The 72089-nt window shown below is 39.2% G+C and overlaps 1 protein-coding gene and 1 pseudogene across 2 annotated transcripts; both read left to right on the forward strand.

Annotated features, from left to right (window-relative positions):
- Window positions 1-270: 270 nt before the first annotated feature.
- Window positions 271-16734, forward strand: LOC143630128 (transcription elongation factor SPT6 homolog; annotated as a pseudogene). Its single transcript, XR_013153106.1, has 12 exons — window positions 271-310; window positions 376-457; window positions 547-588; window positions 671-856; window positions 10499-10606; window positions 10677-11045; window positions 11120-11230; window positions 11308-11335; window positions 13069-13078; window positions 14095-14842; window positions 14927-15066; window positions 15151-16734. The product of XR_013153106.1 is annotated as a transcription elongation factor SPT6 homolog (transcript).
- A 6241-nt stretch (window positions 16735-22975) lies between these two features.
- LOC143630124 (uncharacterized) lies at window positions 22976-29057 on the forward strand. The gene is made up of 5 exons (XM_077099210.1): window positions 22976-23398; window positions 24998-25110; window positions 25208-25579; window positions 27113-27932; window positions 28591-29057. The coding sequence occupies exons 1-5, from the start codon at window positions 23167-23169 to the stop codon at window positions 28680-28682; spliced, it is 1629 nt and encodes a 542-aa protein (XP_076955325.1). The 5' UTR covers window positions 22976-23166; the 3' UTR covers window positions 28683-29057.
- The last annotated feature ends 43032 nt before the right edge of the window (window positions 29058-72089 follow it).

Consider the following 72089-nt stretch of genomic DNA (forward strand, 5'->3'; position numbering starts at 1 on the left):
ACATTTTTATAACCGAGTCGACCTTGGTTTGGCTCGATCTTAGGCTCGTTTAACTTCAAGCTCGAACTCAAGCCGAGCCGAGCTGCCTGGTTTAGTTTCGAGCTCGAGCTAACCCACCCTGGCTCGACTCGTGAACAGCGCCTGCTTATGAGTGTGGTGTCATGATTCATCAGGTTTATTTGACATTAGAAGAACTACTGATGTTGTTCTGTTACTTTTGAGTCATGGCTTCTGCCTTCTAATGTGCTTTTGCTTATGGTTTTTAAGATGAATACATGGAGAGCCAAAGGAAGAAGAAAAGGAAGACAAGGTAATTTCATGTTCGTGTTAGGTTTTAGTTTTAAAATTTGTTTTAACCTGTGCATTATATTTAAGAGAATCGGAAAAGAATTATGTTTTTGGTGACGATGACTATGAGCTTCTTCAAGATGATGTCGGTTTTCAACGCCGAAAATCTGTGAGTCTACACTTTCTCTTGTTTTCACTTCAAATATCATAATTAAGATTTGAACTAATTGTTCCTTCTGAAAAATGCATGACTGAAAGGATGGGCGTATTCGGGAGATAGATATTCCAGAAAGAATGCAGGTGGTTATGTGAACTCACTATATTTCTTTTATTTACTCTTTTTATCTGTTTTGCATATTGTTTTACATAATTGTCTTTGTAGATCTCTGAGGAAAGCACGGGCCCACCCCCAACAGATGAAAGAAGTATAGATGATGAGAGTAAGTGGATTCTTAATCAACTTGGAACGGGTATGGTACCTTTGTTCAGCAAAGAAAGGCATGGGCTGGCATTAGACAAGGGTGATGTCGTTAGATTTCTGGAATTTACGCATGTTCAGAAATTAGATGTAAGTATTATCTTATTATTTACCACATATTCTGGCATTCTTTTTTGTCAGGTTTTATGTAGCTTCTTGAAGAAACACCAACCGGACCCCGGGCAGATTACTGGTAACCTGGGGGTTGGAGAGATGTTTCCCACGAGGGGTTAGACCCTTGGAAGATGGTTCTTCTGATAACCTGCAAAACAGACACCGTGAGCTCGTCACTGAGAAGGGGGGGGGGGGTTCCTCCTTGTGACCACCCTCCGGCGTGAGAATCAGACTAGATTGCTCTTTAAATATAAAAGTATATTAAGAGATTGCTAGAGCAGATATCAGGTATAATATGATGATAATGTAGTAAGATATGATGTGTCCAGATGATCATACCATTTGGGGTATTTATAGCCGAAGGTAGGTTTCCAAGGAGGTATGGCCGGCTGCAACAGTGTTCCTGTTCACCAACAGTAGTCTACGCACGTGCCCTGCTGGTAGTTGGTGGGTAGGCAGCGGCTGATAGCGACCAGGCCTGCTGTATACTATTCCCTTTCCACCAACTGCCCGGCTACGCACGTGGTATGACAGTAGTTGGTGAGTAGGCAGCGGCTTAATAGTGATACAGTACAGGAGCATGCTGCTCGCCATACTGTATCAGTGAGCTGTCGTATCCCTGATCAGATCTTTCGCCCATACCTCGTCAGGTACAGTAAAAGGTCCTTCAGTATAGACTGGCTTATTTGGGCGGGAGTATTCCCCCTCCCGCCTCTGTGCGGGATTGCTCCCGGCTTTGCTCATTCCTTCAGGTGACACTGAATGATCGAGAGCTAAGTACCTAGTGCGTGTAGCCATGCTGCGCGGGTGGCCTTCCCTCATGGCTTGTATCCGAGGCTGCGGGAACAGGCGGAGTCCTTCACCATGGGAGGCATTTCCTGCGGGACCAGCTTGCATACTGCGCGTAAGGACGTCACGTCTCTGAGCATGGTTGGTCCTGCGGATCCAGTTGGTCTCTGCGCAGACGTCCCTGTTTAAGGTGAGTCTTGCGGGTCCAACTGGGCTCTGCTGGGACCTACCTCTTCAAGTCCCCCCAGTCCAATGTTCTTCTCATGCGTGTTTAATAAAGTGAGGTGAACTTTTGGACTTAAGCAAAGGGTTTTGAAAAGGGTTTTGTAAGGTTTTCCATGGGAAGTCCTTGTCACTTGCAGAAATGCCCGAGTTTCCTGCTTGGTCTTTGGGTATGATGCGGGTAGGTCTGTAACCTCCCCGCAAGTCAGGAGCATTGAGTCCCAGTTGTGTGGATTCTCCATGAGGTTTTGGTAGTTTTGAACATAGTGATCAATTATGTTAAAACCACCAATTCCATCCTGGAACTTCAAACAACGTAGTTCTCAACGTTCCCGCTATGCGGGGATGTTATTTCCGTTTCCGCAAGCATTGCCCAGAAGATCCTTCCTGGTTTCAATTCCCAGCGGAGCGCTAGGTATGTGAAGGGTTTTGCCTTAACACTGTACCAGCGCTCGTCTTACGGTTACTTTACTTCCAAGGTATTCCTAGCGTCAATTCCCTGCAGGTGCTAGGTATGTGAAGGGTTTTGCCTTTATACTGTACCCGCATCTGTCTTATAGTTACTTGGTTGCCGAGGAATATTTGGCTTCAATTCCCTGCGGGTGCTAGGTATGTGAAGAGTTTTGCCTTTACACTGTACCCGCATCCGTCTAACGGTTACTTGTTCGCCAAGGTTTACTTGGCTTCAATTCCCTGCGGGTGCTAGGTATGTGAAGGATTTTGCCTTTACACTGTACCCGCATCCGTCTAACGGTTACTTGTTCGCCAAGGTTTACTTGGCTTCAATTCCCTGCGGGTGCTAGGTATGTGAAGGATTTTGCCTTTACACTGTACCCGCATCCGTCTAACGGTTACTTGTTCGCCAAGGTTTACTTGGCTTCAATTCCCTGCGGGTGCTAGGTATGTGAAGGATTTTGCCTTTACACTGTACCCGCATCCGTCTAACGGTTACTTGTTCGCCAAGGTTTACTTGGCTTCAATTCCCTGCGGGTGCTAGGTATGTGAAGGGTTTTGCCTTTACACTGTACCCGCATCCGTCTAACGGTTACTTGTTTGCCAAGGGGTAAGGGGTATTTTCCCGCTTACTTTTTAATATTTTCGAATTTTGAATTTTGAAATTCGAAGAGTTGGTGGAAAGATAAGAACAGTCCAAACCTCTGAAACGTCGTGCGACGGTTTCTTCTGACTGTGTCAGGACGTGCAGGAAGTTATGGTGACGTGACAGAACATGGTCATTCCAGACGCTTTTCCTGGCGCGTGGGCACGATTTTTCGGGCGCGTGGCCGCGAAATTACTGGCACGCGTCCTGTCAACAGCTGTTGCCAGCCTGCTTTTTGCCACGTGTCATAGTTTCATTGCACCTTCGATTTCTCTCTCCTCCGCATTAAATTCACCGCATTAATTGCGATTAGTATATAAAGGGGGAGAGGCCCCTTTGTAATCCACACTTTCACCTCTCTTCTTCTTCTTAGTGATTTCCGGCAAATACTCCCCTTTTTCAGGCAAGCATTTTCCCGAAATCACTCTTCTTTCTGCAAAAATGTCTTCTCATGATGCTGAAGCTGTAGCCGACGATAGGAGTACTGCTGGCGAGTGCCAGTGTGCTCTACCTCTCGATCAGTACCAGTACATAGTCAGGAAGTTCATGCTCGAGTCTCTCGAGCCTGAGTTTCCTGAATCCCACCAAACTGTGTACGATGCCCCCAGTGGCAAGATCGGGGTATATGCTGCATTCTTTGTTTATGGGAACCTTAGGTTTCCATTGACAAAGTTTATGTATCGTGTCCTGGAGAGGCACGGTGTGCACCTGACCGAGGTGCATCCGATGGCGATTGCCAAGGTCCGGCACTTCGAGTGGGTGTGCCGGATTCTGGGTATTGAGCCCTACGTGGACCGCCTGATGACCTTCTATACTTGGAGGTGCGTCCAAGGGTGGTACACCCTGACAACCCGTATAAAGGGTTTGAAGATCTGCGTGACCGAGCGCAGTCTCCGATCGTGGAAGCGGGAGTTCTTCTACATCTCTGCCCGCGCCATCCCCATTGCTATGAAGTTCAAGAAGGGTCAAGCGCTTCCGAGCCTTCACGCTTCCAGCTACCAGGAGGCGGAATGGTTCGCGAAGATATCACGGGTCCAATCTCCGGTTTACCGGTTTGCGGAGTCCGGGATGGTGCTGCTGGGGATGAGCCGGGTATGGAAGGATGCGTCCCGGTTTCCCATCCTTCTTGAATATGGTTTGAACTCTATTCCTTATGGTATGTCTTGTCTTTCTTGCTGATATTAGTTAATTTTCTAACTGTTTCTTTTTCTTTCAGAGGGGAATAATTTGGAGTCGCTCCTGTTCCCGCGGGAAGCTGACAGTCCTGTGCGGGTGGGCACTCGTGCTCTGGATGACAATGAGTTGCCCATCCTGGAGCAAACGGCGGATAGGTTTGTGGAGGTCTATCCGCCGGGCCAAGAGATCCTGAGCCACCGGCGGCCAGGTAAGGAGATATTCTATCCTGAACCCCTCAATGCTGTACCCGTTGCTGAAAATCCTTACATCCTGTCTTCTGAGGAATCCGCAGATGGTCCTCCCCTTGTGCGGAAGAAGAAGACTGCTGCCGGCGTGAAGGGGAAGGAGAAGGCCACAGCTGATCCAGTGGTTCTCTCTGACACGGAGTCAGATAGTGAAGAGGTGGCGGGGAAGCCCGGTGGTGAGAAGACCACTGCTCCGGAGGCTACGACCGTTACCTCCGGAGAACCAACGAAGACGACGGTGACCGGTACCAAGAGGCCGGCTCCATCGGGTTCCTCCCCGCCCGTCCGTACGTTCAGGGTCAAGAAAACCCGTAAGTATAATCATAATTCCTTTGTAGATTTGTCACTTCATAATTTTCTTAACACTTTCTTCTTTGTGCAGGCGTGGATGTTGACGCAATCCTGGGTGAAACGCAGGGGAGTACCTCCTCGCCAATGACGGTAGGCTCGGTCAGCCTTCCTGAGGCGTCGACCCAGTCGCCTGCGCCTGCATCCGCTGGTCCAGTTGCTCGTTCCGTCGAGCCAACTGTTCCGGCCGAGATGACGTCACCCGCCGGCCGTGAGTGCGATTTTTACAGCATCCTTCACGGAACCGGCGGTTACTGCTGCTTTTAAGGAGGCGGCGACCGCGGCGGAGACAACGACGGCGACCACGGCGGCTGCCACCATGCCCGCGCCACAGGCACCAATGGCCGGACCATCAGGTACGCGCAGGGCTTCACGCCGATCTTTGCCACCTTCCCGTCTGCCTGACCTGTTGGATGGATTTCCTTTAGGTTCAGGTGATGGGTTTGGCGGCTATCGGCCTGTCATTGACCCTACAGGTGCGTAGGGTTCCTTTCTTTTTCCCTTAATGTTTTTCATCATCTTTTCCTTGCTGCTTTTGTTTCTTTTGCAGTGTCGGATTCCAATGAAGTGTATGTTCCTCGATGGAACATACGCCGAGGAACAACCCTTCGCACACCCGTGGAGTGCGTGGACTGGGCTCGCCACGCTGCTCCTCCGGGCGCGTTGGGGGAAGCCATGGTTAGCTACCAGGAGGGTAGGCTAACTAATGAGCTTCGGGTTCTCCAGGCCCGGATGCAGCCGCGCGTCGAGCTGCTTTGTCGTGAAAACGACAAGTTGAAAGCAGCTCACGCCAAGGACATATCTGAGGCGCGTGCTCTTCGGGAGGAGAACCAACAGCTGGCGGCAGCTGCCGCCGACAAGGAGAAGGCCTTCAAGGCCCTCGAGGTTGAAGTTCAGGCGCGACTCGAGGCCCGCTCCAAGGCTGCCCAAGCTGTGAATGAACAGCTTCGGTTGGCCAGGGAGACTGCGCGAAACGCAACCGAGAGGGCTGCCAAGGCTGAAGCCGTTGCTGAGCCTTTGCGTGTGGAGAATGAGGAGCTCAAGGCCAAATTAGAGGCTCTCCAACGCGCTCATGATGCCTTGGCAATGGAAGATGCCAAGAAACTCCAGGAAATCCTGGACCAAAGGGGGGTGCTTGACCAGACCCAGCGGAAGCTTAAGGGCGTCGAAGAGGCTGCCGCTAAGGAAGTTTTACTTGCCAACCTTAACAAGAGCGAAGCCGAACGCGCCCATACCGAAGCTCAAGCTGCCCTCCGATGGCTTCTTCGAGAAGCGTTGCCTCAGGTATGTTTAGATTTATCTTCACGCATTTCTTTTGTAAGAAAAGGTTCTAATACTTGTGTTTTCTTTGTAGGTTGTGCGTCGGGTCTTTTCAGAGACCTCTTACGATGATGCTATGACCGCAGCCCTCAACGCTTCTCATGATGATGGGGAAAAGGCCGGCTTCATGCTTGGTCTAGGGTTTGTTGAGAAAGGCGTCCCGCCTTCCAACTTCCCTTTGTTCAATGTGGATACTGAAGCCATTTATGACCAAGCATTGAACCAATACGCCGCCTTCCCGCATCCAGTGGTGGAGAAGGTGGACGAAGTAGCTGCTGCTGATGATGGGTTAGCTGTCCTCAAAGCGTTCCTCGAACCACCCCGCTCTGACGGAGCGGGTCCAAGTGGTAGCGGCCCTGAGGCTTGATCCTGAAGATCCCTTCCCATTGCTAAGACTTGTATAGTTTTTTATTTTCTTTTAGGCGGGTAGTTACCCGGCCATTCTTGTAATATATTCTTGAAATATTAATCTTTTTGCGTATAAGATTGTTATTTCCTTCTTTGGGTTCCTTGCTTTATAAACTTATGACTTGCATACTTAGTTTAAATTAGCAATTTTCCAAGTGTTTAGAATAAGAACCTTTGAACGTGGTTGATAGTGGGTTAAAGTTTCGCTTCCTCCTTCGTGATTGTGCGGGTAGAACCGTCACTTGCACTTGGTAGGATGGCTAAACTTTAACTTTTATCTAACCTGCGTGCTGGTTTTTCTTGCCTTTTGAGGATAAGTTAACCTTTGAACGTGGTTGATAATAGGTGTGAAGTTTTGCTTCCTCTTTCGTGATTGTGCGGGTAGAACCGTCACTTGCACTTAGTAGGATGGCAAAACTTTACCCATACCTGACCTGCGTGTAGGTTTTTCTTGCCTTTTGAGGATAAGTTAACCTTTGAACGTGGTTGATAATAGGTGTGAAGTTCTGCTTCCTCTTTCGTGATTGTGCGGGTAGAACCGTCACTTGCACTTGGTAGGATGGCAAAACTTTACCCATACCTGACCTGCGTGTAGGTTTTTCTTACCTTTTGAGGATAAGTTAACCTTTGAACGTGGTTGATAATAGGTGTGAAGTTTTGCTTCCTCTTTCGTGATTGTGCGGGTAGAACCGTCACTTGCACTTAGTAGGATGGCAAAACTTTACCCATACCTGACCTGCGTGTAGGTTTTTCTTACCTTTCTAAGAATTTTGTTTTGAACCGTTCGACGCGCGGTTGTCGATAGGTTAGTGTTCATTTTCCTTTCATGATTCATGCGGATAGACCGGCACTTTCATTTAATGGAATAATTGAACTCTTCTCCTTCAACTGACCTGCGTGAAGGTTTGCCACGTTATTGGGTTCGTGCGGGTAAGACCGCCTTCCCACGCAACGACTTCACGTAATGTGAATGCCGTCACCAGTGTTGGATAGTTTTAACCGTTCGACGCGCGGTTGTTGATAGGTTATTATTCAGTTTCGTTAATGATTCATGCGGATAGATCGGCACTTTCATTTTTGGGTGCTGAACTTTTTCCCCTTCAACTAACCTGCGTGAAGGTTTGTCACGTTATTGGGTTCGTGCGGGTAGGACCGCCTTCCCATGCAATGACTTCACGTAATTATGCGGTGAAAACCGGCATATTAGTGTCCAGAAAAGTATTAAATGTAAAATCATCAGCTTCGATATTCTTAAAAGAGAATCATTTCCATTAGAAGTGGCTCTTGGCCTTTTCTTTACAAATTGGAATTGATTTACATGCAAACTGTGTAAATGAGCTCCCTTCCTTGTTGGGATGGGAGTGCCATCGAGCCGATACGCACCTGGTTCGGGATCTCGTTCTTTACGCAGCATGTAGTCTCGATTTTGAAGCTGGAATTGATTTTTGTTTTCCCCAGCTGGGGTTCTATACGCACCCGCCTGCTCAGCCTTTATTACGCCACGAGGTGCGCGAGCGTCCCATCTCTGACAAATGCTTCGACCATATCTTTTACATCTATGCATTCTTCAGTGTTGTGGCCCTTTGTCTTGTGAAAGTCACAGTATTTGCTCCGATCTGCATCGTGACGATGTCGGATTATTGGCGGTTTTGGCCATGGGAGCCCTTCAGTGGCGAATATCTCAGTGACGCTTTTGGTGAGTGGCGTCCATCTGGAGTTCCGGTGCGACTGTACATTATCCCTTCCGCCCAACCGATTTTGCAAGCCGGATGAGGTGTCAAAGTTTACCCTTGACTGCCAGATGCCTAGCTTTCGTTTTTTATTTAATCGGGCGGTGAGGACGTTGTCTTCTCTCGTCCTCTGGGTGTAGAGGTTTGTGCTCTGTGGGAGATCTCTACCCAGTTGTTTTTCTGTTTCCGCATAGCGTTTTGCTGCTGTCATGATGCCATCCCATGTGGATGGCATGCCATCTTTACCCGTTAGGGTGCGGATGAGCTCTGGGTCATGTGCGCCCTGGATGAAGGCAGCGCGAACAAGATCTTCACTGATATTGCCCAAACTTAGCTTCTTTGAGTTGAAGCGAGTGATGAAGTTTGGCAGAGATTCGTCTTCCTCTCGTATGCATTTGAGGATTGTCCATTGCTCCTCGGTATACTTCCGTTGCTGGCTGAAGTGTTGGCTAAACTTTTGTTGGAAGTCTGCCCAGTCGTAGATGTGGTTGACCGGTAGACGATCGAACCATGCTCTAGCAGCCCCAACCAGCGTCATTTGGAACATGTAACACCACGTGGGTTCCGTCCAATTGCTGACGGTTGCCCCTGCTATGAACCTGTTCAAATGATCGTCTGGATCAGATAAACCGTCATATGTGCCTATGTTGGGCATTTGTTTGGCACTCTTTGGGGCGATTGCCTCAGCAATGTCCCTTGCAAATTTGGACGTTCCTGCATTTGCAACGTTTGGTCTGAACGTTTTAGAGAAGTCTCGTGGACTTCCACCTGTGCTTTTTGGTTTGAAGGCTTGTCCAAAATGCCTTTTCGGTTGGGATTCCGTTTCCTTATGCTTCCCTTTTGCCCTATGGCGAGGGTTCGCGTCGGAGTCGGATTCCTCCGAGTCATCCTCCCAGTATTCGAATTCGTCGGCCTGTTGCACGGAACGCAAGCGTTCGTCCAACTCAGCCTGGAATTCCTTTTGTCGTGCCTCCGCCCATGCCTTAACTTCATCGAGAGTTTGGCGGGGGAGTCTTCGTTTCTCAACCTGGGTATCAGTGGATCCCAGTAGGCGATCATTTACTGCACTTGCCCCAGCTTTGGTAAGTGGGGTAGTGTTCGTAAAATTTACTTCGCTTGCCCCGGCTTCGGTAGCCGGGGTAGTGTTCGTAAAAACTGTGTTGCCGGTATTCCCCCTAGTAGCAGGGGTTATGGTTACCGGAATTTCTCTAACCATCTTTGTAGAAGTTTGAAAAAACTGGAGAAAAATAAAGTTCTAGCTTTATGCACGGATGGCGCCAATGAAGAAACACCAACCGGACCCCGGGCAGATTACTGGTAACCTGGGGGTTGGAGAGATGTTTCCCACGAGGGGTTAGACCCTTGGAAGATGGTTCTTCTGATAACCTGCAAAACAGACACCGTGAGCTCGTCACTGAGAAGGGGGGGGTTCCTCCTTGTGACCACCCTCCGGCGTGAGAATCAGACTAGATTGCTCTTTAAATATAAAAGTATATTAAGAGATTGCTAGAGCAGATATCAGGTATAATATGATGATAATGTAGTAAGATATGATGTGTCCAGATGATCATACCATTTGGGGTATTTATAGCCGAAGGTAGGTTTCCAAGGAGGTATGGCCGGCTGCAACAGTGTTCCTGTTCATCAACAGTAGTCTACGCACGTGCCCTGCTGGTAGTTGGTGGGTAGGCAGCGGCTGATAGCGACCAGGCCTGCTGTATACTATTCCCTTTCCACCAACTGCCGGCTACGCACGTGGTATGACAGTAGTTGGTGAGTAGGCAGCGGCTTAATAGTGATACAGTACAGGAGCATGCTGCTCGCCATACTGTATCAGTGAGCTGTCGTATCCCTGATCAGATCTTTCGCCCATACCTCGTCAGGTACAGTAAAAGGTCCTTCAGTATAGACTGGCTTATTTGGGCGGGAGTATTCCCCCTCCCGCCTCTGTGCGGGATTGCTCCCGGCTTTGCTCATTCCTTCAGGTGACACTGAATGATCGAGAGCTAAGTACCTAGTGCGTGTAGCCATGCTGCGCGGGTGGCCTTCCCTCATGGCTTGTATCCGAGGCTGCGGGAACAGGCGGAGTCCTTCACCATGGGAGGCATTTCCTGCGGGACCAGCTTGCATACTGCGCGTAAGGACGTCACGTCTCTGAGCATGGTTGGTCCTGCGGATCCAGTTGGTCTCTGCGCAGACGTCCCTGTTTAAGGTGAGTCTTGCGGGTCCAACTGGGCTCTGCTGGGACCTACCTCTTCACTTCTAATGTTTTTGTTATCAGGTGCCATTTATTGCTATGTATAGATAGGATGAATGCCGAAGTCTTTTTAAAGATCCAGAGCTACAAGATAATAATCCTGAAGGAGATCCCATGCTGAGGTGGCACAAGGTAGTTGAATATTGCTTATTTTGGTTTAATTTTGTTTTGTGGAGTTAATTACTTAAGGGCATATTTATAGGTACTCTGGGCTATCTTGGAGTTGGACAGAAAGCGGTTACTGCTTCAAAAACGAAAACGTGCTTTACAATCATACTACAACACGCGCTTTGAACAAGAAAGAAGCATATATGATGAAACACGTCTTCATTTGAATCAAAAACTGTTTGATTCAATCACAAAGTCCCTCAAAGTTGGTGAGTCAGAACAAGAAGTTGATGATGTGGACTCAAAGTTTAACCTCCACTTCCCCCTTGCTGATGTTGCTGTGGGACTTAAGAAGAACTCACAGTATAGCATTTGTAGTAAATCTGGATTATGGGAAGTTGCTACCAAATTTGGCTATAGCTCTGAAGAATTTGGATTGCTGATATCATCTCGTGAAGAAATGGTTGGTAAATTGACCTTTTTAACCTCACAATTGTACGAAATGGTGTAGCATGATACTGATGTTTTTTCATTCAGAGAACCGTTGAATTGGAACACGTTAAGAGAACACCAGAAGAGGTTGCTTCAAAATTCACATGTGCAATGTTTAAAAATCCTCAAGCTGTTCTCAGGGGTGCTAGACATATGGTATATATATACTAAAAATGCCCTTTTTGGTTTATTATCTTTACATTATTGTAATATAATTCTGCTTATTATTACAGGCGGCAGTTGAGATTAGTTGTGAGCCATGTGACATTCGTCAAAATTCGAATCTCGATTTATGTTTGTTTTTGTAAACTTTTAATACGTGAACTCAACTCAACAATTTAGAACCTTATTTAATTATCATATAATATTATATCCCTCGATCATAAATAAATCGGTGTTCGTCATATTATAGTGTGGTTAAGAAAAAAACATAAATGGTTCGAAATGATTTTCATTAAGTTGTTATAGACTTTGAGAACTTTTAAACTTGTTTTAAACAAAATACCAAACTTGGAGGACCTGTTCTGAAAATATGTAATACATATATATATATTAACTATAAACCAACACAAACCCTAAACCTACCATTTACACCAGCCGCCCCCTTCCATTCTTGCCGTTTTCCGGCGACATCGGACCTCAGGCGAGCACCAACCCCACCTCCGGCCATCACCTCCAACACACAGAAACACAACACAGCCGCATTCGCCGTCTCCGGCGAGCACCACCCCTGCCGGCCACCCCTCCGACGCACCAACCCCAGCCGCAACCCTTGTTTCCATCTCCGTAGCCACCTTTGCCGGCCAACACCATCACCCCTCGCGTTCCGGCAGCCCTATTTCCCCTCCGGTTCGTTTTTACGGCGACCCCCTAGCTCCGCCGTGGACGCGGTGCTTGTCTTTCTCTCTCTCGTCGTGTCTCTCTCTCTCGGCACTCTCTTTCTCTTTCTCTCTCCCGCCGTGTCTCTCTCCCTCTCCCACGGCAGCTCTCTCTCTCTCTCTCCCTGCTCTCTCTCCCTCTCCGGCTGTCGTCTTCAAATCTCTGGCAGTCTCGACTCGGTTCCTTCCCGAAACAGAACCACGACTCGTGAACATATAATAGGTAAAGTTAATTCGAGTTTTAGTATTGTTGTGTTCGTATAGAGATTGTCGGTTTTAAACCGTTAAAAATCGGTTATATTGTTGGTCATATAATTTGAAAAGGGTTAATTTGGGTATTGAGTTGTTTTGAATCGGGTAAAAGGTGAACGATCGGATAATATATATATTAAGTTTCTTATGGGTTTAATTGACAATTGTTATCTTGGTTTCGTTTTGGGTTATACGTTAGTCATTAAACTAGAGACTCGGGTTCACGTCTCATCCTAGACCGATTTTGGTATTAATCTTATACTTAACAAATAAGGGTTATTATTAGTACTAATATTACTACATAAAAACTATTATTAGTATTAATATGTTGAGTTTACTATTATAGGTATTTATTATTAATATTATTATTATAAATATTGAAGTTAAAACTATTAGCAAGATTATTATTATTATTATAAATATTAAAATTGTTATTAATATTATTAAATGTCATATTATTATTATCTATTAGAAATCATATTTTATCATTAATTACTAGCAATAATATCATTATAGTATATTATGAATTCGTTTAGAAATCAAACCGACATCGAGTATAATATCATTATTTACTATCAATAATTATTATTATAATTATTATTTTTACCAACAACATCTTAATTAATATTAAGATCTTTATTCTCTAACTATTATTATTAGTATTATTAATAATAAGTACGGCTATTATGTTACGTCATATCGTACATATCTATATATCTATATATGAAACACTTCTTTTTAAAATTATTATTATCATTACTGTCATCATCATAAATAATATTATTATAAGCTTCATTATAAATTCATTTTCATAAAACCGAACTAGTGATTTAAACCCGTCCTTTTCTTTTAATATTGGTTTAGCTATTTCAAAGCCCAATAAAATAATATTTTATTATTAATTATGTACGAGTCCCTAATCATTAACAAATTAACCGATAATCCGATTTACAACCGAACCTTCTCGTCCAATGTTTCCAATATAATTTCATTATGGTTTCAAGTTCATTAATATATATTACGTTATTTATTTTAGCTAAGGTGTTTATCGTTTCAAGTCGGATCTTTCATTTACCGTTCGAGCTTCATTTATTTATCTATTTATTTCTCGGTTCATCAGTCGATGTGAGTACTTTCATACCCCTTTTTCCATCTTTCTTTTTGGGGTGACATTTCATACTTATCAAACTAAATGCTTTAATTACTTGCATCATAAACCCACAAACGTGATTGTATACCTTACTTGAATAATTGCTCGATTTGGTGTTGTATGCTTATTTGACTATGTGTTTACAACTTTTGGATGGTGAAACTATAAATCCTATACCATTTGGCAATGGCAAGGTGTCGTTAACGTATGCTATTAACGATAACTATAAATCCTAGACTACTCGGCATCCCCTTGTAGCTAGGTGGTGCTAATGTAAGCTTGTTAGCAACTGTCATAAAATCCTAGACTAATTGCCAATAGCTAGGTGTCGCTAACTTGTTTAGCGATAACTATTTACTCCAGTTTATAGCTCTTATTTATTGTTTTGTATATAAGTTTTGTGGATTTTCATACTATACACTTATATGCTCACACTTATGAATTGCTCACCAACCTTTGTGTTGACAAACTTTATTTTATGAAATGTTACAGGTTTGACTTTTGTTGACTCGAGAGCTTGATGGAAAACGTTACCAAGACTATTAGAGTATTAGTAAAACGAACAATATAAATGCTATTTGTTTATATGAACGAGATGTGTTGTTATTGATTTGTTGAAATAAATTGAGTTGAATAAATATTGTCACTTTAAATAGTGTCTTGTGTATTTGTCCAATCACGTTGCACCCCGGCATGTTCCGCCGCCTTTGGTTGGGGTGTGACAAGCCATGTGTCAGGAGGCATGTTAGAGGCGTCTTCATGGTTAATGCTGTGGTGTCAACCAATCCCACTACTGATGGAAACGTGTTAATCGACTCACGCCATCAGTTTGCAGGGATCAAGTGGTTAAAAAATAAGCCGTTGACTAAATTTGAAGATGCACAATGGCTTCTTATCCAAAAGGCTGAAGAAGAAAAGCTTATACAAGTGTCCTTGAAGCTTCCAGAATCTATCCATGGCCAGTTAATTGATGATGCTCATAATTATTATCTTAGAGATGGCGTGGGCAAATCTGTTAAATCATGGACTGAACAAATAAAGCAGATAATAAGTGACGCATATGACGGTTTGCTTTTACCTTCAATGGCAAAAGAGGCACAAGCTTTGTTAACAAGTCGAGCTAAAAAGTGGTTATTAATGGAATATGGAGGGCGCTTATGGGATAAAGTCTCGGTGGCACCTTATCAGTTAAAGGACCATTATGTTAACTCATCTGATTATTATGAAGTTGCACCTAGAGTTATGGCGTGCTGTTGGGGCCCAGGGAATCCCACAACAACGTTTGTGATGTTGGATTCATATGGGGAAGTTCTTGATGTGTTGTATGCTGGGTCCATAAGCTTACATGGTCAAAATGCTAATGATCAACAACGCAAGAAGAACGACCAACAACGTGTTATTAAATTTATGACAGATCACCAACCTCATGTTGTTGTTCTTGGAGCTGTTAATTTGTCTTGTATTCGGCTCAGGGATTGTATTTTTGAGGTAAAACCAAAATTAAAATTAACTCATTTATTATTATTATTTTAAATGGATAGAATCTTATTAATCGTGTTATCTTTTCATCAGATCATTTTTAAGATGATAGAAGATAACCCAAGAGATGTTGGGCATGAAATGGATGGTATAAACATTGTATATGGTGATGAGACACTCCCACATTTGTATGAAAACTCAAGGATATCATCAGAACAGCTTCAACCACAAACGGTTAATTAAATAATTAACTTATTTATTCACTTTTGTTAAACAATATGTTCAAAGTATCAAATCTGACTTTTATCATTCTTTTTAGGCATTGTTAAGCGAGCTGTGGCTCTCGGACGTTACCTTCAAAATCATTTAGCAATGATTGCTACTTTATGTGGGCCCGCAAAAGAGATATTATCTTGGAAACTTATTCCACTAGAGAATTTTCTAACACCTGATGAAAAATACAGCATGGTTGAACAAATCATGGTAGATGCAACTAACCAAGTGGGTCTAGATATAAACTTAACCATTTGCCACGAATGGTTATTTGCTCCTTTACAATTCATATCCGGGATCGGGCCTAGAAAAGCAGCTTCACTACAACGGTCCTTAGTACGTGCTGGCTCAATATACACCCGCAAAGACTTGCTGGACCACGGGCTTGGTAGAAAAGTGTATGTAAACGCAGTCGGGTTCTTACGGAGTGGAAACGCTGCTAGCAGTAGTCAGTTCATTGACTTACTAGACGATACACGAATCCACCAGGAATCGTACAGTCTCGCAGAGAAATTAGCTGAAGATATTTTCACAGCAGCGGTTGGTCAAAATGATGTAAACAATGAGGATATGCTTGAAACGGCAATCGAGCACATGATAGAAAGGCCTTATTTGTTAAAATGTCTCGAGGGACAGAAACTTTGAAAATAAAAAGGAGAGGTTGAATCATATAAGATTGGAGTTAATTCAAGGTTTTCAAGATTGGCGAAAACCATATAGGGAACCTAATATAGATGAAGAGCTTTATATGATTACTGGGGAGACAGAGGAGACATTTTCCGAGGGTAAAATTGTCCAAGTAACTGTTCGCAGAGTTCAACCCAAAGAGCAGTATGTGTTCTTGACTCAGGGTTGACCAGTATACTCAGTAAAGAAGACTATAGTGATGACAGCAGGTACTATGATCTGACAAAGAAGTTGGTTGAAGGCGATATCTTCTCTTGCAAAATAAAATCCATTCGGAAACGACCTGGAGACCGACCCCTGGTGTTCTTGAGCTGTAAAGAAAGTGATTAAAGAAGTGGCCGGTCCCAAAACAGTAAAGCCATGGATCCTTATTATCATGAAGACCACCATAATTTAGCCATGGGTCCCCAGGTAGTTGACCCTGTTCAACGTTATACACGTGGTGACAGACTTGCGTCGTTGGGAGTAGAGGTGCAGAGACAGGGTGAGGAGCTGCGAGAGGCGATGAGGATGCTACAAGCTATGCATGGTCACCATGGCATCCGGGCGGCACCTGATCTACGGGCTATGCGTGATCATCATGGCATCAGGGCGCGTCCTAGGTCAGGTCGCTTCTGAGCATCCCTGAAGCCCCCTATGTATGAACATTATATTTTGTTATATATATCTATCTACTCTAGTCAAATTCTCATTGTTATCTGTTTTGAGTTATATAATGTAGTTTTAGATTTGAGTTGCATGATGCAAGTGACAAATAGTTATTACATTCATACCGTTTAAACTAAAAGAATAATAACCAATTAAAATTAATTAATGTCTTTAAAAAATAGCTAATTAATTGTGTTAGAAGTTAGAACTACAACAATACAAGTTTTAGAGTAAATTACTTGAATGGTCCTTAGTATGCTTAGATTTCACTATTGGTCAGGTCCCTAAGTATGGGATAGTACTATAGTAGTACTGGTACACCACAAGTTCAAATTTATAGACGTACTACAAATGGTGGTCCCTAACATGTCAGATTTCCGGTTAGATCTATTTTTGTGGTCAATTTCGAACATACTTAAACTCGAATTGCATGATTATGTTCATTTTTGGCCGGCGGTGGAGGTGGGAGACGGTGACTGAATTAACTCCTGTTATTGTTCTTGTTGGTTGGTTGTAAATTAGGGGGAGGGAGTGGTTCATTGTGATGGTATTTCCATCAATTTGACCGCCCAATGGTATGGTGACACCTTACCCCAACCAAATCCATCACTAGTGATGGAATTTAGTGTGGGGTGGTGGTGTGATGTGATGATTTAATTATTATTATTACTAGTTTGAGGCCCGTGTATTACACGGGTAATTGTTGAAAATTTTAAACTTTAACCATTAAAGGAAATACATTCAACAACATGATCATATATTATTAATACAATTACAATATACATTAATATTATAGATATTACATAACTAAGATTACACAAATATATTACAAATAAGTAAAACTTTCCTTGTACGCTACATTTGCGATTGTATTTGTCAGTATACATTGTTTATCAAAAATCAAAATATTTAGTACATGTCTGCTCATAACTCTTGATAAGGTAACATATGGTCTGCTTATAACTCTTCAGTGTGACAAGTAAGATTCTTCAAGTACATATAAACCCTAGATAAATGATAATGTATCCATGAAATTAAGACGTACTAACCTTAAAGCATGTTCAAATAACAGTGATTATACATAGTTAGTAGAATATTAGAAAATTTAAAGTTGCATAAAGTGAATGTAGTGATTCTTATTTATAATAGTTAAAAGTATTGAATTAGGAATGTTTATATTATGAATACTAATCCTGTGTTATTGGTTAATATATGGAAAGTTGTTGCAATATTTAACTAATTGATATATATTTTAACACCTTATAGAAAAAAGAGACGCAAAAATTTTGGATTTTATGGAAGCATGATAAATGACTTTTAATCATATTAACTATTTAAAAAAATTAATGTGAAAATAGAATATTTATTTCTAGTAAGTTACATTATAAGTAAGATGTGAATTTTAATGAATTTTTATAAATTTTAATAATAAATGTTATAATTGTATTTTTTTAAAAAGAATTATGTATAACTTTAATATTTTGAATATAAATCATAATAAACACTTTAATTTTGTATTAACCAACAGGTAAAAGTAAGATTACCCCAGTTCGTTGTATTTGTATAAAAATAAAGTCTATAAGTTAATATAATATTGAAATTATGTAATAACTGATGAAAACGATATCCTAGGTTTCAATATCCCAAATGATTTTTGAAAAACGAAAATAGTAGAATGAGAATGAAGCAAATTTTTTGGTTTAACGTTTTGAATGCTTTTAGTAAGTAATTTGTCTTAAAAGGTATATTAAATTAAATATATTTAAATGTATAAAAAAGTATAAATCAAGCCATAAAATATATATTTCTGAACCATTTTGGTTTGAGTTATGAAAGAAAATATTGAAAATTTAATATTGATCTTTTTATTGCTAAAACTCTTTATACTACACAAAATGACATATAAAAACATATAAAAATGACAAATAATTCATATAGTAAATCGTTATACATATGGATTATAATTATAATGTTCAAGATATATATAATAGGTATTCTCCATGTTTGCAATATTTATACAAAATGTTTTGAGAAAATTAAGAAAAATGCACATTTTCCTGAGTTTAAATGCGTATGAGAAAATTTTAAATCCAAATTTAAAACCAACCTTATGTAAAAAATTATGCACTGTTGCTCGAATCCAAGTTTAAAAATAATTTGTAGTTTACCATACAAATCCAAATTCTTCGGCAATGATGCACTTTACTTTCTTTAATTTGCAATTAGGCGTGACTTTAAAATTTTATTTTAACAGGCCTTCAACTTCAATTTTGATATTTTCTTATTTCACAATTAATGTTAATGAAGGCATAGATTAGGATTTACATTTAATAAAAGTATTGAATTCATATATTAAAATGGCTTAAAAGATAATGACCATATATTGAAATGACTTAAATAATAATGGCCATATATTGAAATGAGTTTAAAAAAAGATGAGGATGGCTAGGAGATTGACAAGTGGCAACAATGTGTAGTCTTTTATTATAATAGATAAACTTTTTTGTTTTTGATTTTACAACTTAAAAAAAAACATTATTTTAATAGAACATATTACATCTTAAAAATTATAATTAAAAAATAAAAGTTACAATAAATAATCTACTACTCATTCGAATCCGGAAATTCCAAACCTAAAGAACCTACAACTTCAACTAGATCATATCTCAACCAATGGTGAATATCCCCATCCCGCAAGTCTAATTGCACATTCTCAGGAACGGGAACTTGAGTAGGAGGATCCGACACCCAATCTGAAGAAATTGCATATCCATCTTCTTTTATTAACATATTGTGTAATATGATGCATGCGTATACTAAGCTAGAGATCGTGGGTTTTTCATTGCACGAACCGGCCGACTAAGTATGCACCATCTAATCTTTAAGACACTGAAAGCTTCTTGCAACTTCTTGAACGTCTTTTCACTGGTCTCGACAGGAAAAGAAAAGACTTTCACAAAAACAGACCATTGCGGGTAGATACCATCGACAAGATAGTAGCCACGTCTGTAATATCCCCCGCTGACAAAATACGGACAGAAAGTTGTGGTACAATCTTTTACGCTTTGAAACAACGGTTATGTGTATAGAACAGTGATGTCGTTGTTTGAGCCAGGAACACCAAAATAAGAATGACAAATCCATAAATCATTTGACGTGACCGCTTCAAGTGAGATGGTCGGTCGTTTGATATCACTCCTAACATACGCCCCTCGAAACTCACTGGACAATTCATCTATTCGATATGTGTACAATCGATGCTACCGAGCATCCCTGGAAAATGCCATCTAGCCTCATGCGCGGCGTAAAGACGTGTAATGTCGTGTCTTGTTGGTTTTCGTAAAAATTCTTTGCCATACAATTTAATAATCGCGTTACTAAAGAATTGGAGACATTCATGTGAAGTTCTCTCAAGACATTTGTAAGTATTCATTGAATTCGTTGAGTGGGTTACCTGTCGCTAATTGACGAATAGCGGATGTGCATTTTTGAAGCGGCGTAAAACTTCGTTTGCCCCTCGCGTCGTAAGATTCTTGAAACCATTCTTCACTTGCTTCGACGTCGGCTACAATATTTAAAAATAAAGATTTCGGCAAACGAAACTGTTCCCTAAATGTCTCGTCATTGTATTTCGGCTCCTCCACAAAATAGTCGTTCATTAGCACTTCGTGGGCGTGTATACGATCACGATCCACCATTTTTTTCTTTGGACAGCTCGGGCCTTCAAGTTCGTTATATAACAACAGGAACCATTCAACAATATCATCGTCCGAAGACGAAGAACTATCGGTGTCTAGCGACGAGTTGCTCGGAAATTCCATATTTTTTTTGTGTTTTAAATTGAAGTAGTGAAGAAATAGGTTTTTGTAGTAGAAGATTGAGAGTGTTTTGAGCTGGATTGAAATAGTTGTTTAATTTTTTTATTTATTAAATTCCCAACTCCAACGGTCAACACCCCCCCCCCCCCCAAATGGTCACATTTCTTGATCTTCACAACGTGATGGCCATCACAGCCGACCTCCATCACGCGTTAAGGGGGACTGGCGGCGGTGTTCGTGACTCCATAACTCGTGATGGGTTGGCCATCACGGAGCACCCCGTCCCCCTTAGGGATTCATTTTTAAAAAGTTTATTCAACCATAATCTGGTGGCAAATTGAGTTTGAAAAATGCTTATTGGCTTTTTCAAAAAGCCATTTTGAAAAGCCAGGATTTGAGGCTTTTGAAAAACTGTTTTTTAACCATATCAAGAAGCTAAATTAAGAAAGATTTATTTGATTGCCAAACACATTTTAACTTATTTGCTTTTTGAAAACATTAATAAGCTAATAAGCATTTCAAACTCAATCCCAAACATGCTCTTAATGCAAGAGTAATGAAAGCAAATTTGTTTTTCGTTATGTAAATTGCAAACTTACATCTTAGCCCCTATATTTACTCAAGTTTCAGTAATTTAAAATATACTTGCAACTCCCCCATTTTTAATCGCATATTTTATTTAAATTCATTCTTAAAACCATCTTTCTCCCATGATTTATAAACTATCATAAGTAAATATTTTTTCTCAAAAAATATTCCATCATAAAAACAAACATATTGTTCTATTTAATTGAGTATAGTATTGCTATATTTTTTTTTTAATTCAAAAAATTTAGCACATTATGTGATTATTGGGGTCTGTGCTCCCCATCATATCACTCGGGCACCTCTTTAATGTTTTAAAAAATTTATTAACAAAATACTTATATTAAGTTCTCAATTTTGTGGTATGATTTTATTTTAAAAATAGTAAATCTTGGATAAAAAAAGCACGCTAGGCATGAGGAGCATGGGCGCTTTTGGCTACTTAAGGCGAGCATCATTCATGAAGCACATGCGAGGCATGCTTTTTAGGCCAAAAAATGTGGTTTGAGACACATGTAAGACACGCTCTTCATAGATTTGACAAACTTTGTGCATCAGCATGCTGTATACAGCGACAAATATATAGCTTAGCTAGGGTGGGTCGGTGTCCACCGTCCGCCTGCCCGAGTGTTGTGTTTTACTGATATGCGTTAGTGTATATTAGTCTACAATGAGTAAGTGCCCACCGTAGGTTAACGCCTACGTTTATTTAACTTTTTTTTATATTGTCTTGCTTTCATAAAGAAATTGATTATAGTTTAAAATTTGAAAGAATTTTGTAAATTTTGTTTAACAATTTTATTTATATATTATGTTACTTGATTTAAAATTTAATCATGTATTTTATTATTATTATTGCTATAATAAGTGTTGTATGGACTTGTGTTTGCAATGAGTTAATTGGTTAAAAAAATTATTTCTTTTATGTGTTACATAATATAGAATTTATACATTCACCTCGTAATTATAAAATCATGGTTTTGTCACTGAATATTAATAGTACTTTTTTTTGGTCGGGAGTCAATGAGATGACTCTGAATTTTGAAGAGAAGATATAGAAAGAAGATAATGAATATGACTTTCTTTGAATTAAGTACGTCTCGCACAATACTCAAAGTCCAATATTACCTAAATTTATAAGTTTATTATTATATTTTCATAAGCTGAACAAATTTATCTCAAATTTTTAAAGGGTGATGTATACAAAGATCAATTTACCCTCTCGTGTGCCATGAAAGTTCTTTCCGCTCTGAGCCTCCATAATGGTTGGTCGACAATGTTCTCCTTGACACGACCAATTTTTTTACCTATCCATTTTGTGCCCATCGTAGCTAAAATTCATGGATCCACCTATAAGTTTACAATAGGCATTTTAAGTTGTATGTATAGTAAATTTAGACATTAAATATAACAAAAAAATTAAAATATATATATATATATATAATAAATTGCACCTCGCATACGGCGAAAAGCTTACTGCATTTGCTCCTTAATTTTACACCATATCGCTTTTGTGTGCTTCACTCTTGTATGAAACCAAGTAATAAAGATATAAACCAAGTAATAAATTAAAGTATATATGGTCGATTTCGTTTATGATGGTTTCTCTTTTTAGATGCATGTTTTGACTTGGCTAGCCAGTAGCCACTAGTTATTAGTGAAATAAAATTTGTTGGTCATTTGAAAAAATCAAATCAAAACTGTAATATAATAAAAGAATCCTAAAACATGGCCAATTCTCTTATTTGCCATGCCCAACCGCCACAAACCTCTCAAAAATCAACACAAAGTCAAGCCTAACTATTAGATTACATTATTAACTAATATCTTATACTATCCACTTTTTAGGTAAAAATCACTTCTTGTATAAATTTCTACATTTGTAACCCACTAAACACTTGACAAGTAAATGAATTGACATGTAATAACCCACAATCCATCCACCTATATCCAAGTGCCAACCGCACTTGTTTCTAATTATTTATCATTCAAATATATATAATTAATAAAAGATTTATGTCAACTTCAACCCATATATCACGGCCTCATTTTCCTCATCCTTTGATATTATTATTTAGAAAAACCGTTAGTAAATAATAAAATGAGAAACATCACATTCACAGTCAGCAAAGCAAACCACATCACTTTCCTTAACACAAACTCTAAACAGTAAACACTTAAAACTTAATAAAATTATAAAACAAACTCCACTCATACTCATCCAAACCCTATTGTATTGTGCTTCAACCACCAGCAGCCATGGATGCTTCAACCACCAGCAATGCCGACGAAGAAGACTGAATCATCGGCCCACATTCTCCGATGGGAAAGTGGGAAGAGGAGCCTGTTCCTGCTGACGTCACTCACCCCCAGCCGCCTGCTCGTCCCGTAGACACCTGTTCCTGTTGCGCTAGGGTTTCTAGATTCTTTCGCTTTCGATGTGTCATTGTTCTCGTACTTGGAGTCTCCGTCTTGCTGTCGGCGGTCTTCTGGTTGCCGCCGTTCTTTCGGAGTCGAGATCGCTGGGATCTCGATCTCGATTCGCATTATAAAGGTTAGGGTTTCGGATCCTTAATTGGTTTTAATTTGAATTGTGTAGGTTAGGGTTGAATTGGTGGATTTGATGTTTAAATTGGATTAGATTTTATTTAGATTTGGTTGTTATTAGGTAAGCAATGAGTGCGATACCGTGTTATGTTATGTTTTTGTCGGTTTATTTGACCAGTGAATAATTAGATTGGATTTGCTCTAGTTATGGCTGCTGATTGTAATCTGCATTCACTGTCTTGTTGAATACGTTTGTGTAGCTGGATAATCTTGTAGTTTACGGAGCAATATGTTAGGCACATAAAGTTTCTTTTCGCGGTCTCTTTCGTCTTTAACGGCTAACGTCAACTGTCTTTGCCTAGGTGTCGAGCAAATACAGGAATAAAGTAGATTTTATCATATAGGCTTATTTATGATAGTTTATTTTCGTGTAGATTACTTGGCTTAGTCTAGTAGATTATCTGGTCACATGCCTAATGGATATCCTGCTGATGTGGCATTGTTAGGAGTGTGACTTGGATTTAATTTTCTTTTCGCCACATGTGACTTAATATTGGATTATTTTTGAGGTACTCATACGGATTGAGACATTGGCTTGAAATAGGATTATTGGATGATTTTAATCATTTTGTTGATAATATTGTCACAAGTTTTTTTGGAAGAAATGGATGTTATTAAGTGGTCTGTTCCACTAAACTTAATTGAACTCTCCTTGATACATCATCTTCTTTTTACAGTCCTGTTTTGACTGGTCAACTCTTATTGAAGTTTCCTTTTTCTTGCTTTCGGTCTTCTTTCTATCTTCTTTTATAGAATTAAAGTTCTGTTTCGATAAGGCAAACAGTTCACTTTTGCCAACTAGCTAATTCTCTTCTTGATTCTCAGCCCCTTAGGTGTTTCATTTCTAAAGTGAATTTCAATCGCACTTTATCTCAATATGCGATTTTGTGTGTATATTTGTGCACTTTACTCCTTACTACGTATCTCCCTTGTAATTTAGTGTGTACAAATAATACGTTTGGCAGAATACATAATTAGCATTTCCGACGTTCATACCTTATTTTTCCAAAAATAGACATCAAATGTCTGTAATGTCTAGGCCTTTCCCTCATCTTCCACTGCAATTTGTGTAGAAATGATTCGATAAAATTCCCCTAAAAGACTCCACATTTAAGATGCTTCTTTTGGCAAAGTCTCGTACCTTCTATTTCAATGCAGAATGCTTAAATAGTAACTTGCTTAGTAATTTCTATATGAAAAACGGTGGGGTTTAATTTCATGCTATGTGGTACCTCGGATTTAAACAAAAATATCTAGGTGTATATAATCACATAAATATAACATTATTAAATAATCATTTTCTTTGTGACCTATGAAATGCTGAACATTCCATAGGTATTAATATAGGCACATGCGAGAAAATAGAATTTATTTATTTATTGTTCGTTATTGTTATTTTTGATAATCTCCTTGTTCTTATAGTGCTTTATTTCATTTCATCCTTTCATTGTCTTCATATGTAGTTGAGATATAACTGATACTCTATCTTGCGGTACAAAAGTCAACCAAAATTCGATTATACGATTCTGACTTTTCCACTTTTCAGGCCATGATATAGTAGCAACTTTTATGGTACAGAAGCCATTGTCTTTACTGCAAGATGATCTTCCACAGCTTGGAGGGGATATATTTGATGAATTAAGAGTTCCCACTACAAAGGCATGCTCTATGTCTCTCTAGTAGTGTCTCTCTAGTAGTCTAGTACACACTGCCTTTCACTGTCATCTCATTTATTATATTATACATGTTTCTTCAGGTTGTAATCATAAAAGCAGAATCAATTGACATATCAAACGCAACCAAGATTATTTTTGGTGTAGATCCCGATGAATACAATTCTAAGATTTCATCATATGCTAAAAGTTTAGTGAGAGATTCTTTTGTATCTCTTGTTCTACACCAATCCCCTCTACGTTTGACCGAATCTTTGTTTGGGGAACCATCTTCTTTTGAGGTGCTGAAGTTTGTTGGAGGAATAACTGTTACTCCTGACCAGAGTGCATATCCGCTGCAAGAGGTTCTAATACGGTTCAACTTTACATTGAACTTTTCTATTCAACAGATACTCGACCACTTTGGTGAGTTGACTAGTCAACTCAAGTCAGGTCTGCGTCTTGATCCATATGAGGTAATAAACAATTCATTCCTCATTTTATTTATGAAGATAACACACATACACGCACATGAATATGTATATATATTAATCTACTTGTGTACGTACATAACAAATACACATACATATTGTATGCCATTGACCAAGAGATTAATGGCTGAGACGGATGTAGGCTGCCACCCTTTTCTTTTAAAGACTGGGTATTTTTGGATTATCCTACATTGTTGACTTGATAAGTTTCCTCATTTTTGTTAAATGGTAATAACTTTTTCATACGTTAATATATATAAAAAAAATACATCATAAAATCGAGCATTTTTATCTTTAATTCGAGTGCAGTATTGCTGTATAGTTTTTTTCTTTTTTAAAATTACAAAGGCGAGTCAAAACTTTCACAACAGTGAGTCGAGATTTTTACAACAGTGAGTCGAGATCTACAAGGGTGAGTAGGGCTGTAAACGAACCAAACGTTCAGCGAACAGTTCGTGAAGTATTCGGCTGGAAGTTAGTTTGTTTGTTTAGTGGATGAACGAACACGAACAAGAAATTTTGTTTGTTTAGTTAAATGAAAGAACATGAACAGAGGTTGTGTCCATTCATTTGGGTTCATGAGTGTTTGGTAATGTGTTATTTTATGTTCGTTTACATTCATTTGTTTATGTTCATTAGTTAAAAGATCTGTTTTATATTTTTAAAATATTTTATTTATAATAACCAACCTAAAATTTGATTTTTATAATTTTATTGTTTATGTTCAGTTCTTTCATCAATGGTTTGTTTTATAAAGTCTTGCTTTAACTAACAACAAATCTAATTTGTGCTTCGTTGGCATTATCAGAATAAAACCAACGATTGGGTGATGATTATGTTTATGATTATTCTTATTCTTATTCTTATTATTCTTATTCTTATTCTTATTATTATTATTATCTCAAAGTGCTTAACATAATATTTAATTAAGGTGATTATGTCTAATGTTTTGGTATAAGAATGTTTTTCCCCTTAAATAGTACCTGTTTGTTTGCGTTTGTGAACCGTTCATGAACAAGTTCAATTCTTTAACAAACGAACATAAACAAGATTTCCCGTTCGGTTAGTGTTCATGAACCGTTCGTGAACAAGTTTAATGCTAAACAAACGAACATGAACAAGGCTTTGTTCGGTTCTGTTCGTTTACAACCCTAACGGTGAGTCAAGATCTATGATGGTGATTCGAGATCTATCCAATTTTTAAATTTAAATAAAAGGGACTTTTTTACCCCTCATCCTTCGTACACATGGCAACTTCTGGTTGCTTCTTACACTTTTTAGGAATTTCCCTCCTTTTAGAATAATCTCTCTCTATTAGGTATGTAGGTTTGCACTTTCGTATTTTTGCTAACATAGGTTTATGGTATGCGGATAGGAAACCTAGAGTTGGCTTTTTAATAGGTAATTTTAACTTTGTAATATCTAAAAAATGGGAAAGATAGTTATATTGAGAGGTCTAGACATGTAACCTACAAATAAAAATAATTTAATTCTTAAAAGTTGTCATCTACTTTGCAGAACCTACATATTAGCTTGACAAATGCAAAAGGTTCAACAGTGGCAACACAAACAACCGTGCAGTCATCAGTTGTTTTGGCCTTTGGGACTCCATCAACCGCAAGGTCCAAACAGTTGGAACAAACCATCAAGGGTTCACCAACCAAAAACCTTGGTTTAAACAACACTCAGTTCGGTCGGGTCAAACAAATTAGTCTTTCCTCTTATTTTAACAGTTCTAGTGGCAGCAGAGGCGGCACTCTGGCACCTTCTCCAGCTCCACAACCTCATTCCTCTCCTCAACAACCTCACCATAATCACCACCATCACCACCATCATGGTAAGCAACTTCCACCTGTAAAACCACCTTCACCATCAAAACATCCCCCTGCACCGCCACCTTCCAACACCCCTGCACTGCCACCTGCTGCCACCCCTGCACCTCATAATATTCACAATGCAAAACCACCAGACTGTCACTCAGGTTACCACAGGAAGAAGAGGAAAATTAATAATCATCCTCCTTTATATCCTCCTGTTTCTCAGCCGGCTCTTCCACCACATATCTGGCTCCCACCACTACGGAGAAATCATCCGCCACCACGAGTACCTACACCACCACCATTGTCACCACCACCGCCACCACCATTAAGGCCACCACCGCCACCACCATTAAGGCCACTACCTCCACCTATACCACCACCGCCGCCTGTATCTGAGATGACCCCTGCATCAAGCCCATTGCCAAATGTAGTTTTTGCACGCACGCCTCCACCATCAAAAAGTGATTCTGATGCAGACCCACCTGACATAACGCCGTCAGGTTCAATTTTGCAACCTTGTAAGTTAATTAGGGTAAACTGTAAATGCAAGCTATTAACCTTTTACCAATATATGCAACGGGGGAGGTTTATTATTGCGAGAACAAAAAACAAACCTAAATTGTTTTAGGTTTTCCATCAATTTTCATATTTTTTAAAACTTTTACTTCTTACATAAAAAAACATTAAACTAATTGATTCATATGTTTTTTTCCCCTTTAAACGTGTACATATACATATACATATACATATACATATACATATACATATACATATACATATACATATACATATACATATACATATGTAGGTTATGTGTAGGAAATATAGCTTAACATGATTTTCACATTCGTACGCATGATTTACACCTGTTTAGGTTTTATTAGTAAGCGAATTTTGTTTATATACTTTTTAGAATGCTAGATGCGTAAACATTGCATTTCAACCATTTTCATGTATTTTGAGTTTTTTTAGTATTGAAAAATAAATGATTTATTTGGTACTCTGTATTTGCAAAAAATGTCTTCTACAATTTAACTTTAACAACAAACACACCGATATTGCACATATTGGTAAAAAGTGAATAATGCATGCATTGATAAATGTTAATGGTGTCGTGTCTTGTTATTTACATGTCTTTCAATAAATAAACACCTGGATGTGTTTTATGTTTGGCAGCATCAGCAGCAGCATGTGCAGGTGTGAGTTTGAGGGCAATTCCAGCGTTTCTAGTTGTGATGATATTAGAAAACATAATTCCTTTCAACTGAGACAATGATGTTGGAGGTTGTGCAAGTCGTGCAACAGACGAGGGTGCCCTCGAAAGTCCTAAGTGGATATATAATTAATTGTTGTTTTGTGATTGTAAATATTCGAATTACACGTTGATGTTTTCAGATCAAAGTCACGGAGGTGACAGGCCCTTGATAACATTGGCCCACCCCACCCTTATGATTCTCTTCAACAAGTTAGAAGGGAAAACAAATGTACTACGTTTATTTGGCTAATCTATTCAAATGCCACTGAGTATGCTTTATTTCTTGAATCAAAAAACACATGGCTTTATTGGTGCATACTTGAAAACTGTTGTGTATTTGCCTTGTTCTTTCAAGGCTTGTTAAATCCACATATTCATTCTTTATAAACTTTACTTGTACGTCTTGTTTTGGTAAATTATAGTTTTCCTTCTTTAGGTTAGTATAAGTACAACTGTCACATATCCTTCTAACTTATTGCACAGATCCTTCTTTATGTTGATACGCTGTCATATGCTAGATTTGGAGTTAACACGAGAGCGTTTTAGCTCTTTTACCCTTCCAACTTGACAAACAGTCAATACATATATGTTACTTCTCTTGACCGCATCTCGACCACATTCACACCTTCATTTTTTGCTGATGTTCGCTGACATCAAATAGAAGGTTTCACCATCTTTCTGTCGATGTAAAAGACACGATTCTCGTGGCTCTTGGAACCTAAATCATATTCATAACAGGTCAATAGTGACATATTTGTATAATAGCCAAGTACTTTCACATGTTCCTCATGGAACCCAAAATCATATCCATAACAAGTCAACAAAGACATATTTGCCTAATAGCATGAACCCACCTTTGTCCTTCGAGTTTTCTGTTTATAAGTTTTTTACCGCACTTTAGTGGTTCCCCAAAATTCAAATTGTTTACAAGTGTACTTGTGTACAAAGCACCATCAAATCTAAGAAATCATCACATAAGCCCTAATGATCTACTAAGAACTTAACACCCAAATTCAATGACCCTATCTCGTTGATATATTTCTTGAGAATTAAAGTCTCCTAGTCGAAAAGGAATGTGTCTGCTGGACTTAATTCCCGTCCTCGAGTTAATGAGGCGGGTTGGGCCGACTCATCGAGCCTATGATGAGTTCGTGTCTTGTTTATCAAGTTGAGCACGTGACTTGGTTTGGAATAAATTACTTGGTGAACAAGTCGAGCCAATGACTTGGACAACAAGGAATTAATTAATTATTGTTTAAATATGTTTTCACTAATTAGTATTTGAGTATGATAAGTAGTTTGTATTCTAGTCTAATTAGGTTTTCATGTTTAAACTAGTATATATACCCGAGCTTGTGGGCTATATCATTGTGAGATTGTGAATGTAATTTTCGAGCTTATGATCTAAATATTTGTTTTGTGTTTATCGATCCTGGTCACCAAACTTCAGTGTCCACCTAGCGAAAATATTTTTTGAGGTTATTAAGCGATACATGCTTAACTTATGAGAATAATTGTGAGCCACAAAGAAAGTTAATACGAGGTCGTTGGGTTTCGTGCATATGTTTTAAAAGATTTAACGATGAAAAAGAAACATGCTTCGATCTTGATTTCCATCAAGATCGACCACATGAGTCCGGTTGCAATAATATGAAACCCAACAAACCATATATTAAAGTTGAACCTTTATATCTTAACATGGTTGATTAAGTAAAATGAGGAAACGCTAACCCACAACGTTCCAACGGATGCAAGTGCTAGCCAAGTACGTTTTGTGACCATTTATGATCAAACCTCATTGGCGGAGGCGGATTTTATAATATATGGAGGGTGGGCCAAGCCCACCACGCTCGCCCAATCACAAGATAAACAATATATAATTTCTTTTGTTATTAGCCGAAACTTCAACTCTTATGGGCCACCATGAGATCAGATGGGACACAATTTGACATATAGAACTAACTAGCAAAAAACCAGCCGTGTTGTGACATTATAGACACACGAATTTTGTCTGTATCAGTTGAGCTCGTTATGACACCAACATTAAATCCAAAAAAAATTAGTAAACGTCCATAACAGTAATTACACTCACATAGTTTATGATGCATGAAAGTAACACATGCACAACATTATATGGTCGGTGAATCCTACATGTTGCAACAGAAAGTCGACACAAATTTTGTGGTATTGGTTAGGTTCGTTAGGTAAAAACTAAATAGCAAAGAATTCGATTAGGTTTGTTCCGTAAAAAGTTTACATAACAAAAAAAAGACAAAACTATAAACAAAACAAAAATTCATGTTGTGGCCGAATAATAACATGACACGTGGCATGGAAGGTTTTAGATGCACCGACCATGCCTTTTAATTATATTCTATGTATAGTTACAGTAATTTTATGATTTAACCTATAAAATTACGTTAAACTTAATAAAAATTATTTTATTATATTCCAAATTATAAAAATAAGTGAGGTTTTTTGTGAACTAAATAAAGACGGAAGACCGTTCAATAAAAATAATGATGGAAGAAATTATTATTTTAAAAGTACAACATGTGTAAAGTTAAAGTTGTTTGTATTAAACAATGTAGTGCATTTCGTAGTAGTTGAACCTGCTTGTATCGTGTGCACATATAGTTGTACGTTTTATAAATAGTATAAGTTTGTGAGTGAGATGAAGTTTGCAAATCTTTAAATACTATTAAATCAATACAATGTGGACACATGGCCTTCAACTAGACTGTCTACATTGACAATTCAGTCAGCAAGTTTCCTATCTCAGATTGTCTAATATTGTGACACGTGTCCTGCTCTCCAGACACCAAAAATAACAAAACCGGTTTTTTTTTTCACAAAAAAATGGTTGCAGCCAGCGATTCTCTCTCTAATCTCCTGATCATTTTACGAACCCTAATTCCGCCGGTGAGATCTACAATCAATTCCACCACTGATATTCGTTGTAACTTCCCGATGAATATACGAATCCTACATCCGTCGATCCGATTCACCATGGAACCTCTAGATTGTTTACCAACAATACGAGCCCTAATTCCGCCGTTCGGTTGCGCGCCTATTGGAGACATCAAAATCCTTGGAATTGATTCTCCGATGATTATATTCAAGGTAACGAGCAATCCAATTTTGCAGTTACAATTTTTATTTTACTTTTTTTAATTAGTTCCGGCCAATGTGTTATCCATATATTTGTTGATATCTGACTTTTCCAGTCAATTAATTTTTATTGTGTTTATTTTATTTTATGTACTTTAAATCGTACCTATTTCTGGATAATTTTATTTAAAATTAGTAATTGTTTTGTTTGTTCAAGTATTATAATTTTCCGGTTAACATGTTCTTATAGTTTTGTTATTCAAAACTTGATATTTAAATTTCCGGCTAACATCCGTTCAATTTATTATGGCGGTCATTTTTATATTGTGTTTTTATATTTAAATTTCAGAATTTTACATCCGACCAATCTCTGTTTTTATTTCCGTTTAATTTAATATTGTTTTCTTTGTCCAATTATTAATTTATTACGGCTATCCTGTAATTATAGTTTTGTTCTGCAAATCTTTAAATTTTGATTTCACGCTAATTTCTGTTTTAGTTTTTTTTTCCGGCCAGTTTATTTTTAGTTTAAACAAATAACAGAAACTTTAAATTTGGTTAACATTATAGTTTTAGTAACCTTTCAAAATAATAATTGTGAAATTTTAATTTTGTTAAGACTATAAGTTTAGTAAGTTTTGAAATAATAATTGTGATTTTATGATTTCCGTTTACCATATAATAATCCTAAATTAAGGAATATATTTTAAAATATTTTCAAAAAACCCGTTTCATTGTGAAATTTGAATTTAATTTTGTTAAGATTATAAGTTTAGAAAGTTTTGAAATAATAATTGTGATTATTTTAAAACAAACTATTTATTTTCAAATTGACAATAATAATAATAATTAATAATTAAGTAAAGAATATATTATTTCATTGACTTTTTCCGTTAACCATAAAATAATCTTAAATTAAGGAATATATTTTGAAATATTTTCAAAAAACCCGTTTCATTGTGAAATCTGAATTTAATTTTGTTAACATTATAAGTTTAGAAAGTTTTGAAATAAAAATTGTGATTATTTTAAAACAAACTATTTATTTTCAAATTGACAATAATAACAATAATTAATAATTAAGTAAAGAATATATTATTTCATTGAATTTTTCCGTTAACCATAAAGTAATCTTAAATTAAGGAATATATTTTTGAAAATATTTCAATAAACCCGTTTCATTATGTTAATAATGAAAAACTTACCTTAAATTTATAAATATAATAAATCTATTATTTTTGGGATAAGTATACCTACAATAAACCGCTAAAATTTGTTTCATTTTTTATTTAGAAACTTTCTAAACATAATACGTTTACCATAATTTATAGTTTATACATTCTGCTATATAAATATCTAGGTAATCACATAAGCCATTATCATAGTGTTCATAACTAAAAATTCTCCAAAAATGTAAGTTCATCCCTTTTTATTCATTTTGTTTATGTTTCAAATAATTTCTTCTAATCTTTTATATTTTTATTTTATTCATAGGTTAGAGGAAGATAAAAAATTTACCATGCTTAATGAGATTGATGTTCTAAAAACATCACCATCAACTCTGAAGGTTAGAGTTTTAAGAATGTGGAGCATAAAAGACTACAAAAATGTGAATGAGGATTTTCTGATCGAGATGGTGCTCATGGATGAAAATGTACTTATTTAATATATTTTTTTACTTAAAGATTTTAATTCTTATATATATTTTTTGCTTTAATGACAGGAGAATCGAATCCAAGCAATAGTTTACAAACAGGATATCTTTAGATTCAAAAGATTCCTCAAGGAAAGCTCAACTCTGACTATAGTTAATCCGAGCGTTGGTTTAAATGGATCGAACTACCGTGTGATTGACTGTCCCAACAAATTGGTGTTGGGACCAAACACACATGTGAATTCATGTCAGGAGTTTGATGGTCGTCTGTTTGGTTTTAAGATGATTTATTTTGAATCACTAATCAATAAAGATATTTCTTTGAAATCGACAGTTGGTATAAAATAATTTTTTGGCATGCAAATAAATAGATTTATAATTTTAGTCATAGATTTCCATTAAATCTGTTAATAAATTATTTATTTATTTTTCTTTGTGTTAGATATTATTGGTCACGTGGTTCATGTCTTTTAGAGCAATGCTTCAAATGTGAAGGACAAAAACAAGCGTACGATGGAGATATGTGATTTACGGTATTACTATTACACCTATCATTTGATTACCTATTTAGGTTAATAAACTTTATACTTATGACTGTTTGTAACGCTTCTGTAATTTCAGTGGAAACTGTGTGTATCTCACACTATGGGATCATTATGTGTCTGAGCTCTCCAAATATGTAATTGAACATTTTGATGAAGGCCATGCGATAGTTATACTACAGTTTGGTAGGGTTGATTATTACACCGGTTCTGATGGTAAAGGTAACTATGTCAACTGTTTTTAACTTTCTTGTGTTTTAACATGTCACTAATTTAAACTAATGTGTCGGTTTATAATTTTCCTTTTTTAGAGAAAGTTTATGTGTCGAATACTTTTGGATCTAATGTTAGTCGTTTCTTTATAAACGACTATTTATTTGAGATTGAAGAATACAAAAACAGGTATATTATTAAACCAATATTGTTTTCATTTATGTATTAAGTTTGTAAATTTCATATTATATTACTTATTCCTAAATTCATTAAATATTTAATTTTTTAGTTTGGTGGATCTGCTAAATGTCAATGATGTTTCTGTTCGTAAACCGATTCCGGTGAAGATGCTGTCGTCTGTTGATGAGGAGTTTTTGAGAGCAACAGATTTTTTTAACATCGGTGATATTTGCACCATTATATTTGTAAGTTAATTATTAAATTCACTATTTGCACGATTATATTGCATAATTTGTTTTTTACTTATTTGCACCCTAAGAATATCATTATCCTTGGTACAATTAAGGCCATATGTCTAGATACAGAGTGGTATTACATTGGCTGTAATACTTGTAGCCGTAAACTTATGGAAAATAATGGTGAAGGGGGAAATGAATATGAATGCAAAACAGAAAGATGCAACGTGTTAGGTGTTCTTCCTACACCTAGGTACTTAGTGAAAAAAAATTCAAATGTTTATTGACAAAATATACAATATTTGGTTTTGCTTTCTATTAACCTATTTTAAAAATTATGTAGATTCAAGATCAAGATAAGGGTTCAAGATTCGACAGGAGTTGTGTCGTTGACTCTCTTTGATAGAGATGTTAGAATGCTGATCAACAAAACTTCAGCTGAATTGATTGATTCTCAAAAGCAGGTTTGTTTTCAATTACTAAATTTTATAATTATTATAGATAATTGTTAACAAATTGAAAAATTAAGTTTTTTTTCCACTTTTTATTACAGAATGAGGTTGAAAACGGTAGATTCCCTGCTGAGTTTGATTGTCTTTTAGAAAAGAAATTTGCTTTTAAGGTCGATGTGGCAGAGTTCAATTTCAGAAACAATGTGGAAGATTATGGTATAAACAAGCTTACTGATGACACTAATATTCTCACTGAATTACAGAAAAGGCAGAATGGACGTTTGGTAATTATTTAAAACTAAATTCATTTTATAGTTAATGTTATTTTATAATTATTTTCATTAACTGATTTTGTTGTTACACTTTTAATTTTCAGCAAACCGATTCTAATTCTGTTTCATTGGGAGCATCTATGTCAGAATTTCAATCATCCGGTTCTGTTTCCGTCAAGGTAAATATGTTTGTTTACATATGATAATTGAAACTTATAAATATAGGTGACACAAAGATGTGTGACATGATTTTGTTATGTTGTTTACTTTGTTAATTGTTAATAACAGATTTCGGATATTGGAGATAACCAAACTCCAAGTTCTAATGTTGATGGTCAGGATGTGGCAAATGAGGAGAAAGGGATGTCAACGTCTTCTGACGATAAACTTAAGAGAAAATTGGTTGAAGTTTTTGAAGTTGACGATCAACCTAGCATGTCGGCTAATAAGTTTAAGTCAAAGATTATTGAAGAGATGGGCAACACTAGTGAATCATGTGATGTTGCAATTATTTTAACTCCTAAGTTGGAGAAGAATTCTAAGTGAACGGTTAAACTTTGGTTTTGAAATTATTCGTTTTGGTTTTACATCTTTATTATTTTTAATAGTTTTGGATATTTTATGTTTGGTTTTTTAAACATGTGTTTTTTGAAGCGACTATCCCTGCTACTTGGTTGTTTTGAAATATTTATCCTTATTTGAATGTTTGATTATATTTATGTTTGGAGTTATTTTTTCTTAATGGTTGGTTCTTTGTTGTATATATAATTTGTTAATAACTAATCTGCCATTCAGTTTGAAGTTGTCACAAACATAACTTATATTCAAAATTAATTTTAGTTTACAATAACCTTATATTTGTATAATTTGAAAATGGTTTTTGGTTGATATCTTTAAATATATTAAATTTGTATAAATTTATTTTGGACAAATAACCTTATATTTGTATAAATTTTGGATAACATAATTAAATATTCGTTGTCAAAAATGTAATTACCTTCTTTCAAATATTAAAATTTAAGACAAATATAAACAATAGATATGCTATTTAGGTATTATTTGAAATATATTCCAATAATTAAATGTGATGGTTATATTCTCAAGAAACCCATTTGCCATATAATGACCCGTGTTAAAACCCGACTTTTTGTATCAATTATAACCAATTTTAAATTGTTTTTATCTATATCAACCATCCCATCAAAATCAAAATGACTCTTTGATTCTTCTTCCATGTTTTGAAGGTAAGTTCTCCCTTTCAACCCTAATTACAAAATCGTATCTGTTCTAAATAATCCATATTTTTAGTATTTGCATATTCTTCATCATTAATGTCAATTTCATATATTTTCATTACTTACCATGCATCTAAATGCCATGGATATTTGCTAAGCAGATGTATTATACTGCATTAGCTGTGTTTAATCAACCATCATTGAAGATATGGTTAGTATCTACCAGTTAAAATTAGTCGTGATTATCATCTACTTCATTTTTTGGTGTTAATATATGCTAATAGAGTTTCTGTTATGCTGTATAGAAAATTCACAAAGATTATTTTAAGCTTCTTTTTCCACATGATTATGTCGATGAGACTGTTACCATTACGCATTTAAATCAACAGTGGAGGGTTGATATTGATTTTAGCATTGATAAGTATGTATTTGGAAATGGATGTTTCCCATTTGTAAAAGACAATGGTTTCGGATTTGGTGATGTTTTTGTTTTCTATCCCACTAAGCCACACGAACGGGGAATGTTATATGTTCCAGAAAATCCGGAGTTGCAGCATAAGATTTTTGATTATCTATGTATCTTATCCAACAATGAATAAGTTGGTATGTTAATCCTTATTATTATTCGGACGTTTATATAAATTTTAAATTTTGTTTATATTTATTTGTTTAATTCTTAAAATTTATCTTTTAAATTTTTTTTAGAGAATTCTGCAATTTGTCCCCCTGGTATATGGACCAATTCTACAGGTTTGACACTGAAAATGATTTTGCGAACTTTGGACCATCGTGATATTTGGGCGGGTCAATCTGACTCCTTTCCGTCAGTTGACCGTGAGTTGACTGACAAAAAAACGATGAAATTACCTTTTTACCCAATAGTCTATAATTAAACCTAAAACTAAATATCCAAATTTCGTGTAGTGGGTGGGGTTCGAACCCCGGACCCCCGGTTTAACAACAAACAACACAAACCAGTTGGACTGAGCTACCATTTAATAAAACTACACAATATCTAATATATATTAAGTACCACAATGTGCTATATATGTATGTTGTATATATGTTCCGTATGTATGCCGTATAGTATATATATATTGTGTATATATAGTCCGTAGATATATATATGCTGCTGTATATATATGCTGCATATATATATGTTGTATATATATACGGCATATGTTGTATATATATATGCTGCTGTATATATATGCTGCATATATATATACATAGTGTATATAATATTTTTAAACGACGAAAAGAGTCCGAAAACGACGAACCGGCTCGTTTTGTAACAAACTTTTCACTAAAAAACGACGAAACGGGTCATTTTTAACAAACTTTTTGTTCAAAAACGACGAAACGGGTCGTTTTTTAACAAACATTTTACTAAAAAAAGACGAAACGGCTCGTTTTTATTGTAATTTTAGCTAAAAAACGACTAACCGGCTCGTTTTTTAACAAACTTTTTGTTCAAAAACGACGAACCGGCTCGTTTTTTAACAAACTTTTCACTAAAAAACAACGAAACGGGTCGTTTTTTAACTAACTTTTTGTTCAAAAACGACGAACCGGCTCGTTTTTTAACAAACTTTTAACTAAAAAATGACGAAACGGCTTGTTTTTTAACAAACTTTTTACTAAAAAAAGACAAAACGACTCGTTTTTTATTGTAATTTTAGCTAAAAAACGACGAAACGGCTCGTTTTTTAACAAACTTTTCACTAAAAAACAACGAAACGGGTCGTTTTTTAACAAACTTTTTGTTCAAAAACGACGAACCGGCTCGTTTTTTAACAAACTTTTCACTAAAAAACGACGAAACGGGTCGTTTTTTAACAAACTTTTTGTTCAAAAACGACGAACCGGCTCGTTTTTTAACAAACTTTTCACTAAAAAACGACGAAACGGCTCGTTTTTTAACAAACTTTTTACTAAAAAAAGACGAAACGGCTCGTTTTTTATTGTAATTTTAGCTAAAAAACGACGAACCGGCTCGTTTTTTAACAAACTTTTTGTTCAAAAACGACGGACCGGCTCGTTTTTTAACAAACTTTTCACTAAAAAACAACGAAACGGGTCGTTTTTTAACAAACTTTTTGTTCAAAAACGACGAACCGGCTCGTTTTTTAACAAACTTTTCACTAAAAAACGACGAAATGGGTCGTTTTTTAACAAACTTTTTGTTCAAAAACGACGAACCGGCTCGTTTTTTTAACAAACTTTTCACTATAAAACGACGAAACAGGTCGTTTTTTAACAAACTTGTTGTTCAAAAACGACGAAACGGGTCGTTTTTTAACAAACTTTTCACTAAAAAACGACGAAACGGCTCGTTTTTTATTGTTATTTTAGCTAAAAAACGACGAGCCGGCTAGTTATCCCCAAACCCGAGCCCGAACACACAATGAACACAACCATTCTTTTTATATATATTACATAATACATAAACACATAAACACAATACATAAACACAATACATAAAGACAATACATAAACACATATATCAAAACACCCGAATTATAATCTTCGGAATTTTACGCGCCGAAGTCGAACCCGAAAACCCCGAACACTACGGTAGGAGAAGCGGGTCGAAATTCCACGTTCTACGGAACGCCAACCGGACTACACCGGCGACGTTAACCACAACGCGGATGGAAATTTGACGAATCCGAAACCGGATTCGGAGACCTATTGCTAGTGGGACTCCTATTAAACATGTGAACCGAATCATGAACACGAAAACCATGGCGGCGTCGGATGTGGATGGGGATGGCGGCTCGGCGTCGGTGTTGGCGTCGGATGTGGATGGGGATGGCGACGGGCGTCGATGATGGTGACGGGCGTCGGCGATGGTGTTGGTGACGGGCGTCGGTGATGGTGTTGGTGATGGGTATTGTGGTGATGGCCGTGTGTATATAAATATATATATATGTAGTGGGGAAATTGTAAAGAAATTGTGGTGATTGAGTTGGGTAAGAAACAAAGGAAGGAAAGAGGGAGGAAGGAGGGTGGAGAAGGGGGAAGAGTATGGAGGAAGGAGGAAGAAGATAATACCCGGTGGTCGGACTGTCATTTTTCCCGGCAAGCTGGTTTTTTCAAGCTTTTAAAAAAATATAACTAACAGAGGGGCACATATGTGACTGTGTAGGTTCCTGGACGGATCGTACACGGGATGTCGCTATCTGCGCAGGTGCGGAATCCCTGCGTAGGTAGATACTAGCGTAGAATACGTATAAATCAAACACACGAGCAATAACCGAAACACGTTATATTGATAACACGAACACGTGACACGCAGTCACTATTACAGACTCTGACTTGTAAACACGTAACCCTAACCAATCTCGCGAACTCACGAACTCTCGATCTCCTACAAACTGTTACAGTGAACAGTTTATATAAGCACGACAACTTCGCCTCAGGCGAAGTTGTCCTTAACTTCGCTTGTTCAACAAGTTCGCCTGAGCGAACTTGTTGACAACTTCGCTTGTTACAAAAACATAAACATAATCAAAAACATAATTACATTACAGACTCGATTACAAACGTTAGACTATGAACTACTGACATACATGTACCAACAGACTCCCCCTTGGCAGTAGCTTCATATCTTGATCTTCAAAGCTTGAGTCTTGTAATCTTGTAGCTTTACGCGTGTGCTCCTTCTCTAACACATACCGACACCACCCTTTGATATTTCCTTGCTTGATCCTTCCAAGCAGGAATGTAGAAGATCTTCTTTTCGTTGAGCATCTTCAGATCAGCTTGCGATAGATTAACAAGATGCATCGGGTCGTAAACCCTAAGCACTTCTTGTTCATCCTCATCTTCCATTACCGCCTCCGCTGTTTCACAATCCACGAACCACCATTTTAGGTCTTTGAGCACGTCCTTGGGCATAAGCTTCATCGGTACTTCTTTAAGGCACCGGATAGGTTTATACTTCATAACCATCCAAGGCTTTCCATCAGCTCTCAAACCTCTATCCTTGTCTTCGACAAGTTTCCCCTTTTGTGGTTTCAGTAGCTCAAACTTCTTCTCCTTAATGCTCTCTTTCCATACGATCTTTCCGATGACTCTAGCCATGTTATTGTCACTTCGATTTATCAACCCCAATCTGGCTAAGTCTTTAACCTCACATTCAGGCAGTGTGTTTAATGATCTCAAAGTTCTCCTGAAGTACTGAATCCCATCATATCTTTTGATCACGAAGAGCCTCAGCTGCTCATCATATATCCAGCAGATAATACCTTTCTTTGCTTCAGCTTATCCCTTAATATTGTAACTCTTTTTGAACATTTTAGGGACCGCCGGTTTCTTCGTCTTTACGAACCATTGAGCACAACCTTCCTTCCAATTCGGCTGCTCTTCCCATTCAGTATCTTCCACAACTGTCTCATCACCCATATCGGGCATCTCAACCTCTGGAATCTCGTGTTCAATCTCTTCATTTACTATCTCCCCTTCTTCTATCACGTTTTCAACAATAATTTGCTCACCGATCTTCTCAATCTCATCACTCGGCAGCACATCTTCTTCAAGCATAAAATCATCATCATCATCTAGCTCTTTCAACGAGTCGATTACATCATCAACATCATCACCAGCATCCATATCTACCACATCATCACCAGCTGCGCTTATAGACTCCCCCTCAGCTGTGGAGGTACCAAGAGCTATAGAAGTTCTTGGCAGCTCACCACCTGCACCTTCCGGTGCATTGGGATCATCGTCATGATCTTCTCTCCGTTTTGTCCTCAACTCATCTCCCCTACAGCTCATCTCCCCCTGAGATGCCAAGAACGCTTTCATAGCGTCTATGATCTTCCCATGCTCGACCAGGAGGGAGGCCTGTAGTTGGTTTGCTTCCACTAGGCTTTGAATGGTCTTGGACTGCTAAGCTACGATCTGCTCTAGTGAAGCTATCCTTTCGGAGTCTGAAGTAGGCGTTGGAGTTGGCGGGACATCAGCAGCAGAAGTGACCGCAGGTGGTACACTTGGTAATCCTGCAGTAGTAGTGACTGTGGACTCAACAAATCGTGCTACTACCACCGGTGGAGTAAGCGATTGAGGTGGTAGAGACACAATTGTTGGAGTCGATGTCTGGACGGCAGTAACCTGTGCTGTAGAAGGAATAAGAGACATACCAGACAAGGCAGGTGGAGCAAAACGTACCAGCCTTGAAGTTTCTCCAGCTCCCGAACCCATACCTGTCCGTTCTCTTCTTGAACGTCTGAGCACTAGCTGAACTGCTTCTTCTTCATCATCTTCCTCGTCATCGTCGTCTACCGTTCTCATCCGCTTCCCAAGCGTTCTCTCCCTAGACACCAGCAAACGTCTAGCTTCAGCAAATGTCTCATCAAGATCGGAGTCAGCTACCGAAGTAACTGCTCTAGTAACATCCATGGCCTGAGAACCCGCGACATCCATATCAAACAATCCTTGGCCGCTAAAAGTAGCATCAAGGTCGACGTCTTCAGCAGCAGGCACAGCAGGCGCAGCTGATACAGCATGAGGTGCTGCCGCCTGTTGTGGTCTTGGGTCTCTGAACTCGTCCCCACCAGCAGGAACATACTCCGGGTTGACAAGATACCCGAACAGTGGAGTATGCCTGGGACGCAGTTCAGGCTTGCTTCGTGCGCTAGAAGTGCGACACTGAGCAAAGATACGCTTCGTCACACATTCAACGTATCTAATAGGGCGTCTCTGAGGTAGCGACGGAGCCACATGATTGAGAATCATTTGTAAAAATCGAGGATACATAATAAATCGCTCACGCGCCACAGCCCTCCTCTGACGATCAATCTCGTAAAATATCAGCTGACTAAATGAATATCTTGTGTTGTAAGTCAGGGCAGTCATGGCAGACTGCATCGTCGCGCCCATTCCATCAGTTCCTGCCTTCCTCCCAGACATGCACACGATCAAGACGTGCATTAGGAAGCGCCACTGATCTAACAAAAATCCTTTTCTCCTCTGCGTGTCCCCCAACGGACCTGAATAACCCATCCTGAGAAATGCCCCATCACGAAAAGGAGCGACGAACTCCGTTGGGTCATCCCTCGTTTCTTCTCCAAACTGCAAAGCCAACCGTATATCTTCTGAAGAGAACTGCACAGTATGACCATTTACGGTTGCTCGCATCATCGGGGGCTCAACCCGGCAATCATACTCTACCGACTGCCAAAAGTCTTCAATGTTCGGTAGTGAAATAGGCAGGGTATTCGTGATCGCATGGAAGATCCTTGAGCGCAGGAGAAATGTGATTATTTCCCTGTAGTCCTCCACGCCATTTGCGTCTGGGTCTAACATGATGTACTGGTTATGCGCTGGAAAGAACTGTCTTTGATCATTACCGTCATCACCACCAGCACCGCCAACAGCAGCCATATCTGCACTAAACGAACCAAGTTAGATAACTGTTAAGCAACTCACAAGTTCGCGTTATACCATGAGCGAAGTTGTGATTAAAATTGTATAGGCGAACTTAAAGGTGAGGCGAAGTTGGGAACAACTTCGCTTCATCTGTAAGTTCGTCTAAATAACTGATAAACAAATTGGTTTAGGCGAAGTTGAAGATAACTTCGCCTTATCACAACATCGCCTCAGGCGAAGATAAGTGTTAGGCGAAATTAAGCTTCAGGCGAAGTTGTGCATAACTTCGCCTCAAGCGAAATTAAGCACCAGGCGAAGTTGCGGATAACTTCGCCAAAACCCTAACTTCGCCTAAACCCTAACGGCGACTGTTAGAATTCCAACATCGGAATTCCGGTGTTGTCGGCTAAATCCGACGATCAAGAACATCAATACACATGATATTAAGGATGTGAAGTTGAAAAGGACGTCCGTGCACACGTTAACACAAGTTTTTAAGATTTCGGTGTTGAAGGTCCGACGACCCGAGGTCTCGAACCGGGTAAAAACGATCAAGAAACGAACAAGTTTGTGAGAGAAATCGACAACACATACCCTCAATGATAATAGAAACTAGAAGCAAAGATCGAAATCGGAGATAAAAACAAGTTCGCCGGATCTATCAAGTTCGCCGGAAAACTATTTCGCTGATATTATTATGAGAGTTACTGTTTAACAATCAACTTATATAGGGTCAGAGTTGGTCAGGCGAAGTTAAGGATAACTTCGCCTAGGCGAAGTTAAGCACAAGTTCGCCTGATTCAACAACTTCGCCTATATTTTCAGAATCAACCCTTTAAGTTTGAACATTTTGCAATTAACATTTGAAAGTTTCATAAAGAGTTAAACAAAAATGATCAAGTCTAAGTAACCAGATATAAAATAATACAACTACAAAAATAGAAAAACTTATAAAAATTTAACGAAATAAGGGATCAAATTTCAGTCTAGTCAGGGACCACTATGTTTTTAGAAAAGATCCTAACAGGAATCACACTCACTACGTGACTGTCATATAGATCCGTGTTTAGCCGTATTATGACATAGAGAAACAGGTTGTAAGCATGTAAATAACTTAAATAGTTTTCATCGTTTCCGTGATACGGATTAAGGTTTAATTTAGCTCAAAATTTAAGTAGGCAACAACTCAGAGATAATGAAGCCTTCTATCTATTCTCAAAGCGTATTTGGCTATACCCAAGTCACCCCGAATTGACTTCGACCCATAGTGTCTGATTAACTTGTAGATACTAGTTGTCTGCTTCCCGTTTTCTTCTTACTCCAGAATTGAGAAGTCTTGACTGTTACAATAACTCATAAGTACTTAAAATTTTTTTCTTTAATTTATATATATATATATATATATATATATATATATATATATTTTTTTTTAACCACACATACTTATAGACTTCGGAGTACTAAACCACTGCAAGTCCCGAATCTGGATCACTGCAGTGTCTTGAAATGCGTTCTTCACGGGAATCAGAACACATACGGGCTCGTGTATGACTGGGTAGTCGCTTTTCTGCCTATCATTCGGAAAGAAATGCATGAAGACATTCAAAACTCTTATGGAGTTTCCACGTAAAATCGAGTAATTTAAGTTAATATCACATACACTTTTACGCACCATAAAAATTACCATGACATACAATGGCTGTCCTATAGTCTTTTAAGCCTAATAACTTCACTAGTTAAGCACACACAATCAGTATATATATCATTTTCCAAGGTTGGATCAACTTTCTGTTAAACATAGCACATTTACTTCATACGAAGTAATAGACTTGAAAAGTAATTTCATTTCCCAGAAAAAATTTTGACTTCAGTCACCCCGATCAAATCAAAGTCTTCAGGTAAACGGCAATCCTGAAGATCCAATGGATCAACTGGACCGACCACATACAAGTATGTGTCCTTCTAACTATGTATGACCGACTAATTTTCAGCGACAGAAAGAAAACACATCATAACTGCCCCGGTCACTTTCAGTCATCTGGTTAATGGCGACCCTCATTTTCTAAGTGGAAACGAGGACCAAAACATATCCGTGGTTATGTCCATCAAACTGATGTAACCGACTAATTTTAAGCAATAGTGATATTTTTTTTTTTTTTTTTTTTTTTTTTTTTTTAAGACACAAAAGAAAAGCATGGTTACTCGGGATTGATCATCCCGTTTAGCTCAATTAGGTTTTGAAATCTGGATTTATCAAACGCTTTTGTAAATAAATCAGCGAAATTATCGAGCGTATCGACTTTTTCGATGTTAATCAGTTTCTTCTCAGCACAATCCCGTATGAAATGATGACGAATGTCAATATGTTTGGTTTTACTATGTTTCACGGGATTGTTAATTACTGAGATGGCTGCAGTGTTATCAATTAAAATAGGAGTGAGTAAGAAATTCAGACCATAGTCGCGCAATTGTTGCTGAATCCACAAAACCTGTGAACAGCAGTTGGATGCTGCCATATATTCAGCTTCACATGTTGAGATTGCAACTGACGTCTGTTTCTTGCACTGCCAGGAAACTAATCTTCCACCGAGAAACTGACATCCTCCTGTTGTCGACTTCCGACTCTGATTGCACCCTCCATAATCAGAATCAGAATAAGCAACTAGTTCCACGTCTCCTCCCTTCGGGTACCACAACCCTAGCTTCGGCTTGCCCTTGAGATACCGTAGTATCCTCTTTGCACCTTTCAAGTGAGATTCTTTCGGATTTGTCTGAAAACGTGCACAAAGACAAACAGCAAACATTATATCAGGCCTAGAAGCGGTTAAATACATTAATGAACCTATTATCGCCCGATACAGAGTTGGGTCCACATCTGCGTCACCATCTGATTCAGCGCCCAATTTGTGATTGACGCAGATTGGAGTGTCATATGGAGAACTGTCCTCCATCTTGAATCGCTTGAGCACATCATGAACGTACTTCGTCTGATGAATGAACATCCCGTCCTTCTTCTGATCAACCTGCAATCCTAGAAAGAAAGTTAGTTCACCCATAGCACTCATTTCGAACCTTTTCTTCATGACATCCTCAAAATCTTGACACATGGAGACTCTTGATGCAGCAAATATGATGTCATCCACGTAGACTTGAACTAGTAGGAAGTCGCTTCCTTCTCTCTTCACGAACAGTGTGCTGTCAATTAAACCCCTTTCAAAACCATTCTCGAGCAAGTAGTCCGATAACGTTGAATACCAGGCACGAGGTGCCTGATGTAATCCATATAGCGCCTTGCTCAACTTGTATACGTGATCTGGGAAGTCTGGGTCAGGAAAACCCGGAGGTTGCTCAACATACACAACCTCATCCACTTTCCCATTGAGGAACACACTCTTCACGTCCAACTGAAACACCTTCATCTTTTTAAATGCAGCAAAAGCCAAAAACAATCTTATTGCTTCCAACCGGGCGACAGGAGCGAACACCTCATTGTAATCAATACCCTCTTGCTGATTAAAACCTTTAACAACCAGCCTTGCCTTGTTTCTAATGATAATTCCCTTTTCATCCCTCTTGCACTTAAACACCCATTTTGTGCCTATAGCATGTACATTCCTTGGTTTTTCAACCAAAGTCCAGACTTCCATCTTCTCGAATTGAGCCAACTCTTCTTGCATGGCCTCGACCCACGAGCTGTCCTTAAGAGCCATTTGATAATTTTTCGGTTCAATCTGGCTAATAAAGCAGGAGTACAAACATTCGTTCATTATACCCGTTTCTTTAATGCTTGTATAAACACAGGTGTGCTCATTCAAGCTACTTCTGGTTTGTACACTGGAGGACACATCACCTATAATATTCTCCAATGGGTGATCTCTGTGAATTCTCGTGGTCGGAACAGCACCGACATGCAAATTATCTTCCAAATTTGAAGAGATCTCATCAATGGTTGTTTCTGGCTGAGAGTGAAATGGATTGATAAACTCATCTTCAGGTAAGGCAGCAGGGGTATCAATAGTGTTTGATGTGGAAGGTTGACTTTTCTCAATAAGCTGTCGTTGCAATAGATTCTCTTCCTCATCAAGTATCATCTTCGACGCAATTCTTTCTTCTTCTTCAGAAATTTCCAAATTAGGGATGTTAAATGACTTAAACAGCTTAACATAGTCGAAAAGCTCAGCAGGTCCATTGCTTGGTTTTGGCGATTGGTAACTAGTAATGTCGGTGTTACATACCACCTCCACCTTGCAAGTCGACGTATTGAAGACCCGTCTGTTGGGAGTCCCAACAACATAAACGACTAAGATTCCTTCATCGGCTACTTCACCAAATTTCGAATTAGTCTTCAAAATCGAACAAGGAGACCCGAATGGTTCAAGACCGCTCAAGTTGGGCTTCCTTCCATGCATAAGCTCGTAACATGTTTTTCCAAGTCTCTTAACGGTTAACACCCTATTCAGAACATAGCAAGCTGTAGCAACTGCTTCAGCCCAGAATATCACAGGATGTTTTGAATCTGCCAGCATAGTTCTGGCTCCTTCAATTAAAGTACGGTTTTTCCTTTCAGCCACTCCATTCTGTTGCGGAGTATACGGAGCACTGTATTGATGTTCAATTCCTTTCTGAAGACAGAAGATTTCCATTTCAAAGTTCTTGAACTCTGTTCCATTGTCACTTCTGATGTATTTAACTGATTTACTCATGACGTTCTCAACTTTTGTAATTAGATTCTTCACCATTTGAGCCGTCTCATCTTTCGATTTCAGAAAATATACCCACGAATATCGCGAGTAGTCATCAGTGATCACCAAGCAGTAAGAGGTACCTCATAGACTTTTTACATTCGCGGGACCGAAGAGATCCATGTGAAGTAGTTCTAGAGTATCGGCAATAGAGTTGACCTTCTTGGTGAGATGGGATTTCTTGTGTTGCTTTCCCTTCTTGCATGCTATACATTTGTCTTCAAAGTTAAAACTTTTTAAGGGAACGCCCATCACAAGCCCATTCTTGACAATGAAGTTCATCTTCCGAAGATGAATGTGCCCCATTCTCCTGTGCCACAATTCAGATTCTGATTCGCTTGCTTTCGTCATTAAACAAGATTCTCCCGTGGCCATTTCAGTAGACCTCATATCCATCACATATGTATTTGTTTCACGTGGAGCTTTCATTACTATCCATTCGTCTGGTATCTGGAAACCAGGCTTCAACACGATCGCTTCATTCTTCGTGAAATGGACAGTGTAATCTTTATCACAAATCTGCGACACACTCAGCAGATTGTGCTTCAATTCCTCCACAAAATTCACATTCTCAAGTGTCATCCTTCCATTTGACACTGTACCTCTACCAGTAATCCTTCCTCCGCTTTCACCAGCAAAACTAACTCTCGCTCCCTGAACAGGTTTTAAGTCTTGCAACAAGTGTTTGTTGCCCGTCATGTGCCGGGAACAGCCGCTATCTACAATCCAAAGATTGTGGGCAGCCCTGTTCAACTGTTCCTGCACAATAAAACAGAGAATTAGAATCTTGGGACCCAAGACCAATTGGTCTTGGATCGATACGTCCCGTACCCTGGCTTTCCAAAGTTAGCATAAGGATAATTCCTGTAAGTCCTGTTAGGAAATCTCTTTGAAGATTGAGTGTGATGCCTTCCAAACCTATATGAATTGAAAGTGTTATATCTTGTGGTTTGGTTGAAAAACTGAGGTTTGCTTTTATGAAAACTTGAATTAGTTACATTTTGGCATTTTGAAAAGTTTTCATTTTTAGCAGTATCAAACTGATGCTTATTCTCAGTTTTATTTGGCCTCACACCTCTGTATCTCGGTGTCAGAGGGCAATCTGCAACAAGATGTCCTAATTTATTACATCTAAAGCAACACCTACTTTCCATTTTCTTGTCAAATGTTGGTTTGGATGTAGAGGCAGTGTTACCAGCCGTTCGTCTCACAAAAGGTGGGACATACGGGTTGAGTGGAGTACTCTTTTTAGAAGATTTATCTTTATCTCCACCAGTGGGTAACACTACATTCTCATTCGTCTTACCAGATTCAGACAACTTATCCGAATCCGATGAGACTGGACTCGTAACAGAAATATTTACACTAGAAACAGGCGAACTCGTTTCGCCATCACTAACAGTTGGTTCTTTACATGTAACCTTGATGGGAACTGTCTGAGGAACTTCAAACTCAGCAGATTTCTGTACACTAGGGTTGAAAGTGTAGTTGTGGTTATAAGGTGGTGGCACCTCGTGATAACCAATTCCTCCTCTCTTTGGAGAGGTACCTTGATCACTAACGAGGTGATCTAGAATAGCTGAGGAATTTCGGAACTGCTCGAGTTTTCGGTTCAGTTCCACCACTTTCACCTGGTGGTCAGCAATCTGCTTTTCACGTTCAGCAATAAGTTTAGTTTTTTCTTTTAATACCTCATAACTTAGGTCAATTACATCAATTTTTTCAGCAAGTTTAGTTTTTAAGCTTTTGACATCTTTTTCACATGCTTTTATTTTAACTTTATAACTGTTTTCTCTTGCCTTAGTAAAATGATGATCTTCTTTAAGATTTTTAAATTCAGCATCTAAACGAACATGCTGATCAGTTATGGTCGCAAGTTGCTCAGACAAATTCTCACATTTTGTACAAACAGGTTTAGGACTTACCTCGGAGGGTTGACCATCGTTATCTGCCATGAAAGCTTTCTCCTCACCAGTAGCTTTCTCCTCTCCAGTCATCTTCTCACAATCTTCATTTTCTACCTTAGCCATATTCGCCTGCTCACCAGTTTCATTCGCATGCAGGTTCCAGTTGTATTCACCGGCTTCTCTAGACAACATGGCATTGACTTCTTTACTAATTCCAGTAGGCTGTGCAGATCGTCCTTGACCCCGTTCAACTTTCTCGTTTCTGCATTCTTTAGCAAAATGCCCATACAGTTGACAGTTATAGCACCTTACTTTAGATTTGTCGAATCCGGGCCTACCACCAACAAACTTTCTCCCTGTCTTATTCATGAAACGCTTGACTCGCCTCACTATCATGGCCATTTGCCATTGCAAATCCATCTCCTCCAGATCATCAGCATCGATCTGGTCATAATCCTCATCCAAAACAGCAGGGTCCACAATCTTCCCTTGTATGTAGTTCTCATATGAAGCAATAAAAGATGCATAGACTGCAAACTGCTCTTCAGCAGATTTGACACTCATTGGCATCTTGGAATAGTTATTGCTTGAGGCACTTGGAGAGAAACTACTGTTGGATGTTTGAGGTTTCGAAGCACTTGAACCTCCAGCAACGAAGCAAACATCACCATTCATGTTTACTGAAACGTTTCCTTCATGAGAAGAGTCAGAACCTGACTCTCCTTTGGAGTAGTAAGCAGCAGATTCAGGCTTCGAACTTGAGCCTGACTTAAGTTTGGCACCATACATACCAGGGTCTTGAATCTGATCTGTTGGTGTCTCTTTACGTACCATATTAAGCTCAAAGGTTCTGAGCTTGTTAACTGCAGTCTCCAAATCACAATTAGGAAAGTCTCTGTCTTCCCTCATCAGAACTGTGTACATTTCCCACTTCGGTGGGAGAGCATCGAGAAGCTTTTCAACTATCTCCTCTTCTCTGTAAGCAATCGAATAGTTGTTTAGCTCTGTCATAAGATGATAATATCGAGTGATAATATCATCCAGAGATTCGTTCTTCAAATATTTGAAGACAGAGAACTGAGTCTTCAACAGTTTAATCTTCGAGGCACGAATGCCTACGTTCCCTTCGAATCTATTTTCAAGAGCATCCCAAAGCTCTCGAGCCGATGTATACTTTCTGAAAGTATGAAGGATCTCCTGTGGAAGAGCCATAGTGATAGCGGCGTGAGCCTTGCTTTCGGCTTCGTACATCTTCTTCTCCTCTTCATCCATCTTGCTGTACTTCTTAACTACATCACGACCTTCGTACACCATGGTCGGTGGGATATATCCATCCTGGATGCACACCCACATCTTTGCATCCTGGTATTTAATATACTGGATAAACCGATCCTTCCATGCAACAAAGTCGGTTCCTTTTAACAGCCTTGGGGCCTTAGTGGCTGACCCCGCTTCGACTTCCATTTTCACCAATTCAGAGATGTTAATTTGCGACATCTTCTCAAAAACCCAAAAAATTCAAAAATTTGTCCAATCAGTACTAAAGGCGAAGTTAAAAATAACTTCGCTTAAGTGTTAACTTCGCTGGAAAAATTCTTAAATTCCTGTGACTCGGCGAAGTTGAGAATAACTTCGCTTATGGTAAGCGAACTTATCAGGTAAGCGAAGTTGAGGATAACTTCGCTTAGGTGAACTTAGCAGGTAAGCGAAGTTGTGAATAACTTCGCTTAACCTTATATCTTCGCCGAAACCCTACTTTCAGTGACGGCAACTTCGCCTGAAGAACAATAACTTCGCCCGATGAACACTGAAAATATTCAAATCTGATATCGACGATTCTGCAGTTTCCGGTCGTTGTAAAGGCTTGAAAATGACTGTATATAGTGATTAGAACTCAATACGAACAAAAACTCGTCCCGTGAATAGGTCAAACGAGACGTTTTCTACACCCGCGTGAAATCCCGAACCTCACAATCGAGCCGATGGCTCTGATACCAATTGTAGGTTCCTGGACGGATCGTACACGGGATGTCGCTATCTGCGCAGGTGCGGAATCCCTGCGTAGGTAGATACTAGCGTAGAATACGTATAAATCAAACACACGAGCAATAACCGAAACACGTTATATTGATAACACGAACACGTGACACGCAGTCACTATTACAGACTCTGACTTGTAAACACGTAACCTTAACCAATCTCGCGAACTCACGAACTCTCGATCTCCTACAAACTGTTACAGTGAACAATTTATATAAGCACGACAACTTCGCCTCAGGCGAAGTTGTCCTTAACTTCGCTTGTTCAACAAGTTCGCCTGAGCGAACTTGTTGACAACTTCGCTTGTTACAAAAACATAAACATAATCAAAAACATAATTACATTACAGACTCGATTACAAACGTTAGACTATGAACTACTGACATACATGTACCAACAGACTGGCCAAAATTACATTTGTAAAAAGTCTAAAATACCCTGCAAATAAACGGACTTAAAAGAAAATATTTAACGGAAGGAGTCAGATTGACCCGCCCAAATATCACGATGGTCCAAAGTTCGCAAAATCATTTTTAGTGTCAAACCTGTAGAATTGGTCCATATACCAGGGAGACAAAATGCAGATTTCTCTTTATTAAACTTGTATGTCAGCAATTAAGAGACGATCTGATTGTACCTTACCTTCCATATTTGAAACGTGGACGATCATCTGCCAACTGGGATGTTTCTGCAGTTGATGGAAGTAGATGGACTCTTGTGTTTAAAAGTTTCAAAAGCAGTATTCCTGGATATGCATTTGTTGATGAATGGTCCAGTTTAGCAAGGCATGTTAACTTACAAGTTAATGATTATCTTGTCTTTTTACCTGTTGATCAGAATACTCTCAGGTTATATGTCTTTGATAGTCGTGGTGTTGAACGTACACAGTTTGATCAACAAAATTTTGTTGTTGGTCGGTCGGGCAATGTTGATATAGTTACTATTTCAGGTTAGTTTCTCAATATTCACGTAAATTGTATATCCAAATATAATTATTTGTTAACTTTTGTTCTATGTTTTTATAATTAGATGATGAAAGCTTTGGTGTTTTTGATCTAGAAGGTGAGCGTGTTAGGATTCAAGATGAGCATGTCAGTAACAATTTTGTTGAAGTTGTTATTAGAGATCGTTTGGTAAGTTTTTTCCCATGTCATAAATTTGTTATGGTATAAAAACCTTTTTTGTATTTAAGTATGTATTATTCTAAATAATTTACAGCGTTTACCTGTTGAATTTGCTCGTGACAATGGATTGAATAAAGAGACTGAGTTGGTGTTGATAAACCCAGATGGTGAAGATGTTATGACTAGAATCCATATGGAATACAATCATGGTAATTACAAGTTTAGAGTTCATGACTGGCCAGAATTTTTTCGTGTTAATTCATTTGAGTTTGGGAAGAAATGTCTACTCGAGTAAAACCGTGCCACTCATTCTCTAATCTTGTCCCAAGTATTTGAATAGGTTTAAACTAAGCTTTTGTGGTATCAATATTGGGGTTCAAGAATATTATCTTTTGGTTGTTTAAGTTTTGCTACAATTGACACTTTTACATTTTTATGTTTAATATCTTTGTTAATTATTATGTTTTTGTATAAACTTAACAACTTTTATTAAACGTATGTTTATCATATGCTTAGATTCGTCATACAAGTTGGTGTTGTTGAATATGTATCATAAATGTTATAGTATCTTATGTTTAGTATTTATTATATTTAATTATTTAGTATATATCTTATATTTTCATAGTTTACTTATTCCGAATTTTATTTTAAGTAACAAATAAATGTGTTTAATTTTCTAATTTAAAATGATTCTTCTAGAATAATATGTTCTTCAATACCTACCCTTGTGATTTCATTTTATGTTAATTCGTATCCTAATAATATTACCTCCTATTACCTAAGTTAGACTATTATTTTAAAAAGTTTTATAAATCCCTAAACATCTTTTAGGTTTAACATTTTCATTTTGCCTGCCGTCATTCATGTATGCCTCCATCCCTTGATTTCTACTTTGCTATTTCTAATGTATAATTAACTTATGGCGATTCTTATAGTAATTATATTTTTTAGATTAATACGTCAATAACTAATATATTATATTTAAATTATGGTGTTTCATGTAAAAAGAATATGCTGATAATGACAACTTCTTTTGTCATGCTTATCGAAGATCCGAAATTTCCGATTCAAGTGATTTATTAAACTCTATAATAACATTTTTCAATAAGAATTCAGTATCTAAGTTTTGTAACTTTTAGTTTTGTTATTACGAAATTCCAAAAGAATTTGTCCTGCAAAATTCTATGATGTTTAAAGAGTTGCCGAAAACCATTGAAATTCATCATTACAAAGGATCATTGACAGTGGAGTTAAAAAAAATGAAAAATCAGTGTGTTTTGGTGATGGAGTCACTGATCTAATGTGTTCTTTGGAGATTCGTCCTTATCAACGGATTGTTTTTATTTTATTTGAAGATGAAAGTACATGGTTACTTAGAACTCCTTCGAAGAAGGCAATTTCTACTGGGCATCGACAGGCATTTGTTTTATACGACCATAATATAATGAATGATAAATTGGTAAAATTCAGATTCTTTGTTTTCACTTAATAGTCACTGTTATAAATTTATATTAAAACTATTTTAACATTCATTAATATTTTCCTATTTTCCTAACAGGTTGTTTCAAAGAAGAATATTGAATCCCAGTTTCAAGACAAGCTTCAAACTGGAGTAATTAACTTCATTTTTGATCATAACCATTTATGGGATATCAATTTTAAAATTTTATAAAAAACACTATTTGTTTGGTGACGGTTGGAAACAGTTGGTTAAAGATTTGTGTTTCAGAGATGGTGACGTTCTTTGGTTGAATTATGTGAACAAGTCTACCATTGATTTAAAAGTGTATGACAAGAACTATATTCCTTTATTGTTTCCACATTTACCGCCAGTTATTTGTCATAAATTATCAAACTTCAATCCACATGGTGAACATACCGTGGAGTCTCCATATTGTCAATCAGTAGTTGCTTTTTCTCACAATCACGTTTTCAATCATAGTGATAAAAATATGGCTAAAAACTCTAATTGTTATTTGGAGTTCCATAAGAAGATTGAATATCGTATGGTAATAAATATAATACTCTTTTATGCTTTCGTTATGTTTTTGTTACTTTGATTTTAAAATAATTATATAAACCTTTTTTTTGTTAGCGCTTACCTGCTGAAGTCGGGAGACTTGCAAATTTGAAAAAATAACGTTTAATTAAGTTCAGGACTTTAGCTGGGATTGAAACAATCTTCAAGGTTAAAAACAGAGGCGAAAACGAGAAGGGTCGCTTTACGTTAATTGGATGGAAGGATTACGTGATCAACAATCAGTTACCTTTTGGCCGGAGTTTAGTTATTCGTTTTTATAAGAACGATGTTGTTTTGGTTGTGATTAAAATCCGTTAAGGATGGGTTTTTGTTTTTATTTCTTTCGTCTTTATTAAAACTTTATTATATGAATGATGATATTACAATTTAATTTTGTCTGCTTTTGGAATAATATGTTTTTGTATTGTTATTTTTTTCATTAATTTTTGTTTATGCATAACTATTTGCTAACATAATCACAATAACCAAAACCTTTGTGTAACCCTAACCTCTGAAAATTTAACAATTTTCGTTTTTCCTATTTTATAATAATTATTTTTAAAGTTAGTCAAAATATCTTTATATTAAACGTTTGACTTACATTAATATTTAGAATATATACCTCATACTGATTTCCTAAATATATTCATAATTTAATAAGATAAATCGTATTCCATGATTTAAGATAGTTGCCATTTGATTATAATAATCACATATCAAAATATATTTAATATTATCAAATCGTTAAATATTATATTATAATTATCTTCCATATTTATCAATGTCTTCATCGAACATATTGTAAAGATCTGTTCAACCATTTTTCTTTGTTATTTCTCTAACCATGTTTTCATCTTCAAATAAACGTAAAGCAGTTCCCTCCACCTCACAGAGCAACAACTACGATCCTCGTAACACATGTTTCTTGAACTTATAGTCATCTCAAATGTATCATTACAATCCATACGGTAATTTTAAGAAAGAAGAGTCAACATTTGAATCATAATTTTAATCAAGTTGAATTTGTTTGTTTTGTAATATTAAATTTTTAATTTTACATTTTCTTAATTTATTCTATATTTGTTTAAATAAAGGTCAACCTCATGTGGCTTTGTAAAGAGTGAAGAGTCGAGATGGTATTAAGTTATCGATGGTCGACAAAGAATCAAAGCTTACAAATAAAACAATAAATGTTGTGTACAAGGAGATTTTTGAAAACGTAGAATGATAAATATTATATTTGTCATTTATTTGAAATTGTTCTATTCTACTCTAAGTGTTATCATGTAACTTATTTTGTTTTATACTTTTGTTATGTAGTTGTAAAACGTTTTTTATATTTGTTTGTTATCCTAACTTAATAATTTTATTAAGTTATAAATAAATATTTCAATGTTCGGATATACATGTTTTATAAGATACCATTGTTTATATTTCAATTTTAAGTTAAAATATTTAAAATAGTTATAATAATAATATCTAATAAAATATTACAAATACAGGGTAACTATACATGATAATTAGATAGATATAATCATGTACATCATTGGAAAAATAAACCGTCACTTCTTTTCTATATTTTATAATTATTAATTTAATTAATCATCATCATCATCATCATCATCATCATCATCATCATCATCATCATCATCATCTTCTTCTTCTTCTTCTTCTTCTTCTTCTTTTACAATCTAAAGATTTTTATAACAAACTAGGAGTATATTGCTAAAAAATGTCGACCATTGTCAATTGGAAGTTTTCTACGGTTTTACGTAAGTATGAATTCCTCTTTAGTGATTTCCTCATGATACACAAAGATAATATCGAATCTGTGATGATGTTTAATAACCTCCTTAAGCATCAGATTCATGAGATTGGTGTTCGGAAAGTTTCTCTATGTATACAAGAAACCAATCTCATAAATCTGTTACGTGATTACCTAGATGATCTCCACCAAGATGTTTTACCGTTTGAACATGTTAGGTGAAGAAACGTAGATCGACTCACTGGTAGACGATCAACTTTCCTCGGGTGTGATTATGCTATTTCACCGATGGATCTCTGGGATCTGGATTCTTCCACCTACAAAATGAACAGCACCGTAAACTTACCCCTCAGAAAGGGACAGAGGGGTCCTCTTTGGGGTAACCCTCCGGTGTGAGAATAAGTGTTTGTAGGAGAAGATAATAATATGAGAGTAAGGAAATTGGAGAGTATTGCTTAATATAGCTGAATACTGTGTAATTGGGTGTCCTCTCCTTGTGGAGTTGATGTGGTATTTATAGTGCTAGGGTTTCCAATGATTGGGCTCAGACCCAATTAGGGCCTTGTTGGCCTCCTCCAATTATTTTGCGCCACGTGTCCTTGGGACACCTGGTGCTTTTTCATTGGTTATAATCACGTGGTAGCACATGGGTTTTGCTGAGTTGTCCACCTTTCATTGGCAGCTGTCAACATCAGCATATTCTTATTCCTTAAAAAGATACCTTCTGGAAGGTTGTCTGACGTGCACAATCAAGGTTGCCCTAATCCTGATTTGGATAAGGACGAGGTTGATTATGTGCATGTGTGATATGCGCCTATCCTGAGGATGCGCGAGGTCTTCTCTTTATTCTCACGCGCAGATGTTTCATGCGCAGATGTGATATGCACAAGCATGTGATACGCGCCACGCGCGGATGCGATATGCGTGAGCATGTGATATGCGTGAGCATATGTGATGCGTGAGCATATGTGATGCCTGAGCATATGTGATATGCGCCAAGGTTTTAGGTTTTGGCTTTGTGCCTTCATAATATCTTGATTTCAAGTCTCTTGTCTATATCTTGTGGGTTGACCCGCCTCGCTCGGTGTTGAGGCGGGTACATACCTCTTCAAGCCCCCCCAGTCTAATGTTTGTCTTGTCTCGCGCGAGCGAGGTAAGATAGATATTAGACTTAATAGTTTGCTCTTTTAATAGGGTTTGTCTTTTCTTCGTATTACTCATCGGTGCGCGAAATTCTATCCTTTTGGTTGAAAACGAATCGTCCCTGTACGTGGTTGGTTGTTGCTGACATGCGTCAGTGATGGAGACGTGTCAGACCTTTCGTGTGCTCGAGGTGCTACAGTTACCTTTCATGTCCCCTCACATAGTGTCAGGAACACGTGTCGCGCTCGCGTTGGTCCGTACCTGCGAGTGGTGGCGCGTGAACTCTGGCAGCACCTGTATCGTTTCTTTTTGTGTCCCCTCACACAGTGTCAGGGACACGTGTCGCGCTCGCGTTGGCTTACACCTGCGAGTGGGGGCGCGTGAAGTCCGATCAGTACCAAATTTTCTCTCTCCTGAGCCTATAAAAGCAAGCCCTTAGAGTTTTTATTCTTCATCTTCTTTGTTGTTTATTCGAAGCTTTCCTTTCTTTCATTCTATTCCGATTAACTGTCTTCTGCTTCCAGATCTCTGTTCTTCAGAAGCATCCTTTGTCCGATTTTATAGTTGTATGTCTGATAGCTCAGACAACACAATCTCCCCCAGCAATTGCCGTGTGAAATCGCTAGTAATGTCTACGTTGAAGAAGACCGGCAAGGTGAAGAGGGCTGCTGAGGCCTCATCGGAGGAGGTAGGGAAGACCAAGGCCGTGAAGAAGTGGGATGAGATCCCCTGCAAACTGAGGCAGTCCGATTTTGACAGCCTTATTGCCTCTCAGGGTTTTCTCCCTGAGTATGGCTGCATGCTGCCGGCGGCCGGGCAAACGGCGGCGGACCCGCCCACCGGCTATATATCCCTCTATTGCCATTTTTTCACCCACTGCAACCTTCGTCTCCCGATGACAAAGTTTGTGGGTGCGCTGCTTAAGTTTTATGGGATTCATATATCCCAAGTCCATCCGTTTGGACTCGTGCGCATGACTCACTTTGAGTTCATGTGCAAATCTCAGCGCGAGGAGCCCACCCCTCGGCGCTTTCAGTTTTTTTATAAGCCCAAGATCCAAGATTCTTGGTTCTCATTTATTCCTCGCAGTCAGAAGGTCAAGTGCTGCACTGTTTCATTCAAGAGCCTTCATGACTGGTCTGAGAGGTTTTTCTATATTAGGGCTGGTGTGATCCCCATCCGCATGACCATGCGCGCGATCTCTTCTGCGCCTGCGGATGTGGGTGTCTTCAAGAACCCAACTGGCGCCTGGGTAAAAAAGTTGACTGCCGAACCATCCCCCGCCAAGAACATTTGCGAGGAGGCGCTGGTGGGGGTTGGTATGAGCAGGAGGTGGGCTGACAGCGCGACTGAGCCCGTTATCCAAGTTGACGGCTTGTGTAAGTTAATCTCATTGCCTCTCTTTTGCGCGAATATAATTCGTTTTGCTGATATCATTTGACTTGTTTTGTGCAGTCAGCAAGGAGTATGTCCACGCCGCCTATGATGAGCATATGGAGGGTGGCTCCGTCGCGCTGGGCGCTGGGGAGGTTGGCTTCCCCGATCGCTTCGATGACATGTTCATCCCTGTTGATATGGGATTTCTCTTTGACAGCGATGCGCCTGGTAAGCCTTTGTACTTATGCTTATGCCTTTATAATACCAGATTAGGCTAACCTTTCTGTTGCGTGTATTGTAGACGCGCTTGAGAACTACGAGCTGGAGCTCGCGGAAGAGGAGGAGGAAGAGGAGGCGCCCTAACTAAAGCGTAAAGCTAAAGGGAAAACTGGCGCAGGGGCTAGTAAGAAACAGAAGAAAGATGATGCCCCTGTTGTTCAGGATCCTCCTACTCAGGCGAAGGGACTTGAGAAGACCCAGGTGTTTACCACCAAGTTTTCCTTGTCTTCCCTGCCTCAAAAAGTGGGCAGACCTCCTGTCCATACGAGGTATGGTGCCGCTACCTCCTCCCTTCGCGCGGCGGAAAAGGGAAGCGGCGTTGCGCCTGCCGTTTCCTCTCCGACAGGTATACTTTGCTTATCCTTTATGGTTCTATGAGCGCGATTCTGATAGAATTACTAATGAATCTTTGCTCACCCAAATGTTTGTAGAGCCGGCGACCTTGGTGGATCAACCTCAGGCGCAACAAGGTGCCGAGCCTGCGCCGGAGGTCGCTTCGAAGTCCCCTGTTTTACCCTCGAAAAAGGGGAGAATGGACTTCATGGCGATGTTTGACTCGCGAACGGAGTTGCGCCAAGGTATGTATTGCGCTTTTATTTTCTGACTTTTTTCTTTTAGATCAAGTCATGAACCATTTATTTTTGTTGATTTTTTCATAGGAGTCATAGCTGGCGTACAAGCTGCTGGCGGCACTCCTGGCGCCGGTGCCAGCGCCGTTGGTTCTGCTCCTGCTCCTGCAAGCGCTGAATCTCCCCTCATCGGGATTACTAAGGAGCAGGAGGCCGTTTTACGCGCCGATCTGGCGGCGTCGAGACCTTCCTCACCTCCTCCTGCGCGCAGCCCTCCTCGCGAGACTGATTTTGGTTCTAGGTCATAGGAGAAAAGGCCTGTTTCAGAGGAGGATGAGGAGGTTCAAGCTGAAGGCTCCGACAGCGGCCGCGCCAGCCCTTCAGCGCCACGGGGTTTCGTGGCGCAGTCTTCTCGTGGGGCTGGCGCTGACTTTTCTGCTTCATCCCGCAGGTATTGGTTCGTTTTTTCTCCGCTGCGCGGACTTCCATATTAGTGTTTTGATGACTTAGATTATTACTTTGTGTTTGCAGGAAGCCGATCACATTTACCGCCCGAGATGGAATATTACTGAGGACAGCTCATTTCAGTCCATGGGTGTGTGTGTGGACTTCTGGGCTCATTCTGTGCCTCTAGCTGAAAGGAGGTTTCAGGAGGACCGCGCTCGCGATGACTTGCTCAACGATCATCTGTTTGCTGGGTCGGCCTTCTTTGCTGCCTCCCAAGAGCTTCGCTATGATTACGTAAAGGTACGTGATGCTCTTACGGAAGCCAAGCAAGAGGCTAAAGTTTCTGCTTGGCATCTTTCTGATGCTCGAGAGAGAGCTGAGAAACTCCAAGCAGAGCTCAGCGAGAACAGAGCAAGTGCCAACACCGCCTTCGTGAAGCGCGGGCATGAGCTACAGGCTGCGCGGGAGAAGCTACAGGCGGCCGAGGTGGACGTGGCCAAGTACGCGCGTAGAGTGCGCGACTTGGAGTTGGACGCGGAGGCGCGTGACCAAGCTCTTGTTCAGTCTATAACTGACAAATCCTCATTGGAGAGTGAGGTTGCGAGCCTGAAGAAGGAGCTGGCGGCCGTGCGGGCCGAGAAAGATGAAGCCTTGGCGACGGCAGCGTCTAGCCAGGAAGCATTCGAGCTTGCGCGAGCGGAAAAGGAAGAAGCCTTGGCGGCAGCAGCGTCTGACAAAGAGGAGCTAAAACAGACTAAGGAAACTGTTGAGTTGTTAAACTCTCAGATTCCTGCTCTTGAGACGTCTGTTGCTTCCCTCGCGCAGGATCGCCAATGGCTAATCTCACAGGGTATGACTCGTTGCGCTTACGCGATGAAATACTCAGACGAGTTTCAGGCCCTTGTGATGGATTGCAACGCTGCCGCGCGCTTGGTGGGTCGAGCTGAAGGGTTTAAGGATGGCTATGAATATGGCATGCTGAAGAAGAACCCATCCGACTACCCTTATCAGAGCGACGTTGCCTGCACGGACATGGCCCAGATGGGGGAGAAGTATTTGAATACTCCCATTCCCATCCTTGCGCAGGTATTTTAACCTTAATGAGATTACCTTGACTTATTTTCCAAGTCTTTTTGTACTAATATTTTTCCTTATGATTTGCAGATATCCGCGCTTGCTGACCAGCCCGATCTCGGCGCGCTAAAGAAATTACTTGACGAGTGCGAAGGGGCTGGTGGCGGCGATGATGGCGCGGGGAATGCTGCCCCTGCTAGCGGCTCTGGCGTGGCCAAAGGATCCGCTCCTGACACTATTGTGATAGAAGAATCCATTCAGGACGAACAACTTGACTATGGTCAGTTTGGAGATGACGAGGAGCGGGCTGCGCCAGGTGCTGAGGGCGGTGATGAGGACTATGAAGAGGCTGACGTCGACGTGGAGACTTGAGAAGCCCTTCATGTTTTTTATTTTTATTTGTAATTTGTATCTCATCATCTTGTAAACTTGTAAATTTCAATGCTTTGGAATGAAATTTTGTTTTTCCCTTCTTCGCATCTTGCGCATTCCCCATTCATCTCTTTATATTGCATGTTTGCTTGTTGAATATAAGATATGCTTGCACGTTGAAATAAGAACAAGGTTGTAAGGAAATTATTATACTTAATCCTTGTCATATTGTAAGTGATTTTGCCATATCTTGATTATGTTGACACGTGCCTTGGCGTTTTCATTATTCCTCTTTTGCGCGACGTTATCTCGCATTTATTATATGGAATTATGAGTTTTTTAGCCTTTACGTGTCAGTATGTGTTACTCAGATATCCATTACAATTTCATGCGCGACCTCGACCTGAGACCTTAACAACTATGTTTTGGCATTTGCTTTGCCTTAGTTGTACTTAGGTATTTTTATGGTCAGGCTGCGCAGTATGTAGGATGGATGTTGTGAGTGATTTGAGCTAAGGCTCACATTATTGGGCTAAGGCCCTGAGCTAAGGCTCATATTATTGGGCTAAGGCCCTGACGTTTTAGAGTTAAGACTCGTTAACGCGTTTGAGCTTGAAGCTCGCGCATGTATGTTTTACTTCGTTTTATTTCGTTTTGATGTCAATACAATGTTGTCATATTGCTCAAAATTAATAAAGGGAAGTGTGAAACATGTATGCAAAAAGTAATAGAATCCACATTTAGAGAAGATAGCGCGTATCATTATTCATAATGGCTTAAAAAGCCTTGATTACAAACTTGACAATTTTTACATGAAACATTTTCTAAGCTGTGCCGCGTTCCATGCGCGCGGGATCTTCTTTCCATTCAAATCTTTTAAAGCGTATGCGCCTTTTCCCAATTCTTCCGAGACTTGATAAGGTCCCTCCCAATTGGGGGACATCTTTCCCGGTGGTATCGCGCGCCTAGCTTCATTGTTTCGAAGGACAAAATCATTCTTCTTGAAGTGGCATTCTTTTACGCGCTGATTGTAATATTTTTCCAGTTTTTTCTTGTACTTGGCTTCACTGATGATAGCCGCTTCTCTGCGTCCTTCAAGTAAGTTGAGATCCAACCTCCTTTCGCGCTCGTTATCAATCTTGTTCATCATGAGTACTCTATGGGATGGGCATCCAATTTCTGCTGGAATCATAGCCTCCGTTCCATAGGTTAGGCTAAACGGGGATTCGCCATTGCTGGTTTTGCTTAATGTCCTGTGTGCCCACAGGACATTAGGTAGCTCTTCGACCCAAGAATGGGATTCTCCCTCCAACCTTTTCTTCAGCCCATTTAACAAGCTTTGATTCGCGCGCTCCACTTGGCCATTCCCCTGAGGGTGGTATACCGAAGTGAAGATTTGATTGATGTGCAATTCCTTGAGCCAGTTGGATATCTTCCTGTCAGTGAATTGTTTGCCATTATCGCTCACAATTTCCATGGGCAAGCCAAAACGGCATATGATGTGGCTCCAGATAAACTGCTTCATCGCTTCGGCTGTGATTTTTGCTAGTGGCTTGGCTTCAACCCATTTTGTAAAATAGTCTACTGCCACAACCAAAAATTTTACTCGCCCTTGCGCTTGCGGTAGGGGACCCACAATATCGATTGCCCATTTGTGGAAAGGCCATGCGGAGGTCACCGGAATCAAGTTGTTCTTTGGCCGCATGGTGTTTGGCGCATAGCTCTGACATGCTTTACATTTTTGGATCTCTTTTAAAGCGTCCAAGTACATGCCTGGCCAATAGTAGCCTACGCTCATTGCCTTGGCAACCACCATGCGCGGGCCAGCATGTATTCCACAGATTCCTTCGTGTATCTCTCTGATCACATAGCTTGCTTCCTCAGCATCTAGGCATTTCATGAGCGGTCCCAGATAAGAGCGTCGATATAATGTACCATCAAGCAGTTCATAGTTCTGCGACTTGTGTCTTATCTTCCTCGCCTGTGCGCGATCGTCCGGTACTTTTCCCTCCTTCAAGAATTCCATTACTGGAGTTATCCATGATGAAGGGGTTGTATGAGTTACAAGGACAGACTTCGCTCCCACCGACGGGTTGCTCATTACTTCTACCCTGACATCTTTGCCAAAGTGATCGAAGCTGGTTGATGCCATCTTGCTCAGCGCGTCAGCAGATCTGTTTTCACTGCGCGGAATATGAATGATTCTGAAGCAGTCAAATTGCTCGATGAGCTTTTTCGCCTGCTCTAGATACAGAGGCATGGTGTTCTCCTTGGCATCATAAAGGCCATTGACCTGTGCTGCTACCAAGTATGAATCAACATGGGCCTCTAGCTTTTTAACTCCGAATTTGTGCGCGATGCGCAGGCCAGCCAGCAGGGCTTCATACTCAGCTTCATTGTTGGTGCTCTTGAAGTCCAACCTGATGGCGTAAGTATATTCCTGATTCTCTGGATCCACCAGCTTGAGGCCTGCGCCGGATCCTTCGTTGTTTGAAGCTCCGTCGGTGAATAATCTCCACACATTTTCTTCATCATTGGCTCGCGGAGGGTCTATCTCGCGCTGAGCCTCTTCAATTTTTCCTTCGGGGACTTCTGCAATGAAATCAGCCAAGACTTGTCCCTTTATTGCTGGACGTGGCTTATAGGCGATCGTGTGCTCTCCTAACTCCAGCGCCCACTTTGTCAGCCTTCCTGAGAGCGCGGGACGCCGCAAGACTTGCTGGATGTTGTAACCAGTCAGAACTTCAATGGGATGACCATTGAAATATCTATGAAGCTTGCGCGACGCGTGTGTTTGTGACAAAACTAACTTTTCCATGATGGAGTAGCGCGTCTCAGGATCTGTCAGCACCCGACTCACATAGTATATTGGCGTTTGGATTCCCTTGCGATCCACCAACAATACTGCGCTGATGGCGCGCTCTCCTGCCGATACGTACAATGTCAAGATTTCACCAGGAAGTGGAGCTGTGAGCGCGGGCAGATTTATCAAACACTCTTTTATCTCACTGAAAGCTTGCTCGGCCTCAGGAGTCCATTTGAATTGGCTTTTCTTTAAGCAATTTCTCAATGTGTTGACAAATGGGGTAGATTTGCTTGCATGGTTCGCTAGGAACCTGTTGATTGATACCAATCTACCATTCAGCTTCTGGACTTCTTTCATGGTGGATGGCGAGGGCATGTCAAGGATGGCCTCCACCTTTTCTGGGTTCACCTTGAAACCATCCTTGGTGACCATTACACCTAGAAATTTTCCCTCTTGTACGCCGAAAGTGCATTTGCTCGGATTGAGCTTCATGTTAACTTCGTTTAGGCGCCCAAGGGTTTCTTCGATGTCTTTGAGCATTTGTTTTTCCTCCCTGCTTTTGATCACCAAATCATCCACGTAGACTTCTAGGTTTCTCCCAATTTGCTTGCTGAAAACGGCATCCATAAGTCTTTGGTAGGTGGCTCCCGCGTTCTTCAAACCAAAGGGCATTTTTGTGTAACAAAAAACACCCTTGTCGGTTCTGAAGGCGGTCTTGTCCTCATCTTGTGGTGCCATTTGAATATGGTGATAGCCCTTGTAGGCATCCAGGAAACATTTGAGCTTGAATGGCGCCACGGAGTCCACCTTTGCGTCGATGTTTGGGAGGGGGTAACAATCTTTTGGGCATGCTTTGTTGAGGTCCTTGAAGTCAATGCACATCCTCCACGACCCGTTACTTTTCTTTACCATCACAGGATTGGCTACCCATGTCTGGTATCGTATCGGGCGGATGATGTTTGCGCGCAATAGATCCTCAACTTGCTCATTCATGGCCCTCGCCTTCTCATCCCCCATAACTCTCTTCTTTTGAGCAATTGGCTCTACAGACTTGAACGTGTTGAGAGAATGTTGCGCCAGGTCTCGCGGAACCCCAGTCATATCAGAGTGTTGCCACGCGAAGACCGACATATATGCTGTGAGCAATCTTTTCATTCTCAACCTCGTGTCGTCTGATATCGTAGCGCCAATTGTGATTGTCTGCTCCGGGAATTTTGGGTTGAGAATCCATTCCTCTGGCGCGTTGTCTGCCATTGGAAGTTTCATTCTCCCTTCCCACGGAGTACTTGTCACTGCACACAAATGATCTCGGTATACGAAAGTTACACCTGCTGGTGTTGGGAACCCCAACGCGCCGTGCGCTGGCGACGGTATGGCGTTGAATTGGGCAATCGTTCCTCTACCCAAGATCATATTGTGGCATGAAGTGGTGGGCAAGACCAAGAAGTTGACAACTTCGGCTCGCTTGTGTTTCTCATCCCCCATAGTTAGTTCAAATTGTATTTGACCTAGGGGATGAATGATTTCATTTGAAACACCAGAGATTGGTGCATTCACAATTTCAAGCCTTGCTTGGTCTGCTGGATCCAGCTTCCTGAAACATTGCTCATACATGATGTCTGATTCGCTGCCAGTGTCCACCAGGACTTTTGACACTTCATAATGAGCAATGTGTGTAGTGATGACAAGAGGACTGCTGATGGAAGGGCCTCCCCTGATTCTTGGGAAGATTACTTGTTGCTCGCGCCAATCTCCTTGGATTTGCGCGTTTCTCTTTCTTGATCCTTGCCCTTGCCTTCCTCCCTCGGCTACACAGATTCTTTTGAACTTTTTACTGGCAGAGGCTCCTTCTGGTTGCTCATTTTCTGGTCTTGAGTTTTTCACCAGGTGAGCCAGCTTGCCTGATTTCACATCTTTTTCAATTGCATCCTTCAAGTGGTGGCATGCATCAGTGTTGTGTCCTGTGGACTTGTGAAACTCACAATGCTTGCCACTGTTTGATGGTCCCTTGTGGTGTAGTGGCTTGGGGCTTTTGAATTGGACATTCTCAGTGCTTAACACTTGTGAAGGCGTTTTAGTGAGGGGAGTCCATATTCTTGGCAGAGGTCTGTTAGGATCTCTGCCGCCTTCCGTCTTGTCACCCTCCCCGCGATTACGAACGTCTTTTTGGGGCTGGGGTGAGCTTGGTTGCGCCTGCTTTTCTGCGGAAGAAAAACTGGTTGGTTGCAACCTGGACCATACAGAGTTCTGTTTGCCCCTTCTTTCATTGTTGCGCGGTGCCTCTGCTTGATGCCCTCTTTCTCTCGCTCTATCTTGGGCAATTTGTTTTTCATTTCTCGTGAAGACTCGCGATGCTTCCATTAGCTTGGCCCAAGTGGTGGGCATGCCATCTCTGCTTACGAGGGCTCGGCGGAGTTGATCACTGCGCGCGCCTTGTATAAAGGCCACGCGCAATAGTTGCTCAGTGATACCTCCGATTGCCAGAGACTCCTGATTGAAACGAGTTATGTAGTCTTCAATTGTTTCATCATTCCTGCGCACGCAGTGCATGATGTCATCAGGGTCGCGCGTGTGTCTGCGCTGCTGTACGAAGTGAGCTTGGAACTTTTCCAATAGTTCCTCGAACCCATCGATTTGCCCAGTCGGCAAGCTTTCGAACCATACACGCGCCGCGCCCGTGAGGCAGCGAGCAAACATGTGACACCTTGTTGGCATCGTCCAGCTTTCTAGGTTTCCAGTGTTGTAAAAACCTTGTAAGAAATCGTCTGGATCTGTTGTGCCGTCATATTTGCCCAAACCACTTGGCATCTTGGTTTTGTGCTGAATGGGGGCCTTCGCAATGCGCTCAGTGAATTTTGAATGTTTCACCAAGATGGCTGGCCTGTACGGTGTGGTTACATCCACTTGCCCTCTCACTGGTGGGCTGTATGGTGTGTGCAGATCCAGATCGGCTCTGGCTCCAGGCGCCATGTTCATTTGCGCGCGGGGCTGTGAGCCTCCTGCATGAGTATCTCGCGTCCCCCTCCTGACGCTGTGCACTTCTTCATCACTAAACTCAGCGTGTTCAGTGTGAACAGAGTGACCCTCTTCGGGCGCGCGCCCCCTTCTTGTTCCATGAACGGTTTGCTTATCAAACGCTTGCCTTTGTGTTTTGTGTTTGACCAGCTCATTGTACTTGTCCATTAGACGCCGTTGCTCGTTTATGAGCCATTCTTTAGGGTCATTGGTTTCATCTTCTGGACCCATTGGTCCTTTTTGTTTCGCGCCGGTAAAATTTTGTAACGTGAGATCGTCTGGAGGAGTTTCAGTCTGGCCATGAGGAGTTGTGATGAAGGGGCGGTTACTGGTGGTGCGCGTAGAATCACGCGGCACCCTCAGAAACTGCTGTCCCTCATTAACATCCTCACGTTCAATATCCTCCAGAACTTGATCGACGTTACGAACACCAGAAACCATGGTGAAATTTTTTTTTTTGAGAGATCTGATGAGATTTTGTTGCCGTTGTAACAGGTGATGGCGCCAATGAAGAAACGTAGATCGACTCACTGGTAGACGATCAACTTTCCTCGGGTGTGATTATGCTATTTCACCGATGGATCTCTGGGATCTGGATTCTTCCACCTACAAAATGAACAGCACCGTAAACTTACCCCTCAGAAAGGGACAGAGGGGTCCTCTTTGGGGTAACCCTCCGGTGTGAGAATAAGTGTTTGTAGGAGAAGATAATAATATGAGAGTAAGGAAATTGGAGAGTATTGCTTAATATAGCTGAATACTGTGTAATTGGGTGTCCTCTCCTTGTGGAGTTGATGTGGTATTTATAGTGCTAGGGTTTCCAATGATTGGGCTCAGACCCAATTAGGGCCTTGTTGGCCTCCTCCAATTATTTTGCGCCACGTGTCCTTGGGACACCTGGTGCTTTTTCATTGGTTATAATCACGTGGTAGCACATGGGTTTTGCTGAGTTGTCCACCTTTCATTGGCAGCTGTCAACATCAGCATATTCTTATTCCTTAAAAAGATACCTTCTGGAAGGTTGTCTGACGTGCACAATCAAGGTTGCCCTAATCCTGATTTGGATAAGGACGAGGTTGATTATGTGCATGTGTGATATGCGCCTATCCTGAGGATGCGCGAGGTCTTCTCTTTATTCTCACGCGCAGATGTTTCATGCGCAGATGTGATATGCACAAGCATGTGATACGCCCCACGCGCGGATGCGATATGCGTGAGCATGTGATATGCGTGAGCATATGTGATGCGTGAGCATATGTGATGCCTGAGCATGTGATGCATGAGCATATGTGATATGCGTGAGCATATGTGATATGCGCCAAGGTTTTAGGTTTTGGCTTTGTGCCTTCATAATATCTTGATTTCAAGTCTCTTGTCTATATCTTGTGGGTTGACCCGCCTCGCTCGGTGTTGAGGCGGGTACATACCTCTTCATTAGGGATTGGTTTTTTTATCCAAATCAAAACAAAGTTGTTATCAACTTTAAGAATGGGCAACATAAAAATTTGAATCCTAAACAAGTTTTGTCATGTGATGATTTGTTCATTTTGAGAGAGTTAGATATGTTGAAGTTATCTAATCATAGAAAACAAATTGCACATTTTGAGTTGGAACGGGAGGTGAGTTTGAAGGTGAAATGGTTAGAGGAATGTGAAAACCTTGAAAGTGATTATGATGGTTATCCCGAAAGTTTGTTCTCTGATGATGAATTAGAAGGTAATATATTAATGCTTTAGATATTGTTGATATATTTAATGAAAGAAGTTTATTTCAAACATCTTTTTAGACTTACTAATAACTAAATTTATGAACTTTAGATTTGTAGGTTGTAGATAACAACTTTGTAATTTTTAGATTTTAGTATTTATTAAAAATGTTGTTATTTAAAGTTTAGTTTAATTGTGTTGATTTTAAAAATTTTCAGGTGTTCAGGAAAGGACAGTTGGTGTTGGTATAACTTTTTGAAGACTTTGATGATGTTTTAATATCAAACAACATGGTTAGTGTTTTTGTTAATGTCTTTTGGTGGTTTGGTTTAATTTAACTTATTATTGTAATTTTTAAGTTTGAATCTATTGACAATATAATTTTATAATAGTTTGGTAACAAACTATGAACATATATTATGTTAACTTAACCGTATGTTTAAATTGATTTTTTGTAGTGACATGAAATTCCACCCGCGTGTCACGTGGGTCTATACCCTAGTTAGTAAATATATAATCTCGATCACTTATAATAATTTTTTTCTTAATCCATTATTTCTAAAGGATATATATGCTAGTAAAATATGAAATGGTCTCTCTTAGATTAGTGAAAAAGAACGTTTACACTTAATTTTAATTATGAAGATGTATCACGCAATGATCCCTTGCTATCATCACTCTCAACATTCTTCGGTGGATCCCAACAATATTGGTGTTATGACTGTTTGGTCAATGATAACATTAAACCCCTGTCAAAGGCCTACATGCATATAATCAAATTCTAGTATGTAACTTAGGTTTTAGGATATAAAGACAACCGATTTAAATAGCTACTTATGACAATGATCCATCAAGTAGTTTTGAAGCGGGTTACGAGTATTTATTACTTAATAATTAACTAGATTTTTTACCCGCGCTTCACGGCAGGGGCGTGGATGTGCAATTATAAGTTACTGATTTTGTCAATTACTACTGAATTTTCTCTAATTAGCTGCAGTTTGACATTTTATGGTCAGCGTCCTTGTAATTCGATTCAGTGGCCATGTTACCATAATGAACAGATATACATCTTGAACACTTTTCATTCTAGTGAGCACTTGATCATGTTCTCTAAACATCCACAGGTTTGAGACATTTAGGATGAGTTAAAAGCTGAAAATATTTTAATCATTCACTTATAAGAATCTACGAGAAATTCATTTGCATTCTAATATAATTTGGACATTGTTTTATGTATAATTGTATATGCATATGGAGTTTATGAAGCCAACTAAACCTGAAAGGCTGAAATAATGATGCAAAATAGGTTGAAATTAATCAAGGGAGCCTATTTATAAAAACGTCAATTTGTTTTAAGACTACCCAAACTGTCATTGGGAATTTGCATTTACCTTTAGTGCTATAACCTACCTGCAGTTTGACCTTTTCTGGTCAATGTCCTTGTAATTCGAATCTAGTGACTCGTAATAAGTTTGCAGCCCGAACCTGAATTTTGTTTGATGTCTTGACCCGTTTGTCATTTGTAAATACCTGAAACAATGACAAAAATAACATGAATTTAACTAAATGAAGGTTGTTTACAAAGACATTACTTTTTTTAAAAATACCCAAACTGCCACTTGGGATTTAAATTTACCTTTAGCGCTGTAATTTGCAATATGACATTTTCTTGTCAACATCCTTGTAATTCGAATCCGGTGACCGGTGATAAATTTGCATCCCAAAGCTGAACTTTCTTAAACTCTTGACCCGTTAGTGATTTGGAAAAACCTGATACAATGAATAGAGACAGAACGAAAATAACCGAACCAAGTCCGTTTACAAAAAGCATCATGTGAATAGATAATAAACATGCATATAGTGTGCTTCACATAATAAGGTTATATACCTTTAATCTGAATGTTGATACACAAAGCTTCTGTAAAGTCATACACCTATTCGAAAGTAAAATATCAAAACGCAAGTGTGACTCATAAATTAATTTTTTTACAAGAACACATCATAAAACAAAAAAACTTGGACAACCATTTGAGGAATGCAATAGATATTAGAATATGATTTAAGGCTCAGCATCATAGCAACACGGTTACCCAAACATGGCTGCGAGATAGGTTCAAATGGAGTACCCGATTACCATCCTATACACCAAGCCAGGTTAAAACACAAATGTTAGTCAAATAACGTGCGTTCATCACAGCCTAAAGTTTTATTTAGAAACATCTGAAACAATGACACGAAATTACCGAACCAATCATGTTTACAAAAACATCAATTTCTTTGAAAATACCCAAACTGTTGTTCGGAATTGAAATTAATCTATATATATATATATATATATATATATATATATATAATTAGAGTATTTTTTAAGGCTCAGACCCATTTGACCATCATAGCAACACGGTTACACAAACATGGCTGCAAGATATGTTGCAAATGGAGTACCCAATTGCCATCCTACATATATGCCAAGCCAAGCTTCAACCTGATCATTAGTCAAATAACGTGTATTCATCACAGCCGATAATTTTAAGTAGGAATACATTAAATATATGTAACCTCCAAAGCCACTATTGTGATGAATTAGTAGTAGTATTGTAACCTTTCAAGATCAGTTGCACATGATGTACCAATTGCCATCCGACATATATATGAAAGTAATTTCTGAAAACCACATGTGAAATAAAAATTAGTTTCTCATTCAAGGACATTGAATCAAAGTTGAGCAATAATATGAAAACTAAACCTATAATTTGAATGG

The sequence above is a fragment of the Bidens hawaiensis genome, unplaced genomic scaffold (assembly GCF_021521415.1).
Source record: "Bidens hawaiensis isolate Kalapana, Puna unplaced genomic scaffold, B.hawaiensis_p1.1 tig00005567_1, whole genome shotgun sequence".
Lineage (NCBI taxonomy): Eukaryota > Viridiplantae > Streptophyta > Magnoliopsida > Asterales > Asteraceae > Bidens > Bidens hawaiensis.

What these genes read in the sequence shown, in the direction of transcription:
- LOC143630124 (XM_077099210.1), top strand. Translation starts at nt 23,167, where the DNA reads ATGGGAAAGTGGGAAGAGGAGCCTGTTCCTGCTGACGTCACTCACCCC. An exon ending in TCTCGATTCGCATTATAAAG is followed by an intron (nt 23,399 to 24,997) that starts GTTAGGGTTTCG and finishes TCCACTTTTCAG; the next exon opens with GCCATGATATAGTAGCAACT. An exon ending in TAAGAGTTCCCACTACAAAG is followed by an intron (nt 25,111 to 25,207) that starts GCATGCTCTATG and finishes ATGTTTCTTCAG; the next exon opens with GTTGTAATCATAAAAGCAGA.